The sequence below is a fragment of the Archocentrus centrarchus genome, chromosome 14 (genome assembly GCF_007364275.1).
Source record: "Archocentrus centrarchus isolate MPI-CPG fArcCen1 chromosome 14, fArcCen1, whole genome shotgun sequence".
Classification (NCBI taxonomy): domain Eukaryota; kingdom Metazoa; phylum Chordata; class Actinopteri; order Cichliformes; family Cichlidae; genus Archocentrus; species Archocentrus centrarchus.
The window spans coordinates 3,448,058-3,518,107 of record NC_044359.1 but is presented as its reverse complement, the minus strand read 5'-3'; the positions used below and the strand labels follow the sequence as shown (position 1 = coordinate 3,518,107).

General features: G+C 45.7%; 3 protein-coding genes and 1 long non-coding RNA gene across 9 annotated transcripts; 1 reads left to right on the top strand and 3 right to left on the bottom strand.

Moving 5' to 3' along the window:
• Window positions 1-757: 757 nt before the first annotated feature.
• LOC115791603 (capZ-interacting protein-like) lies at window positions 758-10,588 on the bottom strand. 2 transcript variants are annotated; one of them, XM_030745732.1, is made up of 7 exons: window positions 10,529-10,588; window positions 6,500-6,589; window positions 3,165-3,233; window positions 2,258-2,326; window positions 1,933-2,178; window positions 1,412-1,825; window positions 758-1,305 (listed from the first exon to the last, which is right to left on the bottom strand). In XM_030745732.1, exons 1-7 carry the CDS (start codon window positions 10,532-10,534, stop codon window positions 1,282-1,284), a joined length of 918 nt encoding a protein of 305 aa, XP_030601592.1. In that variant the 5' UTR covers window positions 10,535-10,588; the 3' UTR covers window positions 758-1,281. The 2 variants fall into 2 exon arrangements, with proteins under 2 accessions (XP_030601592.1, XP_030601593.1); XM_030745733.1 differs by having other exon boundaries at window positions 1,933-2,139.
• Window positions 10,589-19,645: 9,057 nt separating this feature from the next.
• Window positions 19,646-51,172, bottom strand: LOC115791598 (stromal interaction molecule 1-like). 3 transcript variants are annotated; one of them, XM_030745727.1, is made up of 14 exons: window positions 51,036-51,172; window positions 49,493-49,639; window positions 39,311-39,441; window positions 39,119-39,233; window positions 38,323-38,434; window positions 37,039-37,154; window positions 36,785-36,959; window positions 32,096-32,273; window positions 31,849-32,016; window positions 29,085-29,185; window positions 28,415-28,650; window positions 27,353-27,439; window positions 24,725-24,791; window positions 19,646-20,350 (listed from the first exon to the last, which is right to left on the bottom strand). In XM_030745727.1, exons 2-14 carry the CDS (start codon window positions 49,635-49,637, stop codon window positions 19,909-19,911), a joined length of 2,073 nt encoding a protein of 690 aa, XP_030601587.1. In that variant the 5' UTR covers window positions 49,638-49,639; window positions 51,036-51,172; the 3' UTR covers window positions 19,646-19,908. The 3 variants fall into 3 exon arrangements, with proteins under 3 accessions (XP_030601587.1, XP_030601588.1, XP_030601589.1); XM_030745728.1 differs by lacking the exon at window positions 51,036-51,172 and adding an exon at window positions 50,680-50,767; XM_030745729.1 differs by lacking the exon at window positions 27,353-27,439.
• On the top strand, window positions 26,589-29,518 carry LOC115791608 (uncharacterized). The gene is made up of 4 exons (XR_004020967.1): window positions 26,589-27,303; window positions 27,396-27,521; window positions 28,158-28,301; window positions 28,394-29,518. It is a non-coding gene; the product is annotated as an uncharacterized LOC115791608 (long non-coding RNA).
• A 1,082-nt stretch (window positions 51,173-52,254) lies between the features above and the next one.
• On the bottom strand, window positions 52,255-65,204 carry pcf11 (PCF11 cleavage and polyadenylation factor subunit). Of its 3 annotated transcripts, XM_030745764.1 has the most exons (19): window positions 64,839-65,204; window positions 62,365-62,490; window positions 61,900-62,082; window positions 60,025-60,240; window positions 58,599-59,602; window positions 58,317-58,491; window positions 57,736-58,147; window positions 57,510-57,647; window positions 57,356-57,421; window positions 56,673-57,123; window positions 55,802-56,117; window positions 54,355-54,415; window positions 54,088-54,213; window positions 53,881-53,998; window positions 53,584-53,767; window positions 53,338-53,493; window positions 53,158-53,250; window positions 53,019-53,057; window positions 52,255-52,928 (listed from the first exon to the last, which is right to left on the bottom strand). In XM_030745764.1, the coding sequence occupies exons 1-19, from the start codon at window positions 65,079-65,081 to the stop codon at window positions 52,719-52,721; spliced, it is 4,317 nt and encodes a 1,438-aa protein (XP_030601624.1). In that variant the 5' UTR covers window positions 65,082-65,204; the 3' UTR covers window positions 52,255-52,718. The 3 variants fall into 3 exon arrangements, with proteins under 3 accessions (XP_030601624.1, XP_030601622.1, XP_030601623.1); XM_030745762.1 differs by having other exon boundaries at window positions 55,802-57,123; XM_030745763.1 differs by lacking the exon at window positions 57,356-57,421 and having other exon boundaries at window positions 55,802-57,123.
• Between the last annotated feature and the right edge of the window lie 4,846 nt (window positions 65,205-70,050).

Sequence of the window (70,050 nt, the reverse complement as noted above, 5' to 3'; positions counted from 1 at the left end):
TTGAAGGTATTTTGTATTATATAATTTTATATTATTATATATTGTTATATTGCATTATATAGCCTATAAAATATGCCTGCCCTGAACAATAAAGAAATATCTGTTTAACTTTGAGTGTTTCTTTTCCTCGTTTGCAGCCGCTTACTAACAATCATGAATTAGGATGCGGCCTAATGTGTGAAGACAGTATCATGAAATAGATTAATTTAACATATTTTGAGTTGAGTAAAATGTATATTTTTTAGGCTATAAGGATTGGCCAGTTGTTCAAAAGACGATTCACAACGAACCTACTTTAACCCTCAGACACGGCGTTATAAATTTGTTGTTGCCAGAATGGCAATGACCAAGTCGTAGTGCATTACTCAAGGCCCTGTGTTATGCCATATTATAGTGTAGTACGGTAGTTAACTTTTCAATGACTATTACAGCGTTCCACTGGTGGAGATATAGCGCAACAGATGTCGCCACGACAGCGTGGCTGAGCCTTTATCAATGCTGTGGAGATGAACGTATTGTTTTGCACCAGCAGTTGTAAAATATCTTGGTATAATTCCATGAACAATGCAGGAATAATTGTATTTGTTAAGGGAGCGTTGAGGAACGATACAACACCATAGCTCGATCACTCGAATGTCGAGATGTAGGTTTTATTGCATTAATCAAGCCAACGTTGCCCCCTACTGGGCATAACAGGACATAGCTGGAAAGCTACCTCTACAGTATCACAATAGGTTAAGCCCGACACAGGCTACAGAAGGCCTAATTAAAATAAAATTAAAAAAACCTTTTCCCAGGATTCCCGGGAAATGGCTCATCTTTTCCCAGGATTTGATTCATGTCATTTTCGGGGAAAATATTAAACCCTACTGTGGAGCTAGTTCAAGAAGAGCACTGGACCATGTTTAGATCAGGCACAGACACGGCTTTAAATACAGAATCACTCATCATCATCATCATCATCATCATCAAGGCTTTAAAGGCACCACACAGTAAGAAAAGAAAGGAGTCACATTATTCTCTTAAAAAGGATCAATGCAGTGTTGCGGTGTGGAAAGGAAAAAACGAAGGAGCTCAGCGGCTCGTCTGGCTGAAGGAAAGCTGTCGCATGATTGGCCGAATGTCTTCACCTGCTCACAGACTGCAGGCGGAGCCTCGGAGCTTCTAAATTTTGGTCTCCTGAGCGTCCGCAGGCCTTTCCAGCCAAGCTCTGCTGATACAGGGTTTCCATCCCAGCACTCCAGGGGCTCATCGTGGCGGCTCGGCCAAATGTCCGGCTCCTCATCGGGCTGAACTCGTCGCCTCCTGTGGGAGAAGTTTTTCAGCTTCAGTGACAAAGTTACACAAAGCAGCCTAACCTGCATGAATGTGTGATGTTTACCCTGCAGTCAAACAGGTAAGTTTACGTCACCTCTTTCTTTTCTTCTTCTCTGCTGTCTGTCTCTGCAGCCTCTTCGGCCGGATCTTGTTCCTGTGTTTCCGCTGAACTTGTCTCCTGGTCTTCCAGCTCCTTCGTTTCTGATGGTGATGATACCTCTTCCTCCTGTCCTCCCACCGACCCCTCCTCTCCCTCCTTCATATCACTGCTGCTCTTTGGCTCATCTTCTTCGTGGGATTCGTTTTTCTCGGGAGCCGTCGAAGCTCCTGTTTGATCCTCCTCCTTGAAAACCCCTCCGTTGCCCTCCTGCTCTCCGCCTGCTGTAGTTGTGTCCATCGGGGCGCTCAGCTGTGTGTCTGCTGCTTCTTTGGTCTCCACATCTCCACTGCTGGACGTCCTGTGGCGGCGGGATGGAGGCCGGCGCCGGATGGAGTGGCGAGCTCTACCCTGGAGGACATCCAAAGGGAGCAGAGACAAACTACAGTTAGTTATTTTAAACAGGTCACTGAATGCATCACATCAACACCTTGAAGTGACCTTTAACCCTGTCTGACCTTGTTGATGCTCGGCAGGACGGATCCCTCTGCTGCAATGGGAGGGTCTTCAAAGGAGGCGGGGCCTTCCTCTTTGGTCACAGGAGTGCAGGTGACCGGGCTGGTGGGGGTCACCGAGGATGAGGAGGTGGTTACAGAGGTAGTAGGTGGGGCGGAGCCAGGAGAGGGCAGGGGGAAGCCGGGAGGCAGCATCCTGATGCCAGGGCTCTTTATAGGGGGACCCGTGGGTGAGAGCGTGAGTTCAGCCTACAGAGTGCAAAGGTGATGTCAGAGTGCAGCTGACCACTTACACCAGCAGGGGGCAGCAGAAACTAGCTGGACTCACCTGGAGTTTCTCAATCAGACCAGAGTTCCTCTTGACTTTGACAGGTGAAGTGGGGCCACCTGCAGGAGGCTGACACACACACACACACACACTATCATGTATCATGTGAATTTTGTACATATGGCGGTTCAGAGGAGATTTAAAGGAGGATGCTATCAAACATTCATGAAGTGGAGCAGATGTTCTCCACCTTTGCTGTTATTTGGGGAGGAGGAAGAGGAGGAGCTTCTGCTCTGTAGTAGAAGACTTTTAAAAAGGGCTTTTTAATCACAAACTGTGGATTTTGCAACTTGATCTCTTTAGATAATATATCCCATCATGCTCTTGGTGTGTTCCTCCCACTCGGCTGAGGAAGAGTTGTGGCCTCGGAGATCCAGGAGCTCAGGATCTTTTTTGTGTGTAATGGAAAGGTGGAGAATAAGGAGGATTGGTGGGTTGGTGCTGCTCTTGATTTACAGATCCTGCGCTCACCTGTGACCACGAGCTGCAGGCAGTCACGGAAAGAATGTGATCGAGGGTACGAGCAGCAGAAATTAGGTTCCTCTGAAGGGTGTCAGTGCCACGTGGAGCCAGGATGGAGGATTATTGGCTCAAACCTCACAAAGGTCGAAGTGTGAGAAGATCGTTTCTAAAGAAAATTCTGTTGAGGCAAAATCTGTTTCTGCTCCCTCTGCAGAGATATTAGTTTGATCTGTTTCAGTGATTCTAACTGTTTTCTGCAGATTTCATTTTTGCTGTTTTCACTTTTTGTTTTAATTGAATTGAACCTTCACAGGTTACCCCTGCTGTGTGCACTCATGCCCCCATTACCATCAGGTGGTTTCAGTGATCTGTGCTATCTGTCCAGCTTCATTGTTTTTTTCCCCTAACTTTTCATCACAGTTTGCTTATTTTTCCTCTGTCTCACCTCCTGCTCGGGTCCCGGTGGTTTGGAGAGCTGTAGGGTGCGAGGTGGTCGTCGTCGCACCGGCTTTTCCTGGTAAACAACCAAAACTGCAGTTAATAAAATGAGCATTACTCCTAGTATGGACAGCTGTAGACTGTCATCAGAGAGCAGCTGTTACAAAAGGTTGACGGTTTGATTCCCTGAATCAATGATTTTATTACCATATGTGAGGACATGAGCCACAGAGACTCACAGTCTGCACCGAGGATCTTTTTTTGTCTGTAGTTGTTGCTCTCAGGTTGGAGCTGTTGTAGCAGGACGGGCCTACGCGCTGCTGTGTGCTGGTTAATTTCCTGCTTCTAAATTCAGATCAAACTGAAGTTCTTGTTCTCGGCCCCACAAATCTTAGAAACATGGTGTCAAACCAGATACTTACTCTGGATGGCATTACTTTGGCCTCCAGTAACACTGTGAGAAATCTTGGAGTCATTTTTGACCAGGATATGTCCTTCAATGCACATATTAAACAAATATGTAGGACCACTTTTTTGCATTTATGTAATATTTCTAAAATTAGAAACATCCTTTCTCAGAGTGATGCTGAAAAGCTAATTCATGCATTTCTTACTTCTAGGCTGGACTATTGTAATTCATTATTATCAGGCTGTCCTAAAAGCTCCCTGAAAAGCCTTCAGCTGATCCAAAATGCTGCAGCTAGAGTACTGACAGGGACTAGAAAGAGAGAGCAGATTTCTCCCATATTGGCTTCTCTTCATTGGCTCCCTGTTAAATCTAGAATAGAATTTAAAATCCTTCTCCTCACATACAAGGTCTTGAATAATCAGGCACCATCTTATCTCAAAGACCTCATAGTACCATATCACCCCAACAGAGCACTTCGCTCTCAGACTGCACTGTTTTTAAAAAGCATTGATATATTTTCATACACTTTAAGATGAGACAATATCGTTTATATCGATATAGTTGATGTTGCATTACAATCATACTTGTAGATAATGATACTGCCGATACCAGATCTTTATGCTTTAAAATCGATTCTCAAATCCAAGTATCGATACTTTCAATACTTCAGTCATTTGAGAGAAGGTATCTTATCAAGAACACGTTAGAAAGTATCTAAATTATTGAGATGTTGCCTAAATGAGACCGGGTTGATAGGAACTACTTTTTCTTCCACCTGGTAAGTGTGTAATGTCTAAGGACGTAATGCCCAAGCACAGCGTGCTGCTCACTCACTCAGACATAGACACAATGGCAAAATGTGAAAGAAGTCACGTGTGGAGCTATTTAAGCTCCACAAATAGCCAAGCTGTGATCTGTGATGTTTGTGGGAAAACAGAAGTTTTGGTAACACAACAAACCTCATTAAACACCTCAGAATACACCACAATACTGAATACGAGGCATACATGATGACACGAGCCGAGGAGGAGAGCCAACCGTCAGGTGCTGCTGTTAGGGCAGGATAGATGGAGTCCTTTGGTGTTGGAGGCAGGAGTTATCCAGGTACAGGGAGAGGAAATGTGGAATTTTATGGGGCTATAAGCACAGTCGCTGTTTGAGTTGGACAGATTAATTAAGATAGAATAAGTAATTAAATAAACACATGCTTCAACACATGATTTCAGCTTGGAGTAATATTTGTATCATACCTATGTGAGATAATCTCACAGAGGTAAAAATAAAAGCCAACATTTATTAATTAAGCTTTCCTAAAGTGTAAGCTAACTGAAAGTGGTTTAATAGGTGTCATTAAATAATGAGGAGCAATTGTGACTATGCTATGGTGAAATATAAAAAAATATATACTAGAAAAGATGAAAAAAATTTTTTTTTTCAATGAAATATATCCCATATTATTATCAATGTACTTTATGTTAATTGTTAGATGATCATTTTAAAATATAAGTATATTGACAAACATGCAATTATTTTGGCATTTATTTATTAAAGTGTTTTACTGGCAATGTTAATTGGAGTCACCCAGTGTTATAACATCAAGTGTTTGTATTCCGGTCTTGTAGGCTGTTCGGATCGGTATCGCCATACCAGCTTAAATTTTACTCACTGTCTGTGGTATCGAACATCACTACTTGTAGATCCACCAGTTCACCTTTCTCTTGTCCCAGTTTGTCTGCACAGCTTCACACTGCCCCGCCTCTCTCTGCACCACTTCATGCGTCACTCATGCAGGAAGTGACAGCATGGCAGAGTTGCCACCTTAGTGGCTTTGTCGTTAGCTTTAGCAGCTTTTCAAATGCCGCCAGTGACTTTTTTTTTTTTTTTCCCTCAAAAAAAGTAACTACCGACAAATTTAGCTACTTTTTCCAGTGATGTCTGCAACTTTTGGGATTTTGGAAACCTGAAATCCTCCACTGTCACCGTGTTTTGTGTACATACCGTCTTCGTACTGCGTTTGTACGCTTTGGCATCGCCCGGACACCCAGGAGTACCTGGCTGTTGGTTTGTACCGTAAGTCATGTGACCTTAATAGTAGAAGTGGGTCTTTTTCGTGTGTTTGTGATGCAGCCATATGTGCTACTTTTCCACCGCCGAGGTGCCGGTGCTCGTGCCGGTGCTGGTGTCGGTTTCAATGAACCAGTATGTGTAGACACTGCACTGAGCGGGTGGGCCTGTTGCTGTGATAGTCAGCACATATATTCAGTCTGTTTACATGTTTTATTTGCACAGAATACTAGACGTACAGGAGTACACACAGGAGGAAGTACTTTGGTGAAGTCTGCTTCGCTGCAGACTGGCTTTTTAAATTATCAGTCAGCCTTTTGCTGTTTTTGTTCTGTATCTTTTCTGTTTACATTTTAATAGCACAGCTGTGAGTCTGTTGTTATGGAGGAAAAAACATTAATTTATTTAAGGAGCATTTTTTAAAAATATACCAATAGTTTATTTTTGAGCAGTTTCTCATGTACAGCTACAGCTGAATAAAAGTGTCTGTGTGACGTTTGGGACACGTAGCTTTGACTCAGAAGTGCCTTTTTGTTTATACCTTTGGGAAGAAAACACATCGAGATATATATCGTATATCGCCATTCAGCCCAGCCCTAGGTCCTACTGTAGGACACTTCAGAGTAGAATGGGAGGCAGATCCTTCAGCTTTCAGGCCCTGAACCACCACTTAGTTATGCTGCTATAGTCCTAGGCTGCTGGGGGGGGGGTCCCATGATGCACTGTTTCTTTTCATTCACCTCATTTTTTGTTTCGTTTTGACTGTTGGGTTTTCTCTGTATTATTGTAGGGTCTTTACCCACAATACAAAGCGCCTTGAGGTGACTGTTGTGATTTGATATAAAGTTGAATTGAGTTGTTGCACTAACCGCTTCATTCCCAGCAGAACTTTGTGGCGGAGCTGCACCTTTGAATCTTCTGGCGAGTTCAGCCACAGAGCGATGTGATGAAGCCTCCTCCTGAGGACACAAAGAGAAGAGACCAGGTGAATGTGCAGGTGAACCCAGTGATGCTGCGTTCAGCATCTCCCTGCAGTCACTCCTACAACACTTGTTAGTCTGCTTCTCAGATTACAGCACATTACTAATAACACAACCAAGTAAAATTGAATAAATGGTCCATCACTACTTTTTAATTTTTTCAAAAAGAGATTTTTATAAAACAGACTGAGCATTAATATAACAAAAGTTATATTAAAAGGTTCAATCAGGAACAGGCAGCTATGATTTTTCTGAAATTTGAAACAAAAATAAAGCACATTGAATGTCAGAGTGAGAAACCCGGCGTCTGCAGGTTCTCTAATTGTTTGGCTTCATTTGTTACTGAGTAAACTTTAAACTCTCACTCTTGAAGGTAGATTTAAAATAGAGCAAATATAATTTGTGGGTATCTTTCTGAGCTGCAGAGTGCTTCCTGTGTGGTGGCGTGCTGGCAGCGCTGTGACCACGTTAGGATGGAGCTGCTCCTTCGCTGTGAGGCAGCACGGCGACCCGCCTCACCTGTCTGAGACCTGCGTCGTCTGCCAGCACGCCGAGCGAGCGCGGGAAGACGTTTCAGGCTGTTTGTGTTTAACCTCGCTGCGATCAGGCCCCAAACTGACTGCTGCTCTAACCCTCCTGTCTCTTTGGTCATTTCTTTTGAATCACTTTATTGTGACATAAGTTGTGTTGAAACGGGCCAAAGTTTAACTTCCAGCAGACTGAGCCGCCATGGCTTCGTTTCCAAACAGCAGGAAGTTGAAGCTGAGACGTCTCTTTGAAATTCGTACCAGCTTTTAGAGTCGAATTAACAAAGCAAAGCAAAAAAGGTCCTGAACAAACGCACGAGGCTCCACCAGGCTCGTGCGGCCGGCTTTCACTTCTTCTTTTAGGGGAATTTGGCTCCGTCGCTCCTTGTGGTTTGGGGAAGTTCCCGGGTTTTCTCTGAGGTCTGTCTGCAGGTTTCTGATGTTTAACCTCCTGCTGTGGCTCCTCACTTCATCTGCTGTTGTTATAAAGGTGTGTTCAGGAACATAATAAAACATTTGAAATGCTGAAATTAGCTCCAATATCTCAAATAGTCAAATTTGCTACTGATGGCACCGCCCTGTGCTGAGAAGCTGGGATAATATTGGATAATATTCATAGCTGGTATAAAAAAAAGTCACTGTAGGTTTGAGGCTCTGGATTTTAAAGTGTGCATGTTTTGGTAAACTGTCCAGTCTGAGGATTATTTTTATTTTAAATGCATCTTCAGCATGTTTTCAGCCTTTCTGAGCTGAGCTCAGTCCAAACCTCTGGATCAGCCTCTGGGATATTCTCCTGCAACCTTTTCCATTGATTTTTTATTTATTTTTATTTATTTTTTTGTTTGTTTGCCCCCCCAAAGTACTCCAGTTTTCCTCTTTGTTCATACAGCTTTGAGGGATCTTCAGTATACTTCTGTAGGTGCACGTGTTAATCTGTTACACAAAGCCTTAGTTAGCGTCTGTGTCTCATCACTGTACAGGAGGATGCTGCAGTCACAGCAGTCGGATGTTTCAGACCTGCTCAGCTTCACTGAATGACCTCTGATCTGTTTCCCTATCATTACTGTCAGCCTCTGGATAACATGAAATATATTTCCTATTGAGTTTAAGAGTCTGTGACAGCCCATGAACACAAACGTTTGTCGATTGTTTGCTGGGCTGTGAGACGAGGCTGTTGATGGTTTCATGTTTCTGAGTTAGGAAACGCTCCCGTGATTCCTCAGCTCCGAGGAATTTTAAAAGCTTTAAAAATAAATCCCATCTGAACACAGAGAAACAGCCCTCTCTGCAAGGATCGGACAGATAATACTCCACAAAACGTCACGCCCGCACAGCTGAGCTCTCAAACAGCACGTTTACAGAATCGTTCCCGGAGTAAAGACCGAAAACGTCCTCACAAAGGTCTAAACACACACACGGGTCCCAAAGAGACACACATTCAGGAACACACACACAGCTGTTGACGTGTGGTTGATCCGGCTGCAGTTGAAGGTCTCACATTGCTGACATTCAACAGATAATGAAATCACATCACCTCGAGGACACACACACACACACACACACACACACACACACACACACACACACACACACACACACACACACACCCTCAGTGCTCATTGTTTCCACAGCGTGTTTGATAAACTGAAGGTAGAAAGTGATGGAAAAAAAACAAAAACCGTTGTTAAACCACTTCCGTTTTCTGTGTGTGTGTGCAGCTATCCCTGTGGGGCCCGGTGTGAGTTATTGAACTGGACCTTCAGGTGAAGGTCTTACAGCTTCGGCTCTGAGTGCATCCACCGTGATGTCACCTGCAGGTTCCCTCATTTTCAGGCCTCAGTGGTAGCTTTTCTGTGGCTGTTTTTTTTTTTTGGGGGGGGGGGGGGGGGGGGGGTTGGAGCAGGAAGTGACCATATTTAGATGAGAGGGTGGAGCACTGAGCTATCAGTGGATTTACTCACTGTGGAGCCTCAAGTGGACATTAGAGGAACTGCAGCTTTTCTCAGCTAATAAAACAGTCTTGGTTTATGAACAAAATTCAAGTTTTTTCATGTTTTCAAACAAACAAAAGAAACTCTTAAGCTGTGACATCAGGTAACAGGACAGACACAAACAGCAGCCATGCAGTCAGCTGATGTAACTGTTGAATAATTAAATAATTACAGATCTCATTTGTTCCTGAGGTTATAACAGAAAACACATACAGCATGTAAATGTGGAGCAGCTTGTAGAGTTTGTGTTGACTCAGAGAAACAAAGTGAGTTCCAGCTGGGATGGAGGGAGTACTCTGGAGAACACAGCAGAGCGCTCTGATACCTTTTAAAGAGATGCTGTTGCTACCTGCCATAAGCTGCACTTCCTCTGACGTCCAGCAGAGGCTCCACTGTGAGTCAGTCCCCAGAGACTTGCATGTTAAAACTTTACAGCAGATAGCGCTAATTTCCCCCTTCATAACACCTGTTTGAAATGGATTAAGGATTAAAGTTTGCATTATTAGGGGCGTGGCCTCAGTGGCTGACAGCTGGATGGTGACACAGGCGGCTGTAGCTGCTAGCTGTCTGCTAGGCTTCACCTCAGCTAACTGGAGTCCCTGAACTGGACCATGTTTGTGCTGCTGGAGCCTTTTGGAGCATTTTTAATGCAGTTCACCAATAATATGGCTGCTGTGGCTTCAACAGACCCTTCAAGAAGGCGGAGCTCTAGTTTTGGTTAGCACTCCACCCTCTCATCCAAATATGGTCACTTCCTGCTCCAAAACAACAACATGGTGGCAGTTGAAATGTTTTTAAATACAACGTGTGGTAAAAACCCTGCAGCTATATTTGGACCACGTGCAGGTGAAGCCCAGTGATGGTGTGACTGTGTCAATAATCCAGGAAGGCCTGAATCATATCCTGTAAGGGCAGCGCTGGCTGGAGTTTGCTCTTAACTGATAATAACTATTTTTAAAACTAAGATGACCCCAGCAGCTGAGACGGCCTCCGGACTTACAGAGACTGGAGAGTTTAAAATCCAGCGCTGGTTTCTTTGAGATCTACAGTCAAATATGAGAGTGGGTGAAGCCTCCCACGATTCAAACAGCTGTGATAAAGGGGCTGAATGACCTGACGACACCGTGTTGATCAAATCTGATGCACGGTTTGCACGCGCCCACTAACCCTCCACCAAATCTGACCTGAGGGTTTATTACTGCAGCAATCTGTGAAGCCAAAACGAGCAGAAATATTCGGACGCCACGTTCAGAGTCTGCTGAGAGTGATGGCGAAACTGCAGCAGTTCCCTTTAAAACGTTCTTTCTTCAGCCTTTAAACTCCACAAACATGAACACACACACAGACACACACACGTGTAAACTGAGCAGCAGCCGAAAGCAAAGTTTGAGAAGTTTTACCTCCATCCTGCTCGTCGTGTCCCAGCCGCCTCGCTGCTGTCGAGTATGTGTGAAAGAGAGAGAGAGGCCTGCGGGTTAAATATAGAAGCAGAGTCACTGCAGGGGGAGAGAGAGAGCTCATGTTCTGTCACATGCTCATCACCTCGCTCTGTTTCTGATCGCTCTGCAGCTCTCATCAATTAAACCTCATTTTACTTTAATGCACTTCATCAGTCTGAGCAGCACAAACACCTGCAAGCTGCACACGTCTCACTGAAAGCTGTTTTCTTGTCTTTGCACACAAAGAACTCAACAACAGAGTCGCTACAAAACACGACACGTTTATCTGATCACATCATCTCAAAGGCCTTCCTGCACATTTTATTTCCTCTCTCAACATCACAGTTTCAGTTAATTTAATCAGTCTCTAAACATTAATCCCTGAATGTAGTTTTACCATTATTAAAACAGAGGACTTTATTGATTTGTTTATTTACCCTGAAATCTGACTATGGATGATCTCCTTGGCTCCTCCGACTCCTCCGGCTGTCTGATTGTTTAGACGTCTGTGAAGAAATGAGGCGCCTGCTCACCTGGTCTCAGTAAACTCCTCCCTCCTGAGTTTATGGTCTCAGTCGCTGCTTTCAGGTGTGATTCATTCAAACATGAAGTTTATTTTGGTCCTGTCAGAGGAGCAGGAAGCAGGGGGAGGGTTTAGGCCGGAGCTGCCTTGTGATGGACTGGTCAAACTGTACTGTATGAGCGTGCAGCATTTCTGGTGTATACCTCTGATCCTCCCCTCGATCATCACATCTTTTTCCAAGAGGGAAAAACTAGCCTGAAGCTTCACATCAGGCCTTCACGGGGTGACCAGATGTGACCTCATTAGGTCAGAGGGTTTAATTACATTAAAGGCTCCAACAGCACAAACACGGTCCAGAGGTCCAGTTCAGGGACTCCAGTGAGCTGAGGCGAAGCCTAGCAGACAGCTACACCTGTCAATCAGAGGCCACGCCCCTAATAATGCAAACTTTATTTAAACAGGTGAGTTATAGAAACATGGACAGGATTTTATTGGATGTTACTGATGAGCAGGTATCTGAGCGACGCTCCCGTCCTGCCTGTGGAGCCGCTCGAGGTCACAGCCAAACTTTTAATGTGAAACATTTTATTTCTGCTTCACTTTACATCATTTTTGCTATTTGACATAAAAAATGTGTCCCATTATTTCTTCCTACCACATCTTCCTAATCAAAGAAATGATCAACACCTGCTTTGACCCTGCAGAAAAGATGGGAGGTCAGCACAGTGAAGAGGAGAGACACAGCAGGGACACGGGGACAGCAGCAGGATGGACTTTGGTGTGGGCGGAGCTGTGACTGTGGAACTGGTGTTGGATGCAGAGGAGGAGCTGGACTCAGCACCAGTGGGACACAACAGGGGAAAAAGTGTCCTGGAGCCTCTGTGTGAGTCTGCTGTACACATGCTCGTAACATTCTGCTCGCTCTGCTTTTAGTTTTTGCTTTCTTTTGCACCGAGCTCATTTTTATTAAGAATAAATGGACTGCTACCTGAAGGAAAGGACCTGCTCTCCCCTCCTCACATGTGCACAAAGATCATGAACCAGATGTGACTCCTCATTTAACCTCTCAGGTCTGAACTGCAGTGAAAGCTTCTCTTCTTCAGCTCTCGTTTTGTCAAATTAAAGTCAGGCTGCAGGTTTTCATCAGACACTGATCAAAATATTAAATTTCGCAAATAATTTCAGCCTTTGTCTGAAAGCAAAAACATGCAGCCACATTCTGTGTGTGTGTGTGTGTGTGTGTGTGTGTCATGCTTCTGTTATCTTGCGTGTCTGCATAAACTGAGAGGAAGCTGCAGACGTCTCCTTGGCTCTGAGGGGAAGTTGAGCCACTGGAGCAGAAATTTCTCCTTTCGTTTCTTCTTTTGCGTTTCGTCACTTCTGCCCGAGCCGAACAGTTTTCGCTCGTTATCGTTGCAACAGAGTCAAACTGTGGTGAAGCTGAGGGTGGAGCAGAGAGGAAGATGCTCTGACATGAATTCCTCCTGCAGGGATGTGAAACCTGTTTTTATTGTTGTAGACAAACAGAGATATTAGAAGGCCTCGATATCACATCGATATTAAGTGTTCTGCGAGCGAGTCGGCATATCTTCTGACCAATCAGCTTTGGCGGTTTGAGCGCTGAGCATAGACACAGGACGTGGTTGGAGGGGAGGAGTGAAGCAGACAGGAAAAAGCTTTATGAAGGAGGAGACCTTATAAGGTGAAGCAAACACTCACGGAAATGTGACCAAAGAGAAGTTACACAACCTCCAATCCTCCATCATTAAAACAAAAAACAGTCAGACGTTTCACATCCACCCCCCCAAAAATGAGGCTTCAACAGACGCGTGGCCACAAGTATCGAATCTGATGCTCTGACGAACGACTCGAGATCCTCCACAGGCCCAAAGATTAGAAACTGTGATGAAGAATTCAGACTTTTGTCAGATTTAGCTTCAAATCCTCAGGAAGCAGAGCAGCCTGCAGAGAGACAGAACAGACTCACAGTCTGGTTTTATTTTTTAACATTTAAACTCAGATTCAAGTTTAAAGCGTGCACATAATGACCTCCAGATAACCTGAAACTCGAGTTTAAGGTTTCTGTGTTTAATCAGCATCCACACTGTGATGTGATTGCAGGCCCTCCTGCAGTTCATGGCGATGAGCGCTGTAGTCCATCTGTAAATGTTTTCGTGCAACAATTGGAAAATGTTTTCTCTCCTGAGCCTCCGGTGGAAATACCTGCACTGCTGTTCTCGACCCTTACCTCGTCCGCCTAGGTGTTGTCATGGCAACAGCTAGAGGACGAACCTCTGCCACTAACCTAAATCCTGAATACTTCCATAGGTCAGAGCATCATTTGTGCTGCTTTCCTATTGACTGGTTGGTTGTGGCGAATTTCTTTCCTGTGGTCCAACCAAACATGCTTCCATCGCTGATCAGAACATAGACTCCAATTTGTTCATGTAAATGGGGAGTCTTCTTCACACACTAAGGTTAATTATGGAGTTCCACAGGGTTCTGTGCTAGGACCAATTTTATTTACATTATACATGCTTCCCTTAGGCAGTATTATTAGAAAGCATTGCATCAATTTTCATTGTTATCCAGATGATACTCAGCTTTACCTATCAATGAAGCCAGATGACACACATCAATTAGATAAACTGCAGGAATGTCTTAAAGACATTAAGGCCTGGATGACCTCTAATTTCCTGCTTCTAAATTCAGATCAAACTGAAGTTCTTGTTCTCGGCCCCACAAATCTTAGAAACACGGTGTCTAACCAGATACTTACTCTGGATGGCATTACTTTGGCCTCCAGTAACACTGTGAGAAATCTTGGAGTCATTTTTGACCAGGATATGTCCTTCAATGCACATATTAAACAAATATGTAGGACCGCTTTTTTGCATTTGCGCAATATTTCTAAAATTAGAAACATCCTTTCTCAGAGTGATGCTGAAAAGCTAATTCATGCATTTATTACTTCTAGGCTGGATTATTGTAATTCATTATTATCAGGCTGTCCTAAAAGCTCCCTGAAAAGCCTTCAGCTGATCCAAAATGCTGCAGCTAGAGTACTGACAGGGACTAGAAAGAGAGAGCAGATTTCTCCCATATTGGCTTCTCTTCATTGGCTCCCTGTTAAATCTAGAATAGAATTTAAAATCCTTCTCCTCACATACAAGGTCTTGAATAATCAGGCCCCATCTTATCTCAAAGACCTCATAGTACCATATCACCCCAACAGAGCACTTCGCTCTCAGACTGCTGGCTTACTTGTGGTTCCAACTGGTCACAGCAGATGACCCCCCCTCCCTGAGCCTGGTTCTGCTGGAGGTTTCTTCCTGTTAAAAAGGGAGTTTTTCCTTCCCACTGTCACCAAGTGCTGCTCATAGGGGGTCATTTTGACTGTTGGGTTTTCTCTGTATTTTTGTAGGGTCTTTACCTACAATAGGGTCTTTACCTACAATATAAAGTACCTTAAGGTAGGTAAGGCTGAAGGATCAGCTGCTCTCCTTACTGTGAACCAAGATGGCGCCACTGTGTACGGGCTGCCGTCAGCTGTTCTGTGTATTGTTTGCTGTCGCTCTGTTCCTGGTAGTCATCTGCCCAGATGTCTCCGCTTTGATCACCTACGATCGGCAGACACTTCTAAACCTCCAGTTTGTTTTGGTACCAGCATATACTGTAAAGAAAAACTCAACGATTTTTCCTCCACACCTATCGGATGTACCTGAGAATTTGCGCCGGCTGCCCAGTGCTCCGGTCCCCAACAAACGCCAGAGGAGACGCGGAAAGCGTGGAGGTATCGCGGTGCGGGTCAAAACTTACCTGAGACTCCTAGGTTTGTCTGTTCATTACCCCCTGGATGGTGGTCTTTGCCGCCTCAAGGCTGTTGGGCTGCCTGTGGATTTCGGGCGTCGCTGGATCAGGCCGATTGTCCCACCTGTCATCCTGGAGACTCGGCGTCCCTCGTCCTGGCGCAGGATGCGGGATCGTGGAGGCGGCGTAAACCATGCTAACCTTCGCCTGTTGAAGCGGGCCCCGGCCTCAGCTAACAAGGATCTGGACATCCGAATGGCCCGACTAAATGCTAGATCGTTAGCCAACAAAACTTTCCTTCTCAATGACTTTTTCATCGCACAGCAGTTGGATTTTATGTTTGTGACTGAGACGTGGCTTCATGCTGGTGAGTCTGCACCTTTTTCCGAACTTTTACCTCCCGGCTGTTCTTTCTTCAGCTCCCCGCGGATCTCTGGAAAAGGTGGAGGACTTGCTTCAATATTTAAATGCAGTTTTCGCTGTCGTCAGGTCTCGGCAGACCTGTACGCCAGCTTTGAACTGCAGCTGTTGGAGATAAACTCTTCCCCCTCGGTGCTCTGCGCGGTGATTTACCGACCACCGAAGTGCACGAAGGACTTCATCGGTGACTTTGCTGACTTGCTGACGGGTCTCATACTAAAATATGACCGTATTTTAATTGTTGGCGACTTTAATATTCATGTGTGTTGTGAGAGTGGTCCACTGGTTAAAGAATTTGCCTCGCTTATTGACTCTTTTAACTTAACACAACTCGTGTGTGGTCCCACTCATGAAAAAGGTCACACACTGGATCTGGTGTTGTCTTATGGACTTAGAGTCTGCATCACAGGGATACGTGACTGTGGTATATCGGACCATTTTCCTGTTTTATTTACAGCAGCGCTCCCCAGCTCTGGGATAAATAGAGTATCCTCTACACGTCGTGTGCGCTTGGTTAACTCTTCATGCGCTGCTGATTTTGCAGCTGCTTTTAAAAACTCTGACTTAAGCAATTTGGATTTTTGCTTGAGCCTGAATACCGAGGACTTCACTAACTCTTTTATATCTACTTGCACTGCTGTACTGGACTGTATTGCCCCTTTTACAACCAAACGCACCAAACCTTCCTCCCAGCCCTGGCTGGATGAGACAACCCGCGCTCTCAGACGTGAGTGCAGACGCGCTGAGAGAAGGTGGAAAAAGGATAAGCTCCATGTCTCCTTAGAGATCCTGCGTAACTGTTTATTGAAATACCAGAAAGCAGTAAAATATGCAAAGTCTGCTTACTTCTCTAACATTGTTTCAAGTAACAGTCACAGGCCTCATTTTCTTTTTAGTGTTTTTAATTCACTCGCTGATCCTCGCTGTAATGTAAACCAAGCGAAGGTCTGTCCTGCACTGTGCGAAAACTTTAAGAAATTTTTTGTGGAAAAAATTTCTGCCCTCAGGCCTTCATCACCTCAGGCTGAAACAGGCTCATCTGCACCTCCTCCCAGCAGAGCTGTCTTTGAGCAGTTTGAGCCTGTCACACTCTCCACACTAAAGGAGGTGATTCACAATATGAGACCTGTAAACTCTCCCACAGACTGTGTTCCCTCTCGCCTTTTTAAAGAGGCTTTTGATTCAGTGGGACCAACTATCCTCGCTCTGATTAACAGTGCGCTTGCATCTGGTTGTGTTCCAGCTGCCTTTAAACATGCAGTTGTACAGCCTCTAATCAAGAAGAAGAACCTTGACCCTGATGTTCTTTCAAATTACAGACCAATTTCTAAATTACCATTTTTATCCAAGGTTCTTGAAAAAGTTGTTTTTAAGCAACTTCAAGCATTTTTAAGTGAACATGGAATGTGGGAAAAGTTTCAGTCAGGTTTTAGAATGCGTCACAGCACAGAGACGGCTCTTTTACGAGTTTTTAACGATCTGCTTTTAACTGTGGACTCTGGTAGTCCTGCAGTTTTAGTACTTCTAGATCCTGTCAGCTGCCTTTGACACTGTGGACCACGAGATCCTTCTATCCCGCCTAGAACATGAAATTGGCATTAAAGGCACGGTTCTGACTTGGTTCAGATCTTATCTTACTGATAGAAGTTTCTCTGTCCATCTAGGAAACTGTTTTTCTACCACAGCAAATCTTTCTTGTGGAGTGCCTCAGGGGTCCATTCTGGGCCCAATTCTTTTCTCATTGTATATGTTGCCTCTAGGGTCGATTTTTAGGAAACATAATATTTGTTTCCACTGTTTTGCTGACGACATCCAGGTGTATATGCCCATCAAACTGAACAGCAGAGATCCATGGGAACCCCTGCTGAACTGTCTAAGTGACATCAAGTCCTGGATGAGAAACAATTTCCTAAATCTTAATGAAAGCAAAACCGAGGTCATATGCTTTGGTAAATTTGACCCCTCAAGCTACTCCTCTGGCACTCCGAGTCATTTGGCTCCTCACTGTCGTGATGCTGTGAAAAATCTGGGTGTCATTTTAGATAGTAGTTTTAAAATGGAGAAGCAAGTAAGTGCTGTTACCAAAATCAGTTTTTACCAACTCAGAGTTATTGCCAAGGTAAAACCTTATCTCCCGCAGCAGGACCTGGAAAAAGTTATTCATGCTTTTATTACTTCCCGCCTGGACTACTGTAATTCTCTGTACTTTGGCATAGATCAATCATCTGTGCGCCGCCTGCAGGTAGTCCAGAATGCGGCAGCTCGTCTTTTAACCAGTTTAAAAAAGCATGAACACATTACCCCAGTCCTGTCATCCCTTCACTGGCTCCCTGTCCGTTTTAGAATCGATTTTAAGATTTTATTGCTTACTTTTAAAGCCTTAAACGGACTGGCACCTTTGTATCTGTCTGAGCTGCTTCACTGTCACACCCCTGTAAGAGCTCTGAGGTCATCGAACCAGCTGCTCTTACAGAGGCCTAAAACCAGACTAAAACAGAGAGGTGATCGAGCTTTTGCAGCAGCAGCACCAAAGCTATGGAACGATCTACCTCTCCATATCCGCACAGCTCAGACGATACACACATTTAAATCTCTATTAAAAACACATTTCTTTTCCTTGGCATTTGGCTGCAGTGCTACCTCCTTTTAGATGATTGTTTTATGGTATTTTATGGTACTTGTTTTAAACGTTTTAATTTTTAATTTTCTTATGTTATTTATTGTTCTTAATGTTTTTATTTATTTATTTTTATTTTATTATTTTATTTATATATTTTTATTTTTATTTAGTATAGTCCTTGGGGTTACAGATCTTGTACAGCACTTTGGTCAACGTCGTTGTTTTAAATGTGCTTTATAAATAAACTTGACTTGACTTGACTTGACTTAAGGTGACTCTTGTAATTTGGTGTTGTATAAATAAAACTGGATTTCTGGAGCCGTGCTCCCTCCAAAAGGCTTTTCAGAGATTATCCAGGGTCGTTTCCTCAGGCCTGCATGTGATGCATTCAGGGAACATCTGTAACCTCTTTCTGAGCAGCCCTGCTGGTTTCAATAACAACTGAACTTTGCTTTTGAGCTGTGACAGAACCACATAAAGCCCTGAGCTGTTCTCTTCAGATTCCTCTGTACTGCCACCTGGTGGTTAAACACCCACATCTTCCTCAGATCGGTCAACGCCAAATGAAATGTATAAACTGATAATCGTCTATCCATCCATTCACTTCTGCTTATCCTGTTCAGGGTTGCGGGAGGGTGTAACCCAGCTATCATAGGGCAAGAGGCAGGGTACACCCTGTACAGGTTGCCAGCCTATTGCAGGGCTAACACAGACAACATTCACACCTATCGGCAATTTAGAGTTTCCAACTAACCTAACCCCAGTAAGAGCATGCCTTTGGACTGTGGGAGGAAACTGAAGTATCCAGGAAAACCCACACACAGAGAGGGAGGGGCCTGGGCCAAGGTGGAATTGAACCCAGGCCTTCCAGATGGTATTCTAACTGTGAGGCAACAGTCTTTGATATCTTTGATAATTATTGTTAAACACATAACTATGGATGAAAAGTGTTTCCACTCACCTGGTTTCATGTTTTCTTTCAGAAAGATGACAAACAGTGAGAAAACGTTTTAAATATAAAAATATATAATGCTGTCACATTACATATATATTCAAGATCATGATTTATAAATTTGACAGCAGGAATGATTCAACATTAATCTAAGGGTGCATTTATTACCCAAAATTCAGTCTGTCAGAGAACAAGTTATCACGATAGGTTATGATGAGTTTCAGAGCAAAAACCAGTTTCACTAAAACAGTCTGAACAGAGCAGGTGTAAAAACTCCTTAACCAGAGAACCAGCTGATATCATCTAAGACCAAGACTTTTATTATTTTTCTTTATTTTTGGTACATTTAATGGTGAGAACTCTGTTTGCATTCTGTTTATTCTGGCAGCTTCGGTCCTCCTTACAGGTGAGCAGCAGTCATGGAAAAAAGCAAACTGACGTCCGGCTCCGTCCTCATGATGGAGGACTGTTCTGGAGCATCTTCATCACTTACAAACCACAGTCTGCCTCACAGCAGATTTTTATTAATGAGGCACTTTATGGATCCAACCACTCAAACTACACAGAAAAACAAAACCATTTTTACTCTTTGGTAAACCGACAACATCATAAAAACAGTCCTTCAGCGGACAGCGCACACAATAACATCATAAACTCTGAATATAGAAATGAGACAAAAACAGATTTACAGTCGAGGGCGTTCCCGTTGTACCTCCAGGGAAGGACGAAGGATTTGCTTCCTTTACATCAGTGACAGTAAAAATCCTCAAACAGCCGAACTTTGGTGTTATTGCTGGACTGCGGCTGGTCTGCTGTGTGTGTTGTAGCTCCTCGGTCCTCCTCGTGTTCTTCATTGTTGTTTCGTGTCGATGATGCGTAAGATTGGATCTTCTCTCACGTAAAGAAAAGTTCAAACAAAGGAAAAACAGCTGAAGCTAAAGCGTTTTGTTTCCTGTGAGCAGGAAGACTTCAGGATGAGGATGAAAGCTGCAGCAGGTGAAGGTTTGGAGTGACATTCAGTGGCGTCCATGTTTCTTCTTGAAGATCTTGTTAAAGGCGTTTCTCCTGCGGCTGCCAGACGACTCGTTTTCCTCGCCGACGTCTTGCACCATGGTGCCCTTTCTGGTCGGGCCCTGGAGCCCCACCCCCCGGGCGCTGCCTGATGAGCTGGAAGATGCAGAAGATGAGAAGGTAGGGGTTCCATCTGTAGCATCTGACGTGATGCAGAGGGAGCGGGTGGAGCAGGCAGAGGAGAGGACGGCAGCAGAGCTGCCCCTCAGCTCCCCGAGGCTGGAGCTCTTCTCCAGACCTCCTCCTCCCACGCTCAGCCTGGAGCCCAGGTCCTGCAGAGGGTGGACCCTGGATGACAGGACGTAGGACTTAGAGCTGTGCTGACCTCGGAAGTCACCCTGAGACAGCGGGAGGGCGGAGTCAGAGTCTGAGCGGTTTGTGATGTCACTGAAAGAGAGAGAATCAGAAATAAGTCAGCCAGTGTCGGTTTGACTGTCACGTCTCAGCCCGGCTGACCGAGTCAACATCGCGCAAACGTCTTCAGGGTCTGAACCAAGTTCCAGATGTTTGATTTACTGCTCGAGCATCTTCAGCCGCTATTTTTAAACACCTGAGACAGCAGCTCCATCGAGCTTCGACACAACAGCGTCAAAACTGAAGAAATCCAGGAAGGAGCTGACCCCGACACCACCCTGAGCACTACAGTTAACTTCGAGATATTGGTGACTTCCTGTGTAATGTCAATGTGACGCCTTAAGCATTTACCCTCGTGCCAGACGCCTGAAAAAAAACAAAAAAAAAAACACAACAAAAGGACAACAAACACGACAAACAGAAAACTAAACGACCTCACAGATTCCCCTGAAAACTTCTTGTCCTCCTCATCTGCACCAAACGCTGATGTGCTGCAGACCGAAGCGCCGGCCATCACGGCATCACCTTTGGTGGGCGGCACCCCATCCAAGGCCAACAGAGAACCTCCCTGAAAACGACCAACTAGCAAGAAATCCTCCTCTGATTTATTTACCCCACATTTCTGCTACAAATCAAATTGGTTCACAGACCCGTGGAAACGTGGCACCAACACAGAGCCGGCTCTGCGCTGGTGGAAAAACTGTGCCATAAACTCTGCTCCAGAATCAGAAACACTTCAAACAGGAAACCTGAGTTGGCTTCAGTGATGCAATGTCATGGTGTGTGCGGGGAGTGTTGTAGGGTGTAGCCGGTTATCACACCTGAAGTTTATCGGCTCATCATTAATCCAGTATTTGTGGACCAGTGGGACCTTCCATACTTTGCCTGGGAATCTGTTACCCACTCGTGGATCGGATTAGCGCACGAGCTTCAGTCACCACCTGCCTGTCCTTCCGCACCCCAGAATTGTTGGATTACCTTCACACGCCAACTAGTTATTCTCCTTCTGCACCTGGATTTCTGGATACGTCAAGTAAGGCCAGTTATAATTCTGCTAAGCCCGCTCTCCTTTTCTCAGGATCGCCCTGGCTCCCCTTTTGCAAACACACCGCGCTGACCTGAATGACGCGCTCTGTGACCCCTAAGCCCTGTTAGAGGATAACTGAATAAATATCTGTGAATAAATATCTGCCTTGAAGAGTTACTCGACTGTTCGTTTTGGTACCGCACTTGAGTCTTTTAGTACACAGCTCACACCCCATAACCTGCAACTGCTGGAAAATAACATACTTTAGTAAGACAGAAGCTGTGAATGGGAGGGGTAGGTTTAAAGGCTCAATTAAAGCAATGTTAGCAACGTCCCCAAAGATACTGCAAGCTCACAGAAAACTGTCAGGAAACAGTGAAACACTGGGCCTCATTCATCAACACTTCTTCATTCTGTTCAAACTGAACATCTGAAGTGTGCCTGCACCTAAAAATCTGAGCCTGAACTGTTCCTGAATCGTTTGGCTTGAAAGGAAATCGGTCATTAAAGGAAACACCCAAATTCAGGATTGGTCCCAAAATCCCCCCCCGAGCCTCGTTCTGATGGAGGTTTCTTCCTGTAAAAAGGGAGTTTTTCCTTCCCACTGTCACCAAGTGCTGCTCATAGGGGGTCGTTTTGACTGCAGGGTCTTTACCTACAATATAAAGCACCTTGAGGCGACTGTTGTGATTTGATGCTATATACAGGGTTTTTAAACCTTTTCCAGGATCAAATTCAAGCACTTTCATGGTCAATTTTCCAGCACACTAACACTGGGATACATATTTATACAACTACATACATACTCAGTTATTTATTTCACATTTTTTAATCACATTAAAAAGATGGTATTATGCCATAAAACAATAACTACTGATAGTTAATTCTGGAAACTTTATTCTCCATATTGTGAGTAAATCCAGTTTAAAACAGCTCTTATGTTGCTGCCACAGTGTAACTCAGTCTAACGCAGTAACCTGAACTATCCATCAAAGTAACCAATCACAATAGGCTCCGCCCAAACGGTCAAAAGTCAGTTTCCTCAGGGGCAACGAATTCAGCTCCGAGCAGGTAAAGTTTCCTCACAAGAGCGTGAACCTGCAGCAACACGGGCGCACAAAAGACACTCGTGTGCACGATGCTTCTTTGTGTGCGCAGGTGTGCTCACGGAATGACATTAATTGCACAGATTATGTTTTTTCTCCCATGTGACTTTTGACTTAAATATAATTCCATACTCATCTTATCCATAATTGAAATTTGCAGTTCTCCAGCCAAAGCTCATTAAAAGGGCGAGACTCGGAGGAGGGGCGGAGTCACAAACAGATATGGAAGCCTGAGGCAGAAAAATTTTCATTTTAGACTTTCCAACTCATTTTCTTTCTCCATCTCATAAGCAAACTATTTAATTAGACAGTTTTTTTAAATGGTTACAATTTCAAGCAGTTTCAAGCACTATATCCAAAATTCAAGCACTTTGAAAACACAATATTAAAATCCAAGCATTTTCAAGGATTTCCAGCACCCGTAAGAACCCTGTATATAAGTACAATTGAATTGAACTGAAAGATTCTAAATGTGTCTAATAAATGTGCAACCAAAGACCATCAACTGGGATGTTTTGTTCCCAGGGTAAACTTGTAGCAACTTTGAGGTCAACAACTGAAGCAACTACAAGTGAAGGGTACTGTTGATGGATGTATATTAATGTGTGCTTCCGGAGCCTGCTACGTCCATGAGTGACCTGCCTTCACCTGCAGAGGGCAGAAACACAGATCAGCCAGCCAATATAGAAGCTTCATGTTCACCCACAGCTCTATCTTGATGGTCCAGTCCAATACCCACAATACTGCTGACACCTCAGCAATCCAACCATCCACCTCACTTCCAACTTCCCATGACTTATGAAGAAGATCCTGAAATCTCCAATGACCCCTCCAACCCAGATGACCATTCCACCATTTTTTTTTTCAACAGAGAACCACAACCTCAGATCTGGAGATGCTCGTTCTCATCCCATCCAGAAGGTCACCACATTGCCTGCAAGAAAATAGACTCATCTCTGAGGTTCCTAAAAGGTCAACCTACACCTTGAGTCCATGAATATCATAGGACTCAAGACAAGAGGGAACCCTGGTGAAGACCAAAAGCCAACAGATGGCATCTCCAAGGGTACCGACAGGTCCACGAACACACATTGACTGGATGGTCAGACAACCCTTCTACGGATTCAACAACTTTCCAAGATTGTCGCTCGAAATCCTGAATGCCAGTAAACTTGCAGCTGTGAGATTCATAAACTCAAAGCTTTCACCTAAATATAAACATGAACCTTCAAACCAGCACATGGTGAAGGCTACGCTCTGATGAAGCCAGCTAACCACATCCTGTCCTCCACCTTTGACCAAAAATACAGCAAAAGCTCCAAATCTGGTCACACAACAGCTTCCTGGATCGCAGCACCAGCATAGGTACGTCTGAACGCCTTCACCACGTCCACTAAACACATGTAGACTCGACATCAGACAAGTTCAAACCTTCCTGAGGAGCTACGAGGTTAAAGAGAAGTTCCACTGTTCTACAGCCAGGACGGCATCCACGTGGTTCCGACATTTGACAAACAAGATAGATCCTCAGCACGAATACACTTTAAATTCTGACCATTTCTAAGATTCACAAATTCAAAATTTTCCCTTAAATTTTGACAACCTTCCTTTCTTCTTCTTCTTCTTGCTCCCTTCAGGGGTCACCACAGCAAATCATCTGCCTCCATCTCACCCTATCATCCTCCTACCATCCTCTTACCATCCATGCTCTAAAACTTGTACCCAGTAGTGAGACGTATGAAATGATCCTGCAATGAGGTCTTCTACTATCCTGCTAATGACAGCATAACAGTAAATGTCCTTAAACTCTGTGTGTGTGCGTTCATCCTGTGAGGCCCACTGATCCGACTGTTCCTGTCTTGTTAGTGTGTCATGTTTGGAAGACAGCCATGCAGAGAAAAATACCCGAAGCTGCTGGAGCGACAGCGCTGCGGCTGATTTGTCACAGCGCCCCCTGCAGGTGGGAGGCTGGACGCCATCTCCACAGAGCGGAAGTAGGAAGAACGGAGGACGAGAGCAGAAAAGTGGGCGGTGCCCTGAGTGTACGAAGGAGAATCAGAAGGTGGAGGAGAGCAGGAGAGGCCGGGGGGGTGAGGAGAGGGGGCAGGCCCGATGGAGGGGTGAGACAGGGAGGAGGAGAGAGAGGGGGAAGGCACAGGGAGGAACTCCAGGTGGCCAATGGAGCGGCTGCGATTCTGCCGACCACTCGGAGGGCGGGACGATGTGAACGGGTCACGCCCTTCCTGTTGAAGTAAGCCCCGCCCTTCAACCAACCTCTGAGAGCCGAACATGTTTAGCCTGGGGTCTCCCATCCTCTGTCGCAGGGGCATCAGACTCTGAGCTGTAGGAGAGGGGAGGAACAGGCGTTACAGATGGTTCTTTTATTGTGAAAAACCAAAATAAATCGAATTCATAAAAAGAAGGAAAAAACGTTTAAACTGAAAGATCAGCGGACAAAAGAGCCACAAAGCAAAATGCAGAAAATGCTTCTGTTTTAAATTTCAGTTTTAGCAGCCAAACTTTCAAAATAAAATCCTGTTTTCTGCATTTTCCAGCTTTCAGAACATTTTTCATGTTTCTTCTTTGGCTGCATTTCTGCATTCAGCCTGAGCTCATCATCTGAGTTTTCCTGTTTGTGTTCTTTCCAAAGGAATCTGAGTTATTCTGAGTGATTTTCCAATCATTTGCTGCATGACTCCAGAACAGAGCTGAAATCACAAACATGTTTAGCTGCTGTTAAAGTGGATGTTAGTGAAACAAAGAGGAGGAAGCGGGTTATTAAGATGAAGCGAGGGTTCCAGGTCTTCAGAGAAATGGCAGAAGCACAGGCTGAAGTTTGAACATCCAATCAGACAAAGGAGGAAGAGGATAAACGTGAGGAGGCGTTCACACTCAGACAAGTCTGTCCTTTCACCATCGTTTCAGAATATCAACAGTGATGGTATAGTTACCTTGAAAAAGTAATCTGATTACTGATTACTCCTTTAAAAACTAACTTAGTTAACTTACTGATTACTTAGTTTAAGGACTAAGTTAGATTACAAATTAGTTAAGTCAGTTACAGTCAACAGCTGCCAGTGTTGTGCCAAAAAGTGATCGTCTGCCACAAAGTGATTTTTGGTGTAGGCCAAAAAATGATCACCTGTATTTAAACGGCTGTAAATGACTTGTTGACCTATAATCTATGAAGCATATACCAAACAAATCTCTCATGAATGATATCAGGTCATTCTGAGTGAGAAACAGCATTTCTATCACAAGGTAGAAGCTGCACTCAGTTTTTGGCAAAGTGACTTTTATATATATATATTTGTTTTTTTTAATCAAGGTAATAACTGCGACATTAAAAATGTGTTTTTAAACAGAAATCTGGCTCAGAAGGCTGCAGAAATCACAACAAGTATAACATCACAGATCTATAAAGATATTTGAAGTGGCCAAAAAGCTCAGGATTGATTATAATGTATGTACAATAACACAGACTCCTAAAGATTATTGAAAAACAGGTTATTTCTGCATTTTATATAAAAGCCCTTCATAAATCATGCTGACTGCACTCTGTTAACCAATAGGAGGCTGGGGGGCTCCTGCATTAGCCGCAGCTCTGCTTCACCACCTGTTACGACTCGCTCTGTAAGTGTGACTGCGCCGTGACTCCAGATGTTTCCTCATATTTGACGTAGTGTTTTTGAAGCTAGATAGCACTTTGTCACCAGCACAGAGTGCACAACTAACCTTGATGTTGTCATCTTTAGCTGACACAGACTCACAATAGTTCCTGTATTTCAGGTAGAAAATGTGCATCTCTCTCCTCCCTCCATTGTTTACGTTTGTGTCGCTGTGCTGTTATTGTCCTCATGCTGAAAACAGGACTGAACTGTCTCATCTGCCAGACGTCACTCCCCGAGACGCAAGAAGAAAGCAAAAATATATCTTTGTACTGAGGAAAATGACAAAAATAGTAACGCACAGTGATAAGTAACTTTAATCTGATTACTGGACTGCAAATAGTAACGCGTTAGATTACTCGTTACAGAGGAAAAAGTAGTCAGATTAGAGTAACGTGTTACTGACATCACTGCAAATCAAACATAATAAAGCATTTTGCATGTTTTATTTTTACATTACGACGAAATATTCCAGCAATCAGTGTTTTCGCATCATGTGACGACATAAAGCTGGTTATGATGAAATCGTTACCAATATATCAATAGTTAACTATGGTTACATTCGTTTTAGTTAGAATAACCTGTTTCAGCGTCTCGCTTGTTTTAATATGCTTCCATCTCAGTCGCTGCTCTTTGAGCACAGTATCCTCCATCACAGGAAAACTTCCTTTAATAAAATTTGCTCAAAATAAAATGATTTGTGTCGGTGTGAACGTCTCCCAGTGGCTGATTTATACCTCTGTTTCTGTTTCAGATTACAAACTTGGATTATTCCGGCTTTGTGGGAAGTGAAATGAAGCCGGGTCCACGAGGACGTTAAAGAAAAATGCGCCTGAATTTTTGTCAGTTTTCTCCGACCAGGGTCCCGGTTTCCTTTTTAAAAACAGGAAGTCTTAAATGTGTTTGAAGTACCGGATCCGTCTGATTTGTAGCCTTTTTTCCTGATGCTGAAAAGTTTTACTCTACACATAAATATTTTATAATGGCACATTTCTCATAATTCAACTGAATATAATTTTTGATATTTACTCAACTCAATCTTATTTAAAAGTAATACATAAATATAACCTTTGAATTTGTTTCATTCTTATAATTTTTTCTGTTTTTCAGTTATTCATATTTTTGGGAACCACGTCAGAGTTTGGATTTTATGATTGATTAATAATCGCTGCTGACTGCACAGAGGTATGAACCAATCAGGAAAGGGGAAGCCTGAAGGAGGGGTGGGGCCAACCGGATTGTTTCCATGGTGACTGGGTGTCTGTGATGCCACTCAGGGGCCAGAGGTCGCTGACTCGCCGGTCCATCTGCCAGGCTGCGTCTGGAAGGAGCCAATCAAGAGAGAGACGGCAAAAAAAGAGGACCAATCAGAGAAGGAGGTGGAGACAGTGAGCGACCCACAGGTGAGCTGAGAGGAGGGGAGGTCATGATTTATGATTTTGGAGAAGAACAGAAGTTAAAGGAGAGTCATGCTGTTCTTCCATTCGTGACTTAAATCATCAGCAGAAGATTCGTTTGTATTTTTCTGTAATGAAAGTGTTTAAAATCCAAATCTTTGTTCCTGTGAGCAGAAGATCAGCTGATCTGCACAGGCAGTAATTACAGGTGTGCTTGGTTCATGTTTTCAAAGACTGAAACCTTCAGTAGGAACAAACATGGTTGAAGCTGAGAGCAGACAGAGAAACAGCAACTGCTGTATAAATCTGATGCACATAAATCACATAAATCTTTAATTTGCAAATTAATTTTTTCTTTTAAAAATTTAAATGTTCAACAGAAGCCACAGACTGTACATAAAAGATGGACATAGGTTTCCAGATGCTGCGTTTTGACGCCTCAGTGTTTCAGTTGCCATGTTGGTTCTGTGATGTCATGCTGGTTCCATCTTTTATGTACAGTCTGTGGTTTTAAGTTGTTAAAGAAAGTTGTTAAAGAAAGAAAAAAAATTTGTTGATCTTCTAGAAAAAAAAGCGTTCTGGGCGAGCATTTCTCTGGTTACTTAAACTATCCAGCCATCTTCTTCCACTCATCGTTTTCAGGATCGGTGGGGGGGGGGGGCAGCTGCTATAGGGCGAGAGCACGTGGACCACCAGCCTGTTGCAGAATCACCAGGTAACCTAACCCCACTAACTGCATGAGCTTGGACTGTGGGAGGAACCCAGAAAGAACCCACGCAGACACAGGTAGAACATCCACATGGTGGATTTGAACCTGGTACCTCCTGCTGTGAGGCAGCAGTCCTAACCATTGTGCTGTTTTAATTAAACTAACTCAGGTGGAAAAGTTACAGACTTACACTGCAGCGTCCCGGGAGACAGGATGTCCTCATCCATGTCATCGAGGTCATCAGAGAGGAGCAGGTGCTGAGGGGTCGGAGGTCGCAGCCCGAGGAAGGACGGGTCCAGGTTGAGGGCGGTAGCCAGTGCGCCGAGACCCGGATTGGTGACCAAACAGAAACCGGTCAGAGACTCAATCTGCTGCCAGCGGTGCAGCTTCTCCCGCAGCGCCCCTGTCACCTCACCCAGGGCCTGTCTGAGAGGAGGAGGTACAAAATCAGCAACCTGTGCAGGTAAAAGCCACCACCGGACACCAAAAGATGTCCCGGAGCAAGTATGGAAGAAAGAAAGACAGTATTTAGGAATCCAGCACATTTATAAAACAAAATAATTCAGGGACTCCAGTTAGCTGAGGTGAAGCCAAGCAGACAGCTAGCAGCTACAGCTGCCTGTGTCACCATCCACCTGTCAGTCAGAGGCCACACCCCTAATGATGCAAACTTTAAGCCTTAATTCAATTTAAACAGGTGAGTTATAAAATACAGCTGTTATGAAGGGGGCAATTATCTACAGAGACCTGCACAGTTCTGTATCAGGCTGTCAACATGTAACACGGGAGTCTATGGGGACTGACTCACTGTGGCGCCTCTGCTGGACACCAGAGGAACTGCAGGGTTTGCATTTACTCACTTGGCAGAGAGGATCTTGTGGTCAACGTCGTCGAGCGAGGAACTGTGAGCCACGTGAAACGTGCCGAACAGGGAACTCCTCTTCTTCTTGATCTTCTCTGCCTGAAACACCATCATCACCATCATCATCACCATCCTGTTTTGTTGTCACCCCGGTGATAAATGAATATAAGAAGCTGTGCAGTTTACTCTCCTGTTTTCTGTGTACTAATCTGTAACTCTTGGTTCTTCATCTTTTGTATTTGAGCTTTAAAGAGGAAACAAAATGTCATTTTTTGAGTTTTAATTTATATCCAGCTGGTTTGTTGTCAGTCAGTATGACACCATCAAAACAGCTTTATGCTGTGACCTATAATTACATTGATTATCAGAGTGCATTTTCATTAATTATTGATTGTTTAGAGGAAAATCCCCTGCATACAACATCATCACTGTTCCCTGGAATCCATATTAAATCACTTTGGTCTAAAATATATGAAATGTCACAGAAAACTGAAAAAGGAGCAAATATTCAAATTTTAAATTAAAAATTAATTAAATCACTATTAGAATGTAAAATAGCTGATGGGACTCGATGTGGTTCCTATACTGTGTGCGAGGTGCATGAAAAAGCTCAGTGTCTGTGCATATAAAAAGTACTTGACTTAAAAATAAACCAATACAGGAATGTTGGTGGGAAAAAATTCATATTCTGCCCACATAATATTTTTAGGTAGATGTCAGAAAATGAATATTACAGTACAATATATAACTATAGAACAGCATAATAGTAAGTCCATCCTTTCAAGGCCATCTCCCCATGCAGTCATACCCTGCACCAGCTAAATTAGAAACTCTTTATCAGTCATGTTTAGGGAGCTGAAATATTAATGCCATAAACTGTGTTCTGAATCCTGGATGAGCCCCCATCTATTGTATCCTCCAGAAAGGCTTTAAGATAGAATCAAAGAAATGGCTAACCCGAATAAAAACAAAAAATCTGGATGCTTGTGAGAGAAAACCTTAACGCGCGACCAAACTGGACTTAAAGGGCCCGGCCGACTCGAGCCCTCAGCTCTCATGGTGTGTTCAAACCAAACGTGGCACCCTTGTGTTACCCTCGTGAATACCCACAAATATTTACCATTTTCAGACTTTTTGAAGTCCTGTGATTTTCTCCAGGCCCTCTCCTTTAGTCCTGCCTCAATTAAAGTGAATTTCCCCCATTTCTAATTGTTGACGTGTCTGATGGGTCTTCATGCAGCACAAAGCTAATTTTTCACTGAAGTTCAAATATTTTAACTTGAACAAAACTATTCCCCTCTGATCAAGTCGCCCAGTGTGACCTCACCTTATTGCATAAATGTTTTATATAACCATGCCACATAAATATAATAAATTTTTAACAAGTATTCCTGTGCCGCTCCAAAATGAATTCTGTCACTAGCCTCGGGAGAACTGCCACCTGCAGTAGCCTGGGTGGCAGTTCTCGCGAGGTTAGTGCCGACAGCTGCAACAAACCAGGAAAAACAACTGGACCTCGGTTGGGCTCAGTGTTGCCAACTTAGCGGCTTTTTTTTTTTCCAAAAAGTGATTAGTGAGCACGTTCTCACCGTGTTTGTGTACATAAAGCCTTTTTACTGCGTCCCTTCATACACTTTGCCATCGCCCAGCCCTCCCTCACTTGGACTGCACCCTCCAGCCCCCGAACCTTCACACTGAACCTGCCTACCTGCTCCCTCCTCTCCCATCCCCGGTCCTCACTTCAGCTTTTACCAACCTTTGAGACAGCTGACAGCGAGTTTTCTTACACAGATTGGCCACAGTGGCCCAGATAAAGGAGGAGGGTTGAATGTAGCTAGCAGTCTCACCCCACAGTGTTGTTGTTAAATTTGTTATTCTAACATTAACCAATATGGGACAAAAATTGATCTATGTAATGTGGTTCTAGGCAAAGCATTAAAGTTATTAAGTTATTTCATAAAGTTTATTTGTAGTTCTAAACATATTTAGGGTGTTTTTTCCACATTTTTTGTCTCTCCAATGATAATAACATCTCTCCTACAGCCTCGATTGCAACTACATGCAAATGACCACTTATGCAAATTAGGCAATGACGTCATTTCTATTTTCAGCAGCGGAAAATTTCCCGTATTTTTAAATACAAAACTTGACAGGTATGTGAACACACCACTACACTCTGCACTGAGGAGGAGGCGGCAGTCGCGGGAAGGTCCGGGTAGTGAGGGAAGACTGAAGAGCATCTTTAATGCTGGCACCACAGCTGTGGTCTTTGGATACAACCGTTCCCCTCAGACGTGTCTCACCCCCACAGATCAACTCACCATGCATAACCCCAAGAACGGAGACAAAACCCCAAAAACCACTAAAGCTCATCAGGCTTGGACACTTTTTGCCTGAAAACTGCTGAAGAGTTGCAGAACGTTCAGAGCAGGACTTCCAGGGAGAGATCTAAAAATACCAGCTGGGCTGAAAGAGGGCCAGAGCTGCACGAGGAGATGAACCTGAAGGGATGCATTTTGCTTTATGTAAAGTTCCTGTTGAGCTGTTTTCCACTGCAGGAAATGTCTCTGTGGGACATCCATCAGAGAACAATGTGCTGCTGCAGGCTGGTACTTTAACTCTGATTACTTAAATTTGGAACAAGCACCATTTCTTATAAAACAGCAGTTTTATTAAAGAATACTTTCATCTTTGTTCCTGTGAACGTCAGCATCACCGTCCTGACTTCCTGCGGGGGCCTCAGGTTAGCCCGCCTCACTCACCCCCTCTCTGGCCTGCAGCAGCTGCCGCTCGGCGCTCTGTTTCTTGATGTTGTAGTACTGAACTTCGATTTCGTGCGTCAGCTGCAGCCATTTCTGCAGCGCCTCTGGTGGTGCCCAGCGAGCCCGCAACTCCAGCTCCTTCTCTGCCTTCTTCAGCGCCTTGCGGACCTGCGATGAACACAGAGCTGCAAAGATGAGCCAATAAATCAATGAACTGATCAACAGTTGGTGTTTTAAACGGCTCCACCTGCTCCAGCTCCTCATCTGCGTATTTCTGCCGGCTCTTCTCGTTCCCGGCTCCTTCTCTCAGCTCGCGGAGCCGCAGCGCTTCCTCCTTGGCCGAGTTGATCTCGTTCCTCAGCTCCTCCTCCACCTTCACCTTCTCCACCTGGACACAGCGCTGCTCCTCCTGAGCCTGCAGCAGTCTGACAGGAAACAGCAGCAGAAAAACCGCGAGTTAAAAACATACTTCACCACTTTCCCAGGTCTCTTGTCGGTCGCTCTTTTATTTTTTTTGGTGTAACAAATGTTTAAACTTCTCTCTGAGGGGAGGAGTGTGTGAGCTCCACCAGCTCAGACCTGTTTGTCTTCATGCTACACAACATTTCATTCAGATTTAACGGCACTCTGCAACCACTGAAGCTCTGATTCTGTGTCCTCGATTGTTTCTGCTGAAATTTAAAGAAGAGTAATTATTATGTAATTATTGTGAATGTTCTGAATGATGCTGAAACATTTTACAGTCAAACTCATCAGTTTGATTTTTCTGTGTCATCGGACAAATGACTATTTATGGTCATTTCCCACACTTTATATATCCAAAATACTAATTTAATGATCTCTGAGACAGTTGGTTATCACTTTGCCTTGTGACATGGAGCTCCATCAGGCTGGAAAACAGATTGTCACCAAACTGCTCCTGGATCATCTCTGAGCACATCTTCAGTAGGTCAGTCCTTAAAAAGCAGAACTGAGATCAGCCCAGAGCTCCGATAAGCCTCCATCAGTGAGGAGCTGCAGCAGAAGCTCTGAAGAACACAGAGTGTGTAAATCTGAGTCATCTGCCAATAAAAGTCTGGAAACCTCGTGAAAAGTTTCTGATTGTTCTTCATAGTTAAAAATAAACACAGAAACTTTGTGGTCACGTCTGCACGTCACAGAATCTCTGAAGCTCGAGTCCGACCCTCCTAACGGACCCCAAACCCTGCTTTCACCCCACCCACCCCCACCCCCACCCAACCGTTACTTTATTCAGTTTGTGTTTGTTGTGTGTTTATTTGTTGTTGTTTGCTTTTGGGATGGTGACTGATTTTATTCTGTTGTGTAACTGTGTTTAAAAAAGCCCTGAACAAACAAAGCTTTGTTATCATTATCATCATTATTATTATTATCATCATTATTATTATCTAACAGTAGAAAGCTGTTCTGTTTCAGATGATGAATTTTTTTGTTGCATTTACTGTCAGAGAAAAAAATGGGACTCTAGAAAATATTCACATTTGAGAAGCTGCATGAAGAACTTTTTGATGAGAGATTCTTCCTGTTCCTGAACTGTTGGATAAACGATTTCCTGTCATGTGACCAGCGCTGTCATGTGTTAGCATCATCTAAACCTGACAAAGACCCAACAGGAGTCGCTGCTAGTGTTTAGCATTACTGGCAGCAGGAGGCGCTGTTCCTCCACCTAATGGGAGGTGTGTGTGTGTGTGTGGCTATTTTTAGAGGTGGAGGACAAACACACAGCAGCTGGGGGATTTCAGAGAGGAAACAGAGCTGATGCTTCGATTGATCCCAACAGATCAGCTGAGTGTGTAAAAGTAGTAACAGCAGTATTAATAGTCAGCAGCAGTCAGAGAGAGAGTGTGTGTGTGTGTGTGTGTGTGTGTGTGTGTGTGTGTGTGTGTGTGTGTGTGTGTGTGTGTGTGTGTGTGAGACAGAAGCAAGAAAAGACTGAAAAGCTAACAAGGAAAATTCAATTATTATTTGTTAAATTCAGTTCAGTGTTATTTATGTCGCTCCACCTCAGCGTGAGGACCCTTCAGTATCGACCCCCTCTGAGCAGCACTGTGACGGGGGGGGACGGAAAAACCCCCTTCCAACAGGAAGAGACCTCCAACAGAACCAGAATCAGGGAGAGCAGCCATCAGCTGATCCTGAGGTGGAAATGACTGCACGGACTCAGGAACACGTCTGAGAACCGTCAGCAGTGAACGCATCGCTGCAGCCACACAGGAAGCTCTGACTCCCCCACACAAAGAACCAGCAGAGGAACCAGATCCAGAAACACCACAACCTTCTGAGCCCGAGCTGAGTGGAACCCGTCCTGTGATCTGACCAATCACGAGCTGAGGTTCACGGATGCTGCATCATCAGATGATGAACAAACCACACAGAGCTCTGAAAGAGTCCAGGCCTGGAAACATCAGGAGCTTTATGAGATCAAAAATGCAGCAAAGGAGCAGCTGGAATCTACACGGAGAGACGGGAAGCATGAGGCTTTAACCCCCAGAGTGTTTGGAGAGGAGCGGATGCACACGGAGCTTTCCTTTACTTCTGGATCAGTATCATAATGTCTCCACATGCTGAGCTTCACAAAGGAAGAGTGTGTGTGTGTGTGTGTGTGTGTGTGTGTGTGTGTGTGTGTGTGTGTGTGTGTGTGTGTACAAACCAGCAGCCACCTAGCGCCATCAGGATGGACAAACCCAGGCAATGAAACTAGAGGACGTCACTGGACTGATGCGAGGAATTTAATAAAACAAATCGTGGATTATTCAACAAAAATAGCTGCTCGCTGCCACAGCAGAGCTATCAGTTCAATCTGTGCTGAGAGTGCCATTACACAGCATGACTGTGTGTGTGTGTGTGCTTCAGGTGTGTGTGTGTGAGAGAGCATGCAGAGTGAGCTGCTGGTCACTCATGCCCATAAAAGGACTTCAGACAGAAAGTTTCTGCTGAGGCCGTACACACACACACACACACACACACACACACACACACACACACACACACACACACACAGCTGCTGAGTTATTCCCTGTCATGCTTAATTACATAAAATAATAAAATAAGCTGCTCTGTTTTTACTCTGAGCACTGAGCAGCACGCCTAAAGGAATCAGTACCGTTTTAAAGCTCCAACCTAACGTGCCAAAACCCAGAGCCATTATTAGGGGCGTGGCCTCTTTCACTAACAGCTGGATGGTGACACAGGCGGCTGTAGCTGCTAACTGTCTGCTCAGCTTCACCTCAGCTAACTGGAGTCCCTGAACTGGACCTCTGGACCGTGTTTGTGCTGTTGGAGCCTTTTGGAGTATTTTTAATGCAATTATCTGACTAATGATTTGGCTGCTGTGACTTCATTGGAATAACAGACCATCCAAGAAGGCGGAGATCCAGGTTTAGGATTTTAATTGGATGTTACTGATTAGCAGGTATCAGTGTGTGTGTGTGTGAGAGAGAGATGCTCCCATACACACTGTCCCTCCTGGTTCCAAAAAACAACTATGGCAGTTAAAACACTAATCTCAAGACTTCTAGTCTGTATCCACAGGTTTCTGGAAGAGCACACTAGGCTCCATGACAGACGGCTACTTCCGCTGTTCGGTTTTATACTTCCGGTTACCCAAAGTCAGAGCCAGAGTTAATGACAAATTCGGTTACTTTGTGCTGTAACGGACGCTTTATTAGTTGGAACATGAGCTCGGATTCAACTTGTGCTGTTGTCGGTTGTCACTACATCAGTCTGTACATTTTTTCAAATTATTTTATTCTGTAAATTTGTTCTTTTCCCCTAATTATACTACCCAGATGCACATCCTATTACTGTATTTTTCCTTATGTTTTAAGTTTTCCTTTAATGTACAGCCTCTTATTTTTTTTCATTATTTTATTTATAGTGTGACACTACAGCATACAGCCTACACAAAGCTTAAACAATGCCTGCCTTCATGTAAACACGTAGCAGTTAGCAGGATGACAGCTGCGTGTCTCCTCGATCACAGCCTTCAGCCAGTCCAGTGTTTCTGTTTCAGTGATCTGAACACTGATATCCAGATCAGTGATTTACCTTCCACAGAATAGCTGCAGCATCACTACATGATTTCCCTAATCAGCGATACAGGAACAGCTGACTGTCTCCACCGCTCCACTTTCCCTTAGCATGACCCATGCTAAGCGCTTAGCTTGGCCGATGCTCTGGCTCGGCTCTACAGCTGCTTTAAGGAAAATAATGTTGCCTTGTTTGTTCAGCATTACTTTATTGATTTTATTGCTTTGAAGGTAATCTGGTGCTCTTATAATTACGTGATTCCTCTTCATCAACACCTTCGGAAAAAACAAGCTAACTGATAATGTGGATGTAGCTGACTTTGGGCCATAATTTCATGTCATTTACACAGTGACGGGTGAGGCACTGTTACCTCGCTGCTTTTTAAAACATCCTTGCAATGTCTCCACCTCTGATGTGGTACCATTTAGGCAGGTAAAAGAAACTGCAGTGTTAAAATGTTTAAATAAACAGCAAGTGTGTAAGCCCGCAACCGTGAACAGCGCAAACGGAAGTAAACTACCGGATTCTGCTATGAATTATGGGTAATGGCGTGAAGTCAGGAATACTGTGGATACTATGGAAGCTTGTTTACACTACTAAAAGAAAAAGAAAAAAAAAAATCACCATCCGTAACTTGAAATTTTGAGTTACTAATGTGAAAATTTGAGTTATGTAATTTGAAATTTTATGTTAGTAACTCAAAATTTTGACAAAATAACAAAATTTCAAAAGCGTGTGCTGGAGCGCCTTTTGTGTGTGTGTGTGTGTGTGTGTGTGTTGCTTTGGCACCCCCCACTTGAGCAGCGCCCCTATTCATTGCATATAGTGCATATCCACTTTTTGCGCCACTGCAACAGATGAGTGTTTGTGTAGTTTTTGGTGGACTCACTTGGACTGCATGTCCAGCATGCTCTGCTCCGCCCTCTGCAGACCCTCCAGGTCCTTCATCAGCTTCCCCAGGTCGGCTCTGGACTTCCTGGTCTGGGCATAAGCGAACCAGCAGCCGCCCAGCGCCATCAGGATGGACAGACCCAGAACCAGATCCTTCCAGTGGCTCTGCTGGGCTGCAGACACACAAACGTACACACCTGCAGCACAAGTAGAAACACACGCGCGTACATGCACACGTAGCTGCACACACACCTGGCGGCGGTCCAAACAGCACGATGTCGAGCGCTTTGAGCTGCAGCTTCTGAGCGTGGCTTCTGTCTGAAATCTTCAGCAGGGACACGGTCAGGGTGACGTTCTTCACCGCCAACCTGCAGGGAGCACGGAGACTCACAGGAAGTGGAAACACACACACGGTCACAGCTCTGCGTTAGCGCGCCATCAAACGTGATCCACGAGGTTTTATGTGTCACAGCTGTTTATCCATCTGGATCAGGTCATCCTTACTGATGCAGGTAAAGTGAGAGAAACGCCACACTGAACATTCACACACTTCACTGGTGAGGGGGGGACACTGAGACCAGGAAGTTCCTCACTCAGCCTTCCTGACATGATGGAATCTGAATCTTAGGTTTATGGATTTCTGGTGCTTTTCTAATGATTTCATTTGGCTCCATAAGCTTCAGTACATTCAGGAGAGGGCAGCAAAAAACTCACGCCACAAATATCCAGATGGACAAACAGCACAACAGGCCAGAGGAAGGGATGGAGTGAAAGATCAAATGTATGATGAGCCTGTTTTTAGTGACCACATCAACCCCTGTTCTATTCTCTGAGCGGGTGGAGGCTGGGGGGGGGTTAGGACCTCCTCGTGGTCGGTGCAGTGAAGCTTTAATAAGTGGATGTTTTCAGTTTGTAAAAATAGAGCCGCTCACAGCTCATGAAGCTCTGAGACCACAGAGTTAAACTCAGGATCGAACACCTGTGAGGCTGCAGCACGGCCGCTGCTCCTCATCACAGATTCACTCTGATTTCTACTGCATGTTAGAAACCACTCAGAGAGTCTGAACGTCTCAGTGTTTGACTCCCAAGAGTTTCAGCTTTGCTGCTCTGACCCTCTGAAGCTTAGCTCTTAGTTTTATAGATTCTTCCTGTTTGGAAAAGCTTTTAACAGGAAAATGTGGAACCCTGAAATGTTCTCCAGTTTCTGAACACGTGGCCGTTCAGGATGTGGCCAACAGAACCCGACAGCACGCAGCAGCAGAATGATGGTGTTTTATTAAAGTAAAATGTGGGAGCAGGAGGAAATAATTCTTTTAGACGTTTGGCTCCATTTGCTCATGGTGAGCGCCCCTTGCAGGGTCACCGCCTCAACTGCAGCCAGTGTCTGTGCAGTGGGGTTAGATGGGGCAACTGGTCCCGTTCTTCAGTGAACGGCAGTGAAGCAGGAGTCAGAGTGTGAACGTTAAAGGGACCTGTCTGAGTCGCTGCGCAGGTAAAACTGTTGCACGCGTCTTTGTAAATAAAGTTTCTGATTACCTGGGCAGGGCTCTGCCGTCCAGCTGGAGTTTCACGAAGGTTTCTGCGTACTGAGAAAGCTCGACGCTGTTAGTCAGCCAGTCCACCACCTGCTGCACCGTCCAGTTGTAGACTGAAAACACACCCACAGTAAACACACCTGAACCATCCGCTGTGTGTGAGCCAACAGGAAGCTCACGGTCGCTGCTCTCCGCACACATCCTGCATCCGTCTGTGTGTTTGTGAGAAACGTCCCTGCGACTAACAGCAGCTCATGGATCATGGATCCAGCCTCTCTAAGAATAAACTCCTCTTCAAACTGAGCTGGAAAATTAAATGGATCCAAAAATAGGATTTTATTTTTGCTCTCATCATTTATCTTCTTTCCCTCTTTTCCTTCCTTTCCCTGTTACACTCGGCTTTTCTCCATGTTCCTTTTTTCTGTGTCCACCTCCCTTTCAGCACACCTCCCTCCCTCTCTACATTCTTCCTAATTCTTAAGACACTCTCAGCTTTTATTTTGAAGGGGACAGCAGGGAGAGCAGGTTTAGAAGCTGCAGATTAATCTTTAATTCTTCTCTAAACTGACATGAAGCTTAAATTCATGTCTCTGTGCTGAGTCTGGCTCGGTGCTCCGAGCGCAGCGTTTCCTGCTCTGCTCCGAGGTAATGATGAGTTTGTTAGCAGGAAGCCTCACGGCTCCTCCTGCAGTCCTTCACCCTGTTTATTTTTGTTTGCTTAACCTCTCCAAACTCTCCTTGGACCTGCTGACTCAGCTCCAGCTGCTGACTTTCATCACTCCTTCCTTCCCGCTCACCTTCAGAGCTTTTCCAGGTGTTCCACATGTCCTCCACGCTGATGTGCGCGTCAGCTCGGTGGAAGCTGCTGTGTTTGGCTTTGGAGTCCTGATAGTTCAGATCCTCCCTGAGAAACTGAGGAGAGAGTTCACAGTTAGAGTCTGCAGAGTGGCACAGCGGGAAAATGGATGCGTTAAAGCTTCATCTCTGACCTCGTCCGTCTCGGTCACGTCCACCGTGCCGTCGGCGTCGTCGTCCATCAGTTTGTGGATGCTGCAGATCGCCTCGAAGCTCAGCAGGGCGTTCTCGTCCTCGCAGAGCTGCTCGTCTATCGCACACAGACCTGCAAGAGAAAACATCCATCACACTCACAGAGCCGAAGATACGCCGACAAACTCAAGGCCCACACACCCTGCACGCCACGATGGTGGGACAGAGGAGAGGGAGTCTGAAATTTGATAGAGACACCTGAAAGGTGGATAAAACGGCCCAAAAATAAGGCTTAAACAGCTTTGCTGGCACAGACGGTCCCACACAGTTTAATTCAGGAGGGGTGACTCCCCCAGTCTTCACTAAATGATGCTACTCAAAGAAACTAAAATGTAAGTTAGGAGCTTAAACACTGCTGTGATCCAGCAAACACTGCAGACAGGCCTCAGCAGCAGGTCCAGAGTTCAGCCTGTCTTCACTGTGATGAACGTCGACTCTCCTCACAGAGCCAGAAACAGCAGCAGGAAGCGTAAACATTCATCGCTCGCAGCTGCCATCTTTGTTTGGGTCACAGAACTGAGACACGTCCCAGCTTCACTGAACTTCAGAGGGCGAAGCACCTAAAAACACACCAGGCACCGACGGACACGCTCGAGCCTCATGTTCAAGTTTCTTTAGCAGTTTGTAACTTTAATTTGTTCAGAGTCTCAGTTTAGTAGTTTTAATCCTGTTTTAGTTGTTTTAAGTGTATTTGAGGTTATTTTAAATCTTTTTGTAAAGATTTTAAGTCTCACTGTGATCCTTCTGAGTCTCTCTGGCTGATTTGTGCGTTTCTGCAGTTGTTTCACATCCTTTTGTACTTGTTGTGTGTCCCTGTGTGGTTGATCTAATTAATGTTTTCGTCATCATTTTGAGTCTTTGTCCAGTTTCCTTTATTCAGGGCCTGAACGACACTACAGGCTACATGTTCACATGTGCTATGGCTGCATCTGCTGTGGGGACTGCATGGCACACACACACACACACACACACACACACACACACACACACACACACACACACACACACACACACACACACACACACACACACACACACGTGTGTTTTGCTATCTTTGTGGGGAATTTCCATTGACTTCCATTCATTTCTACAGCCTAAACCTTACCTTTACCCTTTTCCTAACCCTAACCATCACATACCTAACCCTAACCCTAACCTAAACTCAATTCATACCTTAGCCCTAACTCTGACCCCTGACCCAAAAACAGGGTTTCCCCTTGTGGGGACAAGGTTCCAGTCCCCACATGGAGCAATTGGTCCCCACAACGTAGTCTATGTCAGGAAAATTGTCCCCACAAGGTATTATAAACATACGCACACATACACACACACACACACACACACACACACACTTCCTGTCTGCCTCAGCAGCTATCATCCATGATCAGCCATCAGATCTTCAGTCGTCATGAGAACAGATCAGAGTGAGAACTTTATGACTACATTTGGTCACTGAGCTCCAAAGATCCCTGAGAGGCTCTGCATGAATGCTCGGCTGAACCCTGTGTGTGTGTGTGTGTGTGTGTGTGTGTGTGTGTGTGTGTGTGTGTGTGTGTGTGTGTGTGTGTGTGTAATATTGTTTCATTGCAGAGTGTATGGGTGAGGGTGGGGGGCATTAGTGCACATGGCAGGGGTAACTCAGACATCTGTGAAGGCCCCATCAATGCTGAACCGCATCTCCAGGTTTAGGAGCAACACCTGCCTCCATCCAGAGGGCGTCTGGAGGAACAAACCACGCCGCTGAGGTCACCTGTTTGGTTTTTCAGGGAAGAATGGGACCCTTTGGCTTTTGACCTGGTTCCCTTCCATGGTGTGTATAAAGAAGAGCAGATGCAGATACTGGAGCAACTTTGTGAACCACGTTTGAGCCATTTCAGCTCAGTTTTTGGCCTCCATCAGGCTGTAGCAGCTACATGCTCCTCATGCCTGCTGTGCAGTGGCTTTTTACAGCTTCATTCCAGACCGTGAATGAACTCTGCTACATGGAGGTATGGCTTCAGCATCCGGGTCTGCGGAGCTTTGACTTCTTTGTGTTTGGCTTCTTGGCTCTGATGGAGGAGCAGCTGCTGCAGATGTCATAACTGGAACAGGAGTGTAACTATCAGCTGTTCAGGCTGCAGACAGCAGAGTTCAGCCTCAGATGTCTGTGCAAACATCAGTGCGGCAGCTCCAACACGCTCACAGTTTAACTGGTTGGTTTGGTTCGAAGCAGCCTTGCAGACTGGGAGGAGTGAAGGGGAGCTGTGGTGTGAGGTTACAGGTGCCATCAAGACCCTTTAAATGTGCTTCGTGCAGCTTGTTTTCCTAAATTAAACACTTTTTACTGCCAGTGCCCAGGGCTGGACTGGTAATCGGGCATACTGGGCATTTGCCTGGTGGGCCGACCGTCTTCAGGGCCGATGCTGTTGGAATTTATTTATTTTTTCTTTCAGAGACCGGCCCACAATTCAGAGGGGGCGGCCCATTGGCCATTCTTCAATATAGACAGTGGATGGAACCAATCAGGATATAGGATGAAAGCGGCCCCACCCTTTCTCTGCGTGGTTCCCTGTAACTCCAGCAAGTAGTTTCAGTGATGAGCGCGTGTTAAAGGAGAGGCAACATGGAGAAACCGAAGCAGCAGAAAGGAGGTGAAGAGAAGTTACGTGCGAAGAAACTAAAAAGTGTCGCTGTAGATGCTACAAAATGTGTAAAGGTCACAGACATGTTCGTTGCTCCACATCCTCTGTAACAGCAATGCTCCCGCAACAGCAGCTGTAGGCAGAGCCGGCCGAGGCATAGGCGACATATGGGGCTGACCACCAGGGGGCCCCCAAGCTCACCCGCATTTGTCATGAAACTTTTTTTTGGTTTGTTTTAATTTTTTACAAATGCCAATGTCCTAAAAGAAAGAAGAGACTATTCTAACTGTCCAGATTTGTACACTTGTAACAACACTAATTTAATGAGTAGGCTACACTCTAATATTTCTGTCTCAGAGTGATGCTGAAAAGCTAATTCATGCATTTATTACTTTTGGTAGTGTTGTAGTACTCGAGATCGGTCTTGGTCTCGAGACCGCTTTTTGATGGTCTCGGTCTTGTCATGGACTCGGACCTTGCGGACTCGGGATTTTATTTCAAGACCAGTCAAGACCACAGCTGTGGAAATATCACTAAATTGCCAGAATACTGTCCAATTTATTTGTTAACATCTTTGCTTTTATTGGATGCAAACGTACTGATTCAAATCCAACAAAGATTGCGCTCCTCTGCCTCTCAAAGGAGCACCTCACAGACTCCGCCCCCGTCGCTGCTATTATCGCTGCTTACGCCTGTATCATTTCACCGCAGTTTGCAATCTACCACAGAGCACGGACAGTTTCATTCACAATGTGCACGTTTGATCTCACTATGGTCACGCGTGTGCTGCATAAATCGAAATAACAACCGGCATGAACACGAAGAGAAGTAAGAGGGAAAATGAAGATCAAAGGAAAATTTCAGGCTTCCTATTCAACAAAAAAATCCCAGCATGAAAGGTAAATACCAACCTTCATGTATTTGATACACAAACTAAAAATTTAATGCAACTTTTAGGGCTGCAATAATTCTTGGAGTAACGCAATTTGATTATTAAAAATCCTCGACACAAATTTGTTGCTTTGATGTTTCGTTTCAGCTCTGCAGCTCAGGTGTCTCCGTGTAAGCGGAGCATTTCCTCCACATTAGTTCTCCATCGCTGTGACAGATTTCCGTCATTTGGGAAAAAAAAAAAACCCAAAAAACCCCCAAAAACGACCGTTTAGCACGAGTGGATCGCTGAGATGTTTTTCCACGCCCCCACTTCTCTGTGCTGTGAGTGCGCATGTTTGAATGTCCTCCTGGCTCTGATTGGTTGTTTTTGACTGGGAGCGGTTCAGGGAGGAGGTGGAGGAGCTCCATTTTTTTCGCAGATTATCGGTCCTCATACTGACATGGTGACAGTTTTAACAAATATGTAAAAACCAGATTTTTTATAAAAGTTACATCCTGCAGCTTTAATCTGTATAAGTTTAAAGTCTTTAGTTCTTACTGTCGATGAGTGTTTGCCATTTTTTCAGTTTTACACATTTAGCTATGTGGCTTTGAAAAAGCACCCATTTTTACAAAGATTGTTGGTTTAAAAACAACATAACTTTATGCATAGTTTATGAAAGGCAGAGAAAAGTTAAGACTATTGTGAGGAACTATGAATAATTGTTTTACATTCTGTGATAAATGATGGAAGTCACCCAGGAGTATTAAATAAAGATGGTTACATTTATTTGAGCTGTGACTGTTTAATATCAGGATGATTTTATGGGAATGTGGATCTTTCAGATCAATTTGAGAAGTGATTTTGATCATGTTTCACATTTTATTGGGTCATGTAGCGTCAGGCACTGGTCTTGGTCTTGTCTCGGTCTTGGTCTCAACTGGTCTTGGACCCTAAAAGTCTTGGTCTTGTCTCGGTCTCGGGTTAGGTGGTCTTGACTACAACACTACTTCTAGGTTGGACTATTGTAATTCATTATTATCAGGCTGTCCTAAAAGCTCCCTGAAAAACCTTCAGCTGATCCAAAATGCTGCAGCTAGAGTACTGACAGGGACTAGAAAGAGAGAGCAGATTTCTCCCATATTGGCTTCTTTTCATTGGCTCATAGTACCGTATCACCCCAACAGAGCACTTCACTCTCAGACTGCTGGCTTACTTGTGGTTCCTCGGATACTTTAGAGTAGAATGGGAGGCAGAGCCTTCAGCTTTCAGGCCCCTCTTCTGTGGAACCAGCTCCCAGCTGGATTCAGGAGACAGACACCCTCTCTGTTTTTAAGATTAGGATGACTTTTGGGTTTTCTCTGTAATTATTGTGGGGTCTTTACCTTGCTTAGGGCCCCTTCAAGGCTTGGGCCGGTTCTGCTGTAGGTGAAGACAGCAGCAGCGGACACGGGGAGGAGCAGCCAGAGATGCAGGCTTTGGGAACCGAGGGAGTGAGCGGGGAAGTGTAGTACGAAGCAGGTAGTAATGTTAGGATAATACAGGGACTTTGAGGTGCTGGAGGTAACGTGAGCTCTATTACATGAGAATGATGAGCAATGGTGATTGATTAGTATCATTAATATTGGTATTTGCATACTTCCCAAAATCTGGCAGCCACGGCACTTTAATCTGATAAAATAGCAAACGGTCAAGGCCAGAAGTGTTGGCTGAGCAGCAAGTGTCCATTTTAGGCTGCATCACAGCATTTTAGATAATTAGGTTAAAGGTGTGCTGAAAGGCTGCACAGTAGTTTGAATTTGTAGCCTCTGTGCTGGTTAAACATGTTTTAAAAAGCACTCAAACAAGTGAAATAACAGATTTTTAAAAAGCTAAATGATAAATAAAAACTTTGTAATTTAAGCATTAGTAAACTAAGTGTAAAAAAGTATTATTAGCAAAAGGTATGCTCACATTGAATAAGAGTAAGACAGTGTCAAATGCTTTAAGACATAGTTGCGGGCTGGTCTAAGCCAAAAATGCCAGGGCTGATTTTTGTGTCCCAGTCCAGCCCTGCCAGTGCCTGAATGACACCACTGCTTAAAAAATGAGAGCTTCCTCGTGTCTCTGGCTGCCTCTGTGGACTCATTCTGTGTCACGGACTCAATTTTCCACTGAAATCAGAAGGATGTGATGTTTATGCTCCGAGTGCCTCTGAGCTTCTCTGCTGCTCCCAGCATCAACACACAGCAGCACTAGCTAACATGAACTTCAGACTCCACGAGGACAAAAACTTTGAGCCGACGTGGACGTCTGAAGAAATCAGAGGGAAACACCTGAATGCAGATCCTGCCCACGAGCCTTCAGGGTCACAGTGAGGGGTTCTTCATTCATGACACACTGCAGACAGGAAGGCGCACTCAGTGAATCCTGCTGCTTCAGATGTGACCATACGCCAAAGCTTCGTCACAAAAGCCAAATTCCATTTATGAGGTGAAACCTCGACCACATTCAGGCTGCCGTCACCAACAAAACCATGTTCAACATCCGCCTGCAGAAATCTGATGCTGAACTACAAATTAAAACCTCTAACACACACACACACACACACACACACACACACACACGCTCAGGTTTCCTCTCATTACCAGTGACACCACAGAAGAAGACAGGGTGAGGTGAAGAGCACTGCCAACTGCTGAAGGTGTAAGGACTGAGACGAGCAGCTGTGAGGACGGAAATACTCGGATAATAGAATTAATGAGGACGAAGGTCGAGTGAAAGTCACACAGACCATCAGCTAAGCCTGAACTACATTTCCCATCATGCACTCTGCACAGCTTCTTCACCAAAAACATGAACTGAAACAGTGGTTTGATTATCATTGTTCTAGTTATTATTACTACTGCCTGCAGACAATACTCAGAGCTGAATCGCTCTCAGGCTTTCAGGAGTCCGTCCACACCGTCTCCACTTCCTGTCCATGATGAGGTTGAGTGGGTGGGGCCAGCACTTTTTGCCCTCCCCCTTTCTCTCACCCCGGCTGCTTTGACATCGTCAGCTTGTCATCTCCAGGAAGCTGCGGTGAGCTGCCAACGGCTAGCTCCCACGCTATCACTGCTGCACAGCTCTGCAACATCTCACACACACACATGCACACACACGTGCACACACACACACACGTGCACACACACACACACGTGCACACACACACACACACAGTTTTGTTTCAGACTTGCTGTCCTCCTACATTTGTTTACTATGAAAAAAACCCCACAAACAGGCTGACCACAAACAGGAAAAACAGCCGTCCTGCTCTCTGCAACAATAGCTCAAAGTCAAGTTGCCTCTCTCAGTCCGCGCAGCTGAACCTGAATAAACGTTCATCTCTTCTTGTTGTCCTGAAGCACACTGACTGCAGCCGGTTGGCTTGTCTCAACACGTCAGGCCCGCCTCTGAATAACCGTCTCTGCGTGATGAAGACATCTCAAACTATGACAGAATACCCCTGCTTTACAACACCAACACAAGAACGAGCAACAGATATCAGATCAGATGTAGACATCTACATCCTGCTAACACTGTTAATTCAGGTCAATTCAGTTTTATTTATATAGCACCAAATCACAACTGCAGTCGCCTCAAGGTGCTTTATGAATCCAGGCTGGGAGCTGGTTCCACAGAAGAGGGACCTGAAAGCTGAAGGCTCTGCCTCCCATTCTACTCTTAAGTATCCTAGGAACCACAAGTAAGCCAGCAGTCTGAGAGAGAAGTGCTCTGCTGGGCTGATATGGGACTATGAGGTCTTTGAGATAAGATGGGGCCTGATTATTCAAGACCTTGTAGGTGAGGAGAAGGATTTTAAGTTCTATTCTAGATTTAACAGGGAGCCAATGAAGAGAAGCCAATATGGGAGAAATCTGCTCTCTCTTTCTAGTCCCTGTCAGTACTCTAGCTGCAGCATTTTGGATCAGCTGAAGGCTTTTCAGGGAGCTTTTAGGACAGCCTGATAATAATGAATTACAATAGTCCAGCCTGTACAACCACAGCAAGAGCTTGGTCCGTATAGTCAGCAGTAAGTCAGACTCGTTTCCTGTGGGTTTTGGACTTTGCCAGGGCTGCCCTTTGTCACGATTCTGTTTTTAATTTTTTATAGACAGAATTTCTAGGCGTAGCCATGTAACAAAAGGCTTCTTCCTTGGTGGCCTCAGAGTCTCATCTCTGCTCTTTGCATATGATGCAGTCCTGTTGGCTTGATCAGATGGTGGCCTCCAGCTCACAGTGGAACGGTTCGCAGCCGAGTGTGAAGCGCCTGGTATGAGAATCAGCACCTCTAAGTCTGAGGCCATGGTCCTCAACCGGAAAACGGTGGAGTGCCCTCTCCGGCTCAGAGACAAGTTCCTGCCCCAAGTGGAGGAGTTCAAGTATCTCTGGGTTTTGTTCACGAGTGATGGGAGAAGGGAGCGCGAGATCGACAGACAGGGGTGGCTGTAGCTCAGTAGGTAGAGCAGGTCACCTACTGATCGGAAGGTCAGCGGTTCGATTCCTGGCTACTCCAGGCTACATGCCAATGTATCCTTGGGCAAGATACTCTCCGACCGTCCCGTCGGAGTATGAATGTGTGTGAATGTTAGCCAATTAAAAAGCACTTAGCTTAGTAAACATGGAAGTGCTTGTATGAATGGGAGTGCATGGGTGAATGTAAAACATGTTGTATAAGCGCTTTGAGTGCTCATACTGAGTAGAAAAGCGCTATATAAGAACTAGTCCATTTACCATTTACAGATTGTGACTGCGTCTGGAGCGATGCGGACACTGAACTGGTCTGTCATGGTGAAGAGGGAGCTGAGCATAAAAGTGAAGCTGTCAATTTACTGGTCGATCTACGTCCCTACCATCACCTATGGTCGTGAGCTTTGGGTAGTGACAGAAAGAGTAAGATCACAAATACAAATGGCAGGAATGAGCTTCCTACAAAGGGTGGCTGGCCTCTCCCTTAGAGATAAGGTGAGGAGTGCGGCCACTGGGGGGGGCTCAGAGTAGAGCCGCTGCTCCTCTATATCGAGAGGAGCCAGCTGAGGTGGCTCGGGCATCTGATTAGGATGCCTCCTGGGCGTCTCTGGGCACTCGCTGTTGATGTAGAGGGGGGCTGGGTCAGTCCTGTGCTTCCTGAAGTCGATGATGATCTCTTTGGTTTTCATGGTGCTCAGTGCAGGTTGTTCTCTGAACACCAGGCTGTCAGCTTCAGGACCTCCTCTCTGTAGGCTGACTCATCTCCCCTTGAGATGAGTCCGACCGCTGTGGTGTCGTCAGCAAATTTGACGATGAGGTTGTTATTGTGGGTCGGACTGCAGTCATGGGTGTATAGGCAGTACAGGAGGCGGCTCAGCACACAGCCCTGTGGGGAGCCAGTGCTCAGTCTGCGGGTGGAGGAGAGATGGGGGCCAAGTCTCACAGTCTGGGGCCGCTTGGTTAAGAAGTCCTTTTTCCAGGAACATGTGAGAGGGGGGAGGCCCAGGGTGTGCAGTTTGGTGGTGAGAATATCCGGGATGATTGTGTTGAACGTTGAGCTGTAATCCACAAAGAGCATGCGAGCGTAGCTCTGCTGCTGCTGCAAGTGGCTCAACACAGAGTGGAGAGCTACAGCGATGGCGTCCTCTGTGGATCTGTTTGCACGATATGCAAACTGATGGGTGTCGAAAGTGGGGGGGGGTGGCTGTGCTGGAGAAACAGCCTCTCAAAACACTTCATGATTCGAGTCCCAGCCTGTCACCGATTTGCCCGCGTGTCGACCCCTCATCCATCCCCCATTTCCTGTCTATCTTCACTTGATAGAAAAGCCGCTGTGGCCAAAAGCGGCAAAAAAAATAATAAAATAAAAAAGGAGAATCAGGGTGAGCTGGTCGGCACACGCTCTGATCACCTTGCCAGGTACTCCATCTGGTCCAGCAGTGAACCCTTCCTGGGTTGACTGCCAAGAACAGTCTATGAGAAAATGAACCTCCTGCTCATCTGATCTCTGACCTCAGGAAACACCTGAGGAGTTTCTGTCTGACTGAATACAAACTCCATGTAAAGAGAAACCAAAAGTAATCTGGCTTCAGTTAGCATTTTGATCCAACATTAGCAAGACAGCTAAGGTTAGCCACCATGCTACTACATTGGGTGCCAAACTATTTTATCTCATTAGTGAGTAAGCTAACATTAGTTGGCTGGAGGAAAGCCATGTTTCTTTAATGAAGCCCGTAAGGTTGAAACTGCAGCCAACAACAGCAGGAAGTTTGATTCATGGAGGGACCATTTAGTTTTCAGCCATCGCGTTCATCGGCCGCATTTGGAGGAGCCTTCGAATTTGTGCAGCCTTGGTCGCCTCACTGTGACGTAATCGGCCTACAAGGATGCGGACCCTGAATTTGGACACAGCTAACGTCACTTCTAGAAACAGAAAAGCAACATGGCCGGCAGCTAAAACGCAACATTGAGGGTTCCGAATGTGGAATCCAGAAACCAACGGGTCACATGACTGAGGCTGCTGCCATCATTTATATACAGTCTGTGTGGGTTTTTCATTATCACATTTTTAAAATATAAAAATTTGCTTTAGCTCAAAGAGAAGCAGAGGCTCATGAGAACGTCACAGCGTTTCCTACCTGAGGCTGCGATGCCATTGGACACCACATGATGGTGATGCTGCTCCAGGTGGGTGTGGTCACTGCTTCTGTCCAATCCATTGTGAGCCTGGACACACATGCTCAGCACACACACACACATCAGCCACACACACGCACCTTCCATGGCTGAGGAGGAATAAGAGGAAACCTTTAAGTATTTCAAATTAAAAGCTCTTCATGTAATTCACTGATCCACAGCTGCTCACACATGACTGGATGATGCATACATATCGTGGACAAGCCTCAGCTGCATCTTTGAATCAGTAAAACACCTGTATTCATTAATGTCCAAAGCCAACGAGTCTCCAACAGGTACTGGCCGAGATTCCAAGGAGACGAGCACTTTTTGGGGAAGATGTGGGTGCCAACCATGTGGCAGCACCCCACATTAAATCCTGATCTATGGCTGAACCTGATGTACTCTAATCAAACAGACATACACATAAAATACATTTAGTATTTCAGCAAACAGCAGCAGACTTCATTCAGAATGACGACAATTTTTATTCTGATGAAACTGAATATTGAGCTGTTTCAGGAAAACACACTCTGTGTGGAAAACACAAAAAGGCCACGAAATAATCCTGAAACTGCTCAAAAATGGCAGCATTTCTAATGAAGTCTGCTGCTGTTTACTGTAATACTGATGTGCACAGTGAAAACGCACTCATGTCTGTACACGAGTGTGTTTGAGCACATAGTACCAGACTTCCTCATTTAAAGCTGCATTCATTAACATGAAAATGTTATTTTCTGGTGCTATTTTTATCAGACAAAAACACATTCTTGCCCTCTACATACACACTTTTTAAAATTATTGTGTAAAGAGAGATCTTTATTTATTTATTGATAAATTTTTTAAGTCTCGGACTAATCCATGTATGGGAAGCTGACCCATAGCGTTTGATCAAACAGACACACTAAAGTCATCTGCATGTGCAGCAGACAGAGCCAGACTCGAAATCTTAATAATTTTACTCTGACGAAGATGCCTCTGTTTGTGAGAAAACACAACCAGACTGCATCTGAACTTCTAACACTTTTAAACCGGATTTATTCGCCTCCTGTTTGGCTGCTAAAACGAAACAAATCAGCGCCGTTTGAACCCGCGAGCTGTTTTCCGGTTTCTGCTTCGCTCCGAGTTTCACTCAGTCTGATGAACTCACCGGTGAGGGTCAGCTGGGGGTCTGTGGGTGCTCCGAGGATTACTGATACTCTGATCGCGTTACACGCAGAGCTGTTTGATAGAGGACGCGTTCACGGCCCTCTGCGCATCTCCCTCAGCTGCAGCCGCACTTTTCCTCTGTCAGTGCGTTTAAAATAAAACAGCAGCACGTGACCGCAATCACCAATCTATCGATACTCTGCTGTTTATCGACCGGCCGGTGCTGTCTGAGGACTTTCAATACAGTTTGTTTAACATAGGGGTCAGAGGTCACACAGCTGTTCAGTTTCCCACCAACTCGTTTTCTCCCCCGAAAGTTTAAAAACCTCAAAGCAGCTGAAAGTGAACATCACGCACCTCTGCGGCGGCCTAATCCATCCAATCAGCTCTGATCGATCCGGTTCAAAGTGGTCATGACAGGGAGAACCGAACCGTTTGCTCCGCTCTCCTCCACCCTCCGACTCCAACTCCGCAAACAGCCGACGAAAAAGCGGAGATCCGCCTGTGCTGCGTTCACGGACCCCCAAAGAGCTCCGAATTCAAAAACTTCAATATAGATTAAAAAAAAAAAAAATCAAAGAAGGCGTCCAACTGCTGCTGCGGTGTGACAGCGCCACTCTGCGGTCTGTCACAGGAAGTGACGCTCCCTCTGAGTCGGAGAGAAACGTCCTCAGATCTCAGATCAGCGCTGACAGGAAATAAAGCGTCCAAAACAAAAGGTACAGCTCCATGCTCCATCCACAGGTTGTTAGGAAGCCAGCGCCTACTGACCAATCAGATCTCAGGAAAACGTTTTTCCTGTTTGCTGCAGTTTCTAAACGATCTCACTGCTCAGTGAGTTAATCCTGGGACACTTTATTAGGTACACAATGGTAGTCTCTTGTTGGACCCCGTTTTTCCTTCAGAGCTGCTTTAATTCTTCATGGCTCAGATTCAGCAAGTTGCTGGAAACATTTCTCAGATTTTGGTCTATGTTGCATCACACAGTTGCTGCACCCCTGATATGACTCTCCACATCCCAAAGGAGCCCTGTTGGACTGAGATCTGAGTGTGGAGGCCATCTGAGCTCAAGAAACCAGTCTGAGATAATATGATCTCTGTGACATGCAGTTATCCTGCTGGAAGCAGCCACCAGAGAATGGTACACCGAGGTCATAACACTCAGGTAGGCTGTGGGTTTTAAATGATGCTCAGCTGGTACTGAGGGACCAAGAAAATATCCCTCACACCATCAGCAGCCCGAAGGCAGGATGGATCAATGCTTCACTTTTGTATCAGATCCCGATCAGCTTGCCTGCACCAACCCTGCTACGTTTAATCACCTTTATCCCCTTCAGCAGGTCGGCTTCACCACAGTGACATGCTGAAGGCACTGAGCTGCTGTCATGTACTTGGCTCATTAGATATTAGTACTGACAAGCTGAACATAATAAAGTGACAAGTGTATTTGCACTTGTAGACCTCATGAAGTCTGAGCAGGTTGATCCTACATTTGTATTGTTTTTAGATTTCTTCCTTATACCCCCCCCCCCCCCCACACACACACACACAGAAGGAAAAACCCAGAAGCAGGACGTTTGAACAGACTGAACCTTTATTTCTGTTGGAACCTAAATGACAGTAAAACTGAGGCAATCAGTGATCAATGAGATCAATCAGTATTCACACAAACACCTTTCAGATCCTTTTATTCATTCAAGGAGAAAGAAAAAACAAAACACAAAGAGGGCGGGCTCCCCCGCTGAGACGAGTCCTCAATTCTTCAGCCGGCCGCTCAGATGATGCTTACCTTCAACACCTGTGAGGGCCCGTCAATAAACCAATCAATCAATCATCAATAATCTATGTACAGAGGGTAACAGCAGCAGCTGATTCAATCACTGTAACACCGGAGTTACAAAAAATACTTTAATGTATAAATTAAGTCATGTACAGGTTCAGACAGCCGCACGGCCGCACGAGTCCAAATACAAAAATGTATTCAAGTAGAGATGCAAAGGACGAGTCCCTGCAGCTAAAAAACGCACCGCTGCCGCCGCCTCACAGCGCCGCCGCCTCCTCACCTGCCTCCTCCTTCACCTCAGGAGGTTCACCGCTCTCACTCTGCACTTCCTGCTTCACTGAGGCGGCGGCGGCAGCAGCACAGGAAGTGCTCTCCTCCTCCTTTTCTTCTGTCTTCACAAAGGCGCCCAACGGGTGGTCAGTCAGCAGCTTGCTGGGCGACGGCGTGACGTCAAGAAACGACGACGTCTGAGGAGACAAACGAGAGCAGAGTGATGAAAAACGCTTCGGTTAGAGGAGACGAGGAGGGAGAGCAGAGGAGCGTTTCTGGTTACTCACATTTTTTTTATAATCTTCGAAGCAGGAGGGATGGAAGTTCTATGGAGATTAAAAAAAAAACAGAACACCTGTTTATACGCTGTTTTCTTATTGGTTATCTTACTGAATGAAGAAACGGGTGGGCGGAGCCTCAGCACACCTTGTCGTCAACCTTGATGGCGTTCTTCAGGAACCAGTCCTCCTCCTCCTCCACCCAGTATGTCTCAAAGGGCTCCTGACAGTTTTCACAGCACTGCAGAGAAATGAAGCATTTTTATTGGCTGAGCCTGTGATGTCACTGATCAGGTGGAGCTGATGAATGGTAGTCTGTCATACTCACCTCTCCCACCTGGTCCTTGGTGGCTCTCACGCTCTGGAACTCCTTCTCCTTGGCGGCCGCCTGGTTCTTCTGCACCTCCTCCTCGTTCTCCTTCTCGAAGAACTGGCTCTTGGCGCGCTCCTCCAGGTCAGCGATCTCCTCGAACTCGATCCAGTCCTGAACGACAAACGCAGGTGAGGTTACATCAGAGCGCTCTGCAGGGAGCTTTGTGGTGAGACCTGCTCTCTGACGCGTGTGTGTTCTCACCGTGAGGCTGTAGTACCAGCGGCGGTGCGTGACCTTCTTGCTCGCCACCTTGCCGGCGTGGTTCTGCCTGAAGTGCCAGTCCAGGTGGTCTGCGTACATGTCGGTCTGAGCGGTGGTGAAGCGCATGCTGCACAGGCAGCACTGGTTCCCTGAGTACAGCTTGGTCACCACGCTCTCGTAGCGCCTGAAGGAGGGGGCGGAGCAAAACAAGACAACAGCAGAGTTTAACCACACGGTGACGCGCGACCACAATGATTCTCTTATCTGTGTGACGACAGGTGAACGCAACACACTCACTGTTTCATGTCCTCAATGCTGAAGCTGGTGAGGTCTGGGATGTCTTCCTCTTCCACCTCCTGCTCCTCCTCTTCCTCCTCCTCCACCGGCGGTGCTGCAGGAGGCGCAGAAGAAGATTCTGGAAGAAAAACACATTAAACCGTGAATGAAGCACAAGAAGAAGCAGCCGGAGGACTAAAGTTAAGGGGGGGGGGGGGGTTCACTGACCGCTGCGGGAAGCGGGCGCAGGTTCTGGCTGTGAGGGTTTGATGATGCCTGTGGAGATGAGTTTGGACAGCAGGTCGTTCACGTCAACCTGACCTAAGTGGTTCTCTGGAGGGCCGACCTGCGGAGCTGAGGGGACACAAACGAGTCAGGTGATCAAACTGAAATACACCGAGTTAAACCTGACAGACATAAATGCTCCAACACTGAACAGAGTCAAGAGAACTTTCACAAAGACAGATTAAAACTCTGGAGAAAAAAAAAACTCACTCTGCTGTGGGAAAGGCACTGTGTTCTGAGGTAGGAAGGGCTGGTTCATGTTTCCCATCACCTGAAAGCAGAAAACAGGTTCATCAAACACTCAGAGCAAACCCCGAGGAACTCATGTCGACCAAAGTGGCATTTGTAAGAGTCAGAGCTGTCGACTCAGAGGTTCTCCTACAGAACAGCACCTACAGTTTTTCAGTTTGGTGAAGCTCAAACTTTCTTCCATTTCTCCTATTTAACAGGTGGGAAACAGGCTTCAGGTAGCAGCACGTTATAGCCACCAAACTCAGGTAAAAACACGAGAAAAGATTTCTTTGAAGTTGAGAAAAACCCACAAATTATCTGATTTAAGATGTTCTGACTGTCTGAAATCCTTTACCTGGCAGAGCTCACCTGAACTATCTGACAGCCTTTCTTCCTGCTTGCACAGCAGGTTTCCTCTTCCAGTTCTGTTCTTTAATGGTGCTGAGGGGCAGTACCTTCTGACAGTATTACACTACCAGATGCAGGTAAAAACAACAGCATTTCAGATCCGGTGACGGTTGCTGAAACCATCAGTCTGCGCTCTCTGCCTGGCACAGCTCAGACTGAACCTCTGAGTTTTTAGGACTTTCTGATTGTCTCAGTCATCTTTGCTTCTCATATCTTTCTTTTTTTTTTTTTTTACCTCTTTAACCCTCACGATCCGGTACTTCCATCACATCGAAGTAGTTCTAGGAAGAACTGCTTGCAGAAGATGGATGTATGTTATGTAGCATCTAAGTTAAATGATCTAACCAGGAATTTAGTGAGCCAGCACAGCAGCATGTAGCACCTAATCTGACCACACACCAGACGCCTTATTACTCCAACATCTGGCTGTTTTGCTTCTGTTTCTGCAGTTTCACAGCTTACAGGGCATTAGCTCCACCTTCTGATGCTAGTAGCTTTTTACTACCAGGTGGAGCTAAAAACAAAAGGCAAACAAACAGCTCAACAAATAATCTTAACTTTTAAATATTCTATAGTTGTGACTGTCAGAGAGCTCAAAGCTGCGGGAACACTTGCAGCTTGCAGATCATCGAGGTCATGAAAAGAGAGCAGTGCCTTCACCTGTGCTGGTGCGTGATTAGTAGATATCTGCGTGGACACATGATTGGCTGTTTTGGTACCTCTCCTGTCTCTAAGATGATTTAGGATGAATTTGATGACAACACAAGCTGCAGGTGTCACCAGTAACTACAGCCACAGCTGCTCAGCTGTTCACTCTGTGGGTGGGCGGAGCTCTGCCAAGTATGGTGTCACCATTGAATGTTGGGTTGCTTTTTGTTTTTCAACTTTTAACTGAATTCAGTTGTTTAACAGCTCTGATTCCAACAAATCTTCCTCTGAATCTTTTAAAACCAGCTCACACCCTACAGCTGTTCTTATTGGTTGTGATGTGACCCGTGATGTCATGTGCGTTGCTCACCGGCTGCTGTAGGCCGATGGAGGGGGCTGCCGGGTTGTAGAAGGCGGCGGCAGGTCCCGGCTGACTGAACTGTGGCTGCACGTTGAAATTTCCCGCCTGCTGAATGTTCTGCTGTCCTGGGAACGCCACTGATGGCGTGGGAAACTGAGGATTCATGGGCTCCGGGAAGCGCTGGGGGGCCATGGGGAAGTTCTGCTGGGGGGCCATGGGGTTTTCGTAGATGGGCGGACCCATCGGCCTCATGGAGGGCTGCAGGTTGTGTTGGGGATCAAACCGCAGGTGGCTCTGCTGGCCTGGGAAGTTCTCAAAGTGCTGGGGCCCACCCTGATGAGGCACATCGTATCGGGGGCCTGGCTGGCCTGGCCCCTCAAAGTGCCCTGGGCCTTCAAACCTCAAGGGACCATCGAAGCGCGAGGGCCGCTGCTGGAAGGCCATGGGTGCGGATGCAGGACCAGGACCAGGACCAGGACCAGGACCAGGACCAGGACCCATGTTGTTAAAGTGACGTGGTGCTTCAAAGCGCTGCATCGGGCCCTCTGAGTGGCCCGGTCCAGGCCCAGGCCCAGGTCCCGGTCCCTGACCCTCATATCTCACAGGGGGCTGCTGTCCAATTGGACCGCCGAACCTTCCGGGCCCCAGAGGGGGTCCATCAAACCGCCCCATGCGTTCCCCCCCCCTCATTGGACCATGAGCCATGTGTCCGGCACCGTCGACCCGCTCCGCCATGTTGTGATGGGGCGGTCCGCTGCCCTCAAACCTACTGGGCCCAGGATGGTGAGACCCCTCAAACTGTGAGTCATCAAAGCGCCCAGGGCCACTGCCTTCATACCACCCCGGGGGATGTGGCCTGGAAGAGGCCATATGAGCGGGGCCATTGTACCGAGAAGGGGGATGTCCTCCGTCGTGAGGTGGCGTGTGTCCAGGGGATCCGGCATGCTGTCGGACAGAAGACCGCAGCCCTCCGCGGGGGTGTGGTGACTTGAGGATGGATTTAGGAGGAGCATGAGGAGGAGGAACATCCAGGGGCCCATCATCTGAGTGCTCGCTGTTTGGACTCTCGAAGCGCGGAATCGGACTCATGTCTGCAGAGTCTTTCTGTAAAGGTGACAGCCGCTCACGTTCGAAGCGTGGTACTGTAGCGTCTGGACCAGCTGGGCTCGGGCAGTTCCTGTGGACCACAGTGCCCGAGGGAGGGGGGACCTCTGGCCTGCGGGGGTCAGCGGGTGGGCAATACCTCCGTGGAACATTGTAGCTGCTCTTCTGTTCCTCTCGATCGTTGTAATGCTGGCGCTCGGTCAGTGGCGAGGTCCACTCTCTTTCACCTGGAAACCACAGAAGAAGAAACGCTGTGAACACTGCAGCCTCATGTCCAGTGTGAAATTACAGTTTGAGCTTCATCTGAATGTGGGAGGACTACAGAGGACATGACTGACTACGACTCCCATGATGCCTCAAGAGGCTGGCTGTGAGGGGGAAGTATCTGATTGGGAGGATATCTGATGATGTGATCGGGGCTTCTGACTGAATGTGTAAATCTCGTTAGAAGAGTCTAACCCTGCTGAAGTATCCCTGATCGACACCCTGACACCCCGCCGCTCCAGAACCTGACCTCTGACCTCTCTGTGGATAAAGATGACAGATAACAGGTAACCTTCACGGCACTCCAACACGTGAACGCAGCGTCGCGTGTTGGCAGCCGTGCACTCACTTGTTTCTCTGTGGTCGGCTCTCCTCGGGAAGCGAAGGCCTGGCTTCAGTGCTGGGAACTCTTTGCCGTGGTTGTACTCCTCGACCATGGGGGCGAGCGGCGCCCGTGGCTCCTCGTGCTCTTTGCTCCTCCTCTCACCTGAAAACAGTAACAGGCATGTTGGTGCTGTTTTATTCTAATGGATAATAAAGCTTTTTGTGCTGTAGTGAATTGATTTGATGCTCACCTGGCCTGTCTCGTGGGGTTCGGTTGTATTTATGTGGCAGCGGTGGGTGTCCAGCACTCTGACCGCCACCCGTCTTCTCGCTCTGCCCGGGTTCCTCTGTGTTCTCTGGATTCTCCTCGCCCTCCCACTCCTCTCCAGCAGGTCGGTGGTTGACCTGCGTCTTCCTCAATTTGGACTTGTGCTCATAGTACGACAGCTCCGCAGGATCCATGCCTTCATGGGGGCGTGGCTGAGCTGAGGGGGGCGTGCTCAGGAGCGGTGGCTGCTTCTTCACAGGGAAGTCTGTGGATTCGTCCCAGCTGTCTTTGCGCTGCTGGATCTCCTCCTGATACTGGTATAATTGTTTGATCTGGTGCGCCATGTTAAGGAACTCCTCACGGGAGATCTCGCCGCTCTCAACACGCTTGCTGGCCTGCAGACAGAGACGACAGCATTTACACATCTGACACATTCAGTCACATGACACACAGCTAAACAGGTGGCCACACAATTCTGCAGAAGTGTTAACATCCTGATTTAAGTTCTGTCAGCAGCTTTTCTGCGGGTTTTTTCCTATGCGCGAGCAGTGTCTATGAACATACCCTCCTGAGCAGGTCCTTCTTGGAGGCGGAGTTCAGGACTTCAGGGATCTGCAGGTTGGCATCAACGCTGAGCCGGTGCTTCAGTGTTCGAGGCGTGCCGGGGCGAGTCGGCGTGCCGTATGGTTTGTGTCTCTGAGGTCCGGGCTTGGCATGTGTGTCATCTGACAGTTTTAGACTAAGGAACAAAAACAAACAAATTTTTTGAAAACTCGTTTAGCTGCAGATTTAAATTATTTTATTTATTTATTTTTTTTAAACATTTCTGATGTTTGATGAACTCACTGTTTGTTCTCCCCCCATCCACTCCTCCAGTGGTGAGGGGCCTCCTTCACCTCCTTGCCGCTTCCATCATGGCTGCGTGGCGAATGAGAGTCTCTGGTCTCAGCGTGCCGATCCTCCCCCGGCCTCTTTGACCTCCTGCTCTCTGATTGGTTCTTGGGAGTGAGGCGGTCCTCCCGGCCGGGCTTGCTGTGCAGTGGTTCGAGCCTCCGCGGTTTTCCAGCTTTGTGCAAAGGTGATGGTGAGGAGGAGCTGCTGCGGGCTCTCCTCTTTGGCGAACGCCTGTCCTTCCTCTTCGGGGAGCCAGCAGGGGAACGCGACCTGGATCGTGAGCGGGTGCGTTTCCTGGCGTGTGTTCGGGCGTTGCCGCTGGCCTTGAACTCTGCCTTCTCGGCGGCCTCGTCACGCTCGTGTTTGGCGACCGAGCCGTTCACCAGTTTCCCTTTGAATCTCTGAGGCTCCGCCAACCGTACAGCATCCTCCCGCTCCTTCTTGTCACTGCATCTCTTCTTCTCTTTTAGCTCCTCATCTTTTGCCTCCCCCATCTTCTCCTGCGTGCGTTTCCTCAGCCGTGGATCTTTCTTTGTGGTGTCTTTGCTCTGAAGCTCCGCCTCTGGGGGTTTGGTTTTACTCTGGATGCTCTTCGCCATTGGAGATGGTGACTTGGGCTTGGGTTTCTCCTCTGGAACGTCCTTCCTCGGCGTCCTGGTTTTCTCCAGTCGGGGGGATTTCTCTGGCAGGCGTTTCTCAGGAGTGACAGGATGACTTCCTGAGGTGGGCAAGGTCTCTTTTTTTGTTGCAGCAGGCTGATCTTTGGGTGGGGGTGCAGTGGGGGGGCCACCCCGATTCAGACGGGGGTCTCTGATGGACGGCTTGGTATCGGGCTGAGTCTGAGGGGGGATCCAGGGTCGGACGACGGGAGCGGGTTGGCTGCCGGGCTTTGGAGCTGGGCTCGGTGCTGATGAAGTGGAGACTGCCGCCACCGATGGTAACGTGAATCCACTGGCCTGCAGACACATGACACAGCCGGTGGTTAAATATGCACGAGTTTGCAGAGTTTCTCCAAAACAAACCTGAACACTGGATAAATTCAGGGCCAAATCTTGTTTGTAGATTATCACTGTATAAACAACTCATGTTTTCACTGTTTTCCCTCTGAAACCTTCACACAGGAAGAAATCTAGGAAATGTGAGTCTTGACTATTTTTGGTTCGTGATTAAAAAAAACAAAACTACAGCACAGTTCTAATTGTATTATTGTAGAGTTTCAGGCTTTAACAGATTCTGAGGGTTTTCTGCTCAATCCTGTGGTTTTAGCTGAAGTCTGAATACAAATTTAAGAGTTGTGAGTAGCAGCTGAGCCCCTGAATTATGAGGTGGACACATGATTGGCTAATGCTCGGTATCATGAAGCCCCGGTTGGTCGTACCAGCTGAGCTTTGGTCTGCTCCAGCTCCAGCTCGATCTTCTTCTGCTGGAGTTCCAGGAGCTGCTTCTGTTTGGCCAGCAGCTGCTGCCGGATCAGCTGCTCCTGAGTCAGGCTGGACTGGCTGATGGCGGGGACCGGCTGGGGGGTGGGTGCTGCTGCAGGTGGAAGTGGCGGCTGGGTCAGGGTCTGCTTGGGAGAGGTTGAAGACTCCTCAGACTGAAAGATAAAGAAATTTTTTCAGTCCAACTAATTGAGCTCCAGATTCTCGAGCTTTTATTTAGTTAGGAGAGTTTGTTCAGCACGACTTGATGAGACATTGGTTTAATCAAAGTGAGCAGAGCTTTGGAAACCATTAATAATCATTAATATTTTAACATTGGGCTGGAACAGGGAAGGGAGTGACAGCAGTTCACCGTGAACAGGAGAAGCTCAGGGACACTTCTCACAGTTTAACACTCAGTTTCACTTCAGCTCTTTTTCACAGCTGGCTGTTGGACCAACACCACAACATGGCACAGACCTGCTGCACGACATACTTTGGACGATGCCTCCATCTGGCAACTGACGCTCTCTACAGGCTGCCCGTAGCTCCCTACGGTCTGTCAACGCACCACTGAGAGGACCGCATTTGTCCCATCACCGGGTTAGGCTTACGGGTCTCACCCTGGAGCCAGGCCCAGGCTCATTTTCCATGAGCGTAACGACTGAAGTTACAGAAAATCATCTGCCCCTGTTCAGTTTATAATTTCACATGTGTGCGCGCGACACTTCTCCCATTCCAGCTCGGCCATGAAAATGAATGTTTGAGTTTATTTGGAAAGCAAGAAAAACTTTAAAAACACAAATTTTCTGACAGAAAATTAGTTAAATAAAGATTCATCAGACCTGCATAACTGACAGAGTGGTTATGCACCGAGTTTGAACCTGTTCATCAGGTCCTCTCTGCGGGAAGCTCCTGCTGTTCCTGGCAGGTTAATCCAGCCAGGCCTGGGACACCACTGAAGCTCTCAATTTAATCTTTTATATAGTTTTTTTTTTTTTTAATAAAACCACTTCTGGTCCTACCGTTCAGTTCATTTTCTCAAAAACTTAGTAAAAAAAAAAAAAGACCAAAGGAACATTTTCTCCTCTTATCCAGTGCGTGAGCTCAGGAATTCACAACTAAAAGGCAAAAGTCTGAAAACCAACTTCAGAGCATGATTCAGACATCCAGGTCTCCTCTGAACTTTAAATCATACCCGCAAAATAAAAGCCTATATATTAACAATTTAAAAACTTAAGATTTTAAAAAAAACAAAATAAACAAACAGTCTGGAAAGTAAAATGAGCAAAAAATCCAAAGAAAAACACAGAAGCAAAAAATAAATGAACGTGACTTAAATATTTCCTGCCGGGTCTCATTTATTTTTCAGTAGAAAAATCAAATGAAACCTGGAGCTCTGAGACATGCTGAAGGTTTCTGGACTTTTTTTCTTTGAACCGCAAAAAACAATGAAAACTAACATTAAAGACAAAAAAATAATTTATGAACAGTTAAAACTAAAGAAAAATTAAAAACGAAAGAACACAGAAAAAAAAAAAAAAAAAAAAATAACATTCAAACATAAAAACCACCACCAAGGGAAAAAAAAAAAAAAGTTACAATTTTCTGAATAAGTGGTTTGTGGTACAAAATATATTTAAATGAAATCTGAATATTCTGCATTTTTGGATACTGACACAATTCAATCATGGATGTTTTTATTGATAATCCAGATCAGAAGCAGGCTGCTCACATTTGGGATTTAAGAAAATTCTGCGGTGGAGTGATCTCCGTCCACCTGAGGCTCCTCAAACACTGATTCATTGACTCAGGTGTCCGTGGCTCGTACACACCTGTTTGAGGAACTTGGGGTTGACGTGGATGCTGGCGTTGATGGTGGGCGGCAACGGCTTGATGGGCCAGGCCGGGTCCAGAGAGTTGACCCGCACGTCAAGCGCGTACAGCTTCTTGAGCGGGAACACGTCGTCCCAGGTGGAGCGCAGCTTGAACAGAGACTTTCTAGTGTTTTCATCCACCTACAAACAGAGGACAGGGCTTGGTCCACAGCCACCAACAGAAAGCTGACACATCACACTGTGCACAGCTGTTAGTCCACTTCAAAACATCAGCTAAACTCCTAAAGCCTCCCTCCAGCTTTCATTAGCATTACTTTATGGCAGTAAGTAGACAGGAGCAGAGTGCAGGAGACTACACAGAAGAAAGCAAGCAACAGGACAAACAGGAGGGAGTGCAGAGGGCTGCTAACATGTCTGTGCTTAAATCTTAACAAGGCGAAACGGCAGCAAAGAGAACTGTACCTTTTCAAAGACACATATAAATGAAGTGATTAGGTTTTTAGCAAACACTGCAAGGTACTCTCCTCCAACATTCTTCACTATGGAATCCACTAAGTACAAAACTGGAAGCTTCTCGCTGGGTGGGGCCTGGAGCAATAAGAGAACTCGACAAGTTTAGAAAACAAACAGGGGTTAAAAGCAACATTTCAGAATAAAAGCTCACAGTACACCTGCCCCCGCCCCTCTCAGCACCCAAAAAACGTGAGGGAAAAAAAAAAAAAAAAAAAAACTGCAGGAAAACATCTCAGTCTGTGTGCTGCTGCGTCTTCATGGCAGAAAAATAAAAAGTCAAATGGCGAAAAAAAAAAAAAAAATCTTCATGACTCCGTTCAGCTTCTCCTCGGTTACAAAATGAGTCTGTGATGCTCTGAGGCTTCAGTCCAGGAGCCGTTTACCTCCAAAGAGGGTTTTTAACCTTCAACCTCTCTTTGTACGTTTACCCAGAAGGCTCGTCTTCAGGGTGAATCCACACCCGGTGAGCTTTATACCCCTCACACCTCCACTTTGATCCCTTCAGACATCTTTAACCCCCCCCCTCCCTCAGTGTGTGCAGTAAATGAAACCAGAGTCATACCAAGAAATTACACTGGGAAATAAAAAATGACAAAAAGCACATTTCACATTTTTTATTATAAACATTTTAACCATTCAAATCACATTTTTCAGGAATTCAAGATTCACTGGAGAATTAAATCAGGCGTCATGTGACCAGAAGCTTAGTTTAAAGTGCTGACGGGCGGGGGGGCGTTAAGGAGGGCCCCATTAATCAATGACTGACTGCACTGATAAAACACTGATAAGAGACAACAGATCAGACTGAAACCATTCAGAGACACTGATGTGGTCTGAACTCGCTGAGCAGGACTACGAACAGTCAAAATCCACCAAAAACTCAGCCCGCTGATCAGTTCAACACTGATCATCTTAAATGCTTTCTTCCTGCTCTCTGAAGTCTAACAAGACCCAGACAAATGTTTAGACGGCCTCTTCAGAACCAAAAGAACGTTTGGTTAGTCTGATGGTTTCCTTAATCAGGCCAAAGATTTTTATTCATTCAGTGGACAGAAATAGCTAAAATAGGACTTCTTACCGAGTGAGGCAGCAGATGACCCAAAAGAAAAAAATCTCAGTGTTACACGTGCCAATCTCTGCTACAGCCAACATAGCTCAGCACTTATTATTCATTTAAAGACTTTAAACCAGGATTTCTTTGTTTCCTGGATTAAAGTGACAATAAAAAGACTGGAAATAATGTCAGGATACGCACCTGGCCGTCAGCCAGAGCGGAGCCCAAATTTAGACCAATTCAAGGCTCAAAACAATGTTTAAACACCCCCCCTCCCCCAAAAAAAGGGAACGCCACAAGGTCTTTAAATAAAAGGGTTCATTTTTGCTCATCAGGCAGGCAGAAATAAACAGTGACTCAGAAGGCCCACTGTGGGGCAGAGAAGGCCTCCTGTGATGGAGTGTGTGTAGCACACGTGTGGGTAAAAAACTAACCAGAAAAACAGCGTGATCACCAGTATCAGGTCAGGACTCAAAGCTCCAGCCTGAGATGGCAGACTCAGTCCTGGAGCTGTTGAAGCCATCTACGAGAAGGCCCGAAATAACAGGACTGATGTTCCCCTGTTTGGTCAGGTGACTCAGATTTACTTCCTCAGCTACATGTGGAAGATGCTTTATGCTGCTAGTTCCCCACAGAGGTCCAATCAGAGGCAGGAAAAACCAGTTTAGTACTCTGTGAAAGATTCAAAACCAGTCTGACACTGGCCTGAAAGGCTTCCAAACAGCTGAGCTACTTCTGTGATTTATGAATTAACACAAAAACACCGTCAGCATCAGGAACGTGGCGTTAAAGCATCAAACGACAGTCAGCAGTGGCCTTCACCCTGAACATTAATTCGGTTTCTAATCCGTTGTTCCTTCGTGTTTCGGTGGGTTTAAACTGCAGACCTGAGTCTGAGCTGAAAGCTTCAAATACAGAGCAGCTTAGATCGGAGGTCCTCGCGGAGTTTTCACATTAACCGTTTTCTCTTCCTGACGCTGCTGTTTATACACACTTTAAATAAACTACACCGTGTATCATAGCAACGGCACACAGACCCACGTCGACGGGAGAACGTTTACCGACCCTACCGTCACACTACAGGCACAAACAGCGCTCGAAGCTGGACTGACTTAAGGTGGACTGATTTAAGGTGGATTTTAACCCCAGACCACATCAGTACCTACAGCGAGTCTGCAGAACAATCATGTCCTGAATACATGAGCATAAACTGGTTCACTTTAATACAAACAGGTGTTAAGAGTGCGCAGGCGGAGCAGCTGGATGCCTCAGAGACACGGCCAGCCCCGCCGCCATGTTCGGCTAGCAGCTAACTACATCCAGCGGTAGCAAACACCTCAGAGTGAAAGTATTCTATATTCATAAAAACCTTGCTTATTTGTGCTTCAATAATTGCCACGATATCCTTGGCGAAGTTGATGTTTTCCTCGGCCAGGATGGTCAGCATGTTGATGTGCGGCTTGCTGTTGAACGTCAGGTCTTCCAGGGAGGACTGATACTCCCGGCAGGCGTCCTCCCGCGCGGCGCTGGCGTCCATCTTTGAGCTGAGCGCCTCGGCTGAATCTACGCGAGCCTTACCGATACCATAACCACTGATCAGCAGGCAGTCCATGAACTCATACGGCTAACCATTCGTCCCGGACTCGGTGAGAAATAGGGCCGGTTCTGAAGTGTTTTCGGCCGCCGCTCGTCGCCGTTCTCTGCCCTTTTAACGACCACAAGAAAATGGCGACTGTAACTGAAGGCAGCCTACGTCACGTGGAGGAATTTATAGCTGCCGTGACGTCAGGGCAGTCCCATTGGCTGGTTTCAGCCCGCCTCAACAGGGGTTTTCTTTGTGATTAGTTAGACAGAATAACGGCCACACACAGGAGCCAATCAGAGTGGAGCACTGTCAGCTACGATTACATAACGAAAAATGATTACAACAGCGCTTACTCAACAGCAGGCCGCAGCATGGCGGCTGCTGCGTGCGCCACAGCTGCTGAACTGCGTTACCAGCGCTGATATCACACGACTCGATAACAGGTAAAAATACATAATTATACCAACATAACAAACCGCAGCTCGCTACATCATCTAACAGGCCAACATTTATTTCTATAAAATGTGAAACAAAGTCCTCCTCTGAATTTTATTAAACTCTTACATTTTAATTTGACATTATGATTAAAATGTCTCTTTCTAGTACAGTACTGTGCAAAAGTCTTGAGCCACACCTCATTTCTTAATAATTTGTACAAAAATAAAGCAAAAACAGGGTCTGTACAGTTCTAATGAGCTTGAAAGTCAGGTGACTGCCTTTATCCTTCATCAGTCTGAACTCTCTGAGGCAGCTCCCTGTCATTTCTTTAAGCAGTCTTCAGGAATAGTTCTCCAGGCTTCCTGAAGGACATTCAAAGCTCTTCTTTGGCTGTTTCTGCCTTTGGTTCTGTTCTCTGTCAGGATGATCCCACATTGCTTCAATAACACTGAGGTCCGGGCTCTGAGGAGGCCAATCAATGACTGATAGTGTTATTGTGTGTTTTTCTACCCAGGTATGGGATCATTCCATTGAAAAATGAAGCTGCTGCCAATCAGAGGCTTTCCAGGTGGTGCTGCATGGTGGATCAAAATCTGATGGCACCTTTCTGCATTCTTAATCATTTTTGATCAGATCTCCAACACCACCGGCTGAAATGGAGCCCAAACAGCGCCTCCACCGTGTTTCACAGTTTGACCTCTCCTGACCTCCTCCACACATATTGAAGATGATTTGAACCAAAAATTTCAAATTTGGCTCCATCATGATTTTCGGTCCAGTTCTTGTGCGACGTGGCACACCTCAGCCTTTCTCCCCGTTTCCCTTCCTTAACCCTTTATAGGGCACTCATTTAAATACTCTGAAATTCAAATTTTCAACATTACTGTGTTATTGGAGGACAACACAAGACTTAATTACTTTTGTGACATATTTCAAAATGTTTCATTTTCATGTAGAAAATTAAGATCAATGAAGTTTCCATATTTGCCTGTAAGTGATAGAGATGTACAAGAAAAGCACATATATGCTGAAAGGAACATGCATTTTAGAGGATTAGAACATACACATTTGAACTTTATGCAACATTAGGCCATTTCTTCATGGCCACTTGCTTCTTAACCTCACTGAGGTGCAGGATGGGCTTCATATATGAAGTGTGGGAAATCAAAGGGTTAAGAACATCTTCCTGACAGCCGTCCTTCCACTGAGACTGTTTGAGGCTTCAGTGAGCAGCAGATGGATCAGCTGAAGGTCTGGATCATCTCTCAGGTCTCTGATGGATTTGTTCCTGTTTCTTATGGATGTGACTTTCACATGCTGTTCATCTGCTGTTGAGGTTTTTAGGCCTCACATTTCTTCTTTGACCTCCATGTGTCCAGTTTCCTAAAATCATTAAGCGCTCGCTGCACATCGTGCTGACAGATGCCAAGCTTTCAGCTAGCAGCTCTCTGGGAATCGCTGTGTTGGTGCCAAAATCCTACTTGATGCTGTCACACTGAGTTATTTTTGGCATTTTCATTGATACAAAAATGGGACCAGATGATGTGTTTCTGTGTGTAGACACAACACTGGTTCATCCTTTGAGTTTGGAGCTTTTTTTTATGCTTGAATGATTCATCAGTCAGAGTTAAGTAGCGTCCTCTGATGGTCAGGTACAAGGACTGGACTGAAAGGCAGCCAATGTCCAAAGAAAACCTCCAGAAAGCTGAACTATGGCTCAACACGTCTTGATGAGTAACCTAGTGTATGTGATGAAGCGCCAGGAGGCTTCCTGTGAATTATACATCAGTGAAACCAAAGACGCTCCGGCTAAGAAGATGGTACAAATACAGAAGAGCTGCCTCATCAGGCCAGAACTCTGCAGTCTATTTCCACCTGCAGGCCAGCGGCTGCTCCTTCAGTGATGAGGACGTGCACATCCTGGACAGGAGGAATGCTGGTGATCAACGAGGCCGTTTTTATGAAAAGGGACCAACCATCTCTGACCCGAGGAGGCCTGAGGGTCGATCTTTCATCATCTTAGTGCTGTGATTGCTGCTATTCCCCAACTCTCTGTGAATGGGACTCATTGATCAATGCTGATGACAATTTGCATATTAACGATTGTGAAACTGAGCTCATTGTTAGTCAGAGGAGTTTCAGTCGTCATGCAAATGTGTTTATAAGGCTGTGAAAACCTGCAGCTGAGGCTGACGTCACCTGGATGGTGAAACTCTGCGTCCACATGAACAGAATCAACTTTCTGGGATTGCATTTTTCACATTTTTGCCCACCATCCACCCCAGCCTCCTCCCACAGTCTTTGGGGCAGGTCAGCACCTGAACACAGTCCACCCAAAGATGAGGCTGCAGACCCAGACGGAGTGAACGCTCCAACAGTTACAGTTAAAGCACCTCAATGAAGTGACCGACCAACAGTTATCAGAGTAGTGCTGATGTCTCCGCAGCCATCTGGATGAAAACATTAGTTATTGCTCTGATGTGGTTGCACACACTGAGCTTCCAATAAAAGCCAAACTGTGTGATTACTGTTTCTACTTCTTCTGTGGTTAAATCTGAACACGAGACAGCTGAGCAGAAACCCTGGTTCATATTCAGAGACAATATTATTAACTCCTTAAAGCAGTGTTTTCAACCAGTGTGCCGTGGGAGGTCGTCAGGTGTGCCGTGGGAAATTATCCAGTTTCACATAATATGCCACGAGTGTCTGTGCTGTAGTAGTGACTGGAGCATAATCATGTATTACTCTTCCATATCACTAGACTAGATAGCAGCAGGTAGTGAACTGCATTGTACACAGAGACAAGAGAATTGAGCCGCGTTTCCAAACTGAACGACTCTCCGCGGGTCGACTCCTTTTTCCCGTACTAACTCACCCGAGGTTCTAAGCGATCCGAGGCGATACAATGTGACGCGGAGTACAGCATGCCACTGATTGGCCAGGGAGTGTCGTCACTAGCGGAGGTATGAGAGCGGCTCCTTCACCACAATCATTTTAAAACCCCACAGCAAGAAACTGGAGGCACGCAAAGCACCGGTTGAATGCTCAGACCGACAGTTCTCAGCGGTAGTTTTGCAACATGAGAGCATCTGAAACACAGCATACTTATTATAACTATACTGCCGCTACCAGCCGAACAGCTGGTTAGCACAGAGCCTGAGGCGGCTGATCAAAGGAACTTTGAATTACCGTAATAACGAGACTGTCCTATCGGAAACATTCAAACAGTTGAAGGCTGAGAAACTGCACTTCACAGCCAACATAGGGGATTACTGTGGTGTTATTACGGTAATTGTTGCCGTAACTCCGCGAACGGCGGCACTTTTGAAGTACACTGAGCCGATTATGACATGTTGGGTGGTATAGGGTTATAGTTAACAATGATAACCTTCATCCATTAAAACATTGTACGGGGACTTACGCATGATGATGATATTAAACTGACATCAGCTGTGAGTTTGCCTCTCTCTCATGTATTGTTGTGTTATTCCTGGTAACAGAATTCTGTTGGACAGAATTAGAGTTTGCAAAACACTGAAGTTTTCTACTATAAAACCACATTGTTGTGTTCAAGCTGTGTTTTTGAAGTGGACATGTTAAGTGCAAAGTTTGCATGATTAGGGGCGTGGCCTCTTTGACAGGCAGATGGCGACACAGGCGGCTGTAGCTGCTAGCTGTCTGGTAGGCTTCACCTCAGCTAACTGGAGTCCCTGAACTAAACCTCTGGACCCTGTTTGTGCTGCTGGAGCCTTTTTAATGCAGTTTTCTGACCAATAAAATGGCTGCTGTTCAAGAAGGTGAAGCTCCAGTAAAGTAAGGTAAGTGAAATTTCAGGATTTTAATTGGATGTTAATGATTAGCAGGTATCCGTGTGTTAACTGATACCTCCACCCTCTCATTCAAATATGGTGGCTACATCTGTCTGTCTAATATATATAGAGGGTGGCTGGAGCTCAGGAGGTAACCTACCAATTGGAAGGTTAGTGGTTTGATTCCTGGCCGCTCCAGTCTGCATGTCAAAGTATCCTTGGGCAACATACCGAACCCAAAGTTGCTCTCTGATGCAACTGTTGGAGCATGAATGTTAGATAGAAAGAAAGAAAGAAGTGCTTTTTGTGTGTGAATGAGGCATGTTTTATAAAGTGCTTCGAGTGCTTTACAAGAACCAGTCCAGATCTGTGGAGGCAGGAGGTCTGCTCTCAGTGAAATCAGTGCTCACCTGTTTGGTTTAGGATGAGTATCTTTTCTCAGACTGCCTCATTGGTTCTTGGTGCACCCCACCTAAAAAGCCCTCGACACACCTGTGTTCTCCAGGTATTTGGCAGTCATGGTATAGTTACCTCAAAAAAGTAGTCCGACTACTGATTACTCTTTTAAAAAGTAACTTAGTTACTTTACTGATTACTTAATTTTAGAAGTAACTAAGTTAGATTACAAGTTACTTTATTACTTTCAACAGCGGCCGGTCTTGTGCCAAAAAGTGATCGTCTGTCATAAAGTGATCCTGATGTTTCTGTGTTTTTATGTGTAATGTCTTTGCTTATATTGGTAAACAGAG

Bases quoted from the DNA above. Each gene is read 5' to 3' on its own strand.
- LOC115791598 (XM_030745727.1), bottom strand. From the start codon at position 49,637: ATGGAAGGTGCGTGTGTGTGGCTGATGTGTGTGTGTGTGCTGAGCATG. The intron at 38,435-39,118 runs GTGAGCGGGAAG...GTGTGTTTTCAG, and splicing joins CACCTGGAAAAGCTCTGAAG to TCTACAACTGGACGGTGCAG. The intron at 32,017-32,095 runs GTGGAGCCGTTT...TGTTCATCGCAG, and splicing joins CAGATGAGGAGCTGGAGCAG to GTCCGCAAGGCGCTGAAGAA.
- LOC115791603 (XM_030745732.1), bottom strand. The intron at 2,327-3,164 runs GTGAGACAGAGG...TGTGTGTGTCAG, and splicing joins CACCGGGACCCGAGCAGGAG to CCTCCTGCAGGTGGCCCCAC. The intron at 1,306-1,411 runs GTGACGTAAACT...CTTCTCCCACAG, and splicing joins GAGAAGAAGAAAAGAAAGAG to GAGGCGACGAGTTCAGCCCG.
- pcf11 (XM_030745762.1), bottom strand. From the start codon at position 65,081: ATGGACTGCCTGCTGATCAGTGGTTATGGTATCGGTAAGGCTCGCGTA. The intron at 62,083-62,364 runs GTACAGTTCTCT...CTCTGTTTGTAG, and splicing joins TTATATGTGTCTTTGAAAAG to GTGGATGAAAACACTAGAAA. The intron at 58,492-58,598 runs GTGAGTTCATCA...TTTGTTCCTTAG, and splicing joins GGATGGGGGGAGAACAAACA to TCTAAAACTGTCAGATGACA.